This window comes from Miscanthus floridulus, chromosome 2 (assembly GCF_019320115.1).
Source record: "Miscanthus floridulus cultivar M001 chromosome 2, ASM1932011v1, whole genome shotgun sequence".
NCBI classification, from domain to species: domain Eukaryota; kingdom Viridiplantae; phylum Streptophyta; class Magnoliopsida; order Poales; family Poaceae; genus Miscanthus; species Miscanthus floridulus.
This window is the reverse complement of record NC_089581.1, coordinates 175,816,275-175,888,214: the sequence shown is the minus strand read 5'-3', so window position 1 is coordinate 175,888,214 and position 71,940 is coordinate 175,816,275. Positions and strand designations below refer to the sequence as shown.

At 46.9% G+C, this 71,940-nt stretch overlaps 3 protein-coding genes across 3 annotated transcripts; 2 read left to right on the top strand and 1 right to left on the bottom strand.

Annotated features, from left to right (window-relative positions):
- Positions 1–2,787: 2,787 nt before the first annotated feature.
- Positions 2,788–5,028, bottom strand: LOC136537496 (uncharacterized). Its single transcript, XM_066529448.1, has one exon. The coding sequence runs from the start codon at positions 5,026–5,028 to the stop codon at positions 2,788–2,790; it is 2,241 nt and encodes a 746-aa protein (XP_066385545.1).
- A 30,890-nt stretch (positions 5,029–35,918) lies between these two features.
- LOC136540785 (mitochondrial inner membrane protein OXA1-like) lies at positions 35,919–40,252 on the top strand. Its single transcript, XM_066532804.1, has 9 exons — positions 35,919–36,445; positions 36,537–36,627; positions 37,550–37,594; positions 37,702–37,760; positions 38,141–38,216; positions 38,327–38,458; positions 38,537–38,644; positions 39,482–39,536; positions 39,638–40,252. The coding sequence occupies exons 1-9, from the start codon at positions 35,961–35,963 to the stop codon at positions 39,862–39,864; spliced, it is 1,278 nt and encodes a 425-aa protein (XP_066388901.1). The 5' UTR covers positions 35,919–35,960; the 3' UTR covers positions 39,865–40,252.
- Positions 40,253–45,484: 5,232 nt separating this feature from the next.
- Positions 45,485–49,989, top strand: LOC136535810 (uncharacterized). Its single transcript, XM_066528215.1, has 3 exons — positions 45,485–45,906; positions 48,828–49,039; positions 49,126–49,989. Exons 1-3 carry the CDS (start codon positions 45,598–45,600, stop codon positions 49,682–49,684), a joined length of 1,080 nt encoding a protein of 359 aa, XP_066384312.1. The 5' UTR covers positions 45,485–45,597; the 3' UTR covers positions 49,685–49,989.
- The last annotated feature ends 21,951 nt before the right edge of the window (positions 49,990–71,940 follow it).

Sequence of the window (71,940 nt, the reverse complement as noted above, 5' to 3'; positions counted from 1 at the left end):
TCGCCTTTTTATCGTTGTATGGAGTGACCGAAACATATATATGTATATTATACACACACACACACACGTGTGTGTGTATAATCCAAGCAATCCAGGCGAAAAGCAACCGATCCATCATCAACATCATCAGCATCCCGCGCTCTCTGGAGCGAACAGTGCATAGCGATAAAGCTCATTTCTGCTGGATTTATGGTACCCCATACCTGAATCAAGATAACTTTGTTCCCCATATGCTACCCCTCTGATTGGATACGTTGGTCACTAGTCGGATGGTAAAAACACCGACAATTGCTCTCCCCTTCCAAATTGCTAATCATTTTTGTTTTTCTAAACACATAGCTTTAACTATTTATATATACAAAATATTTTGTATGTGTATAGCTGAAAATGATTCAAATATACAGATGAAGCAAATCTTAATCTGACAGATCAAGATACGACAGGCAGAAATTCTAGATACATATGTTGATTGTTGGGTCAAATTCTAAGGATCAGCTCCTAAAGTTTAGACTAACTGCACAGGAAAATCTGGGAAGACAAATTGGGTTCCTGCGGTGGTGGCTAGGGTTCACAATCTGGGAAAATCTGGGAAGACAAATTGGGTTCACAATGCATTACTAATTGCACAGGAAAATCTGGGAAGACAAAAAGCAAAATAAATCACATACGCCTAACTCAATCTATAGCCAAATGGTTACCTTGATCTTGTTGTGCAGGTCTCTTCCTACCTTGACCCCTGGTTGCCACCATTGCGGATGTATACCAGGTGCTCGTCGGCGGTGGTCGTCAACGGGGAAGCGGACCTGGTGTGGGCGGACCTGGTGCTCGTCGGCGGTGGTCGTCAACGGGGAAGCGGACCTGGTGCGGGCGACCCCTAGTCCATGACGACACAGCTCGTGGGCGAGGAAGCACCTCGGCGACGGGCGACGGCGTTTGTGTTCCTGCGGTGGCGGCTAGGGTTGGTGAAATGTGGTGGGGGGGGGGGAGGACGAGTGGCCGGGGGTGAGGAGGGAGTGGGGGTAATGGCTAAATTAGCGGTAATCAGTCTTAGGCGGCATTTTTTTGGTGGCATTTTTTCCCTCCCGGAAGACCCTATGGTACCCAATTTATTTTGAAACTTCTTATTACATTTTTTAGTTATTATCTTAGTTATTTGTTGAATAAATAAAGGATAAAAGCTACAATACCTTAAGTTATGTAGAAAATTCTAAAAACTTGCATGGACACCTTATTTTGGTGTATGATCATGACATAAAAATTTCAAAGGATTTTGACAAAGTGGTACTATACATCACGTACAAGCATGAACATCTCTCACTTAGTTAGAGGGAGATATGTTAGACATGTATGACTTTGTCAGGATGATCCTGACCACTTTGTTAGAATTAGCTGAAACTTTTTTATCATCATTATACACCAAAGTGAGGTGTCCATGCAAGGCTTTAGATCTTTTTAGCTAGCTTAGGGTATTTTAACATTTATCCTTCACTAATCCAACAAAAAATTACAATAATAGGTAAACTTGGTCAAAAAATTGCACAGATGCACACAGCATCATTGTTTGGCTCCATAAACATCCCATTAAAGTTTCAAATGATTTCGACAAAATGGTACTATACATCTTGTACATGCATGAACAACTCTCACTTAGTCACAAGGTAGCTTAAAGCTTTTATCCTTTAGTCATTCAACAAATAAGTACAATAATATCTAAAAAATGTAATAAGATGTTTGAAGATCAATGAGGTAAATCATTAAGCAATAATATATTAATAATTAATTAAAAATCTGGCAAAAAATAACTATAGAGACATAGAAAAATAATAAACACAACAAATGTGGGAAAAACAAAAAAACAAATGTCATCTCGAAGGCCTGTCGTCTTGCCTTCTTGCTTGAACCAATCGTGTCGAAATAGAACCACCGTCCGACGGACTTGAAGATTTGAGTTATATTGCAACTCAATTACCTCTTTAAGGACTCCATAAAAATCTATGTCGTTCCCATCATGTGAACCTTCAGTCATTACACCACTATTTTGTGTCAGAAAGAACTTCTCACGATCCATAGTGCTATACCGCACTCCATTAACTATGCAAGATGCACAAGTCTTAACTCGCAGATCTGGGCCACATGACAGTGCCCACAGTCCTTCGCTAACCGATTCTGGATGCTTCTTATGTTTGTTCTCAATCTGTTGCAACAAAAGTACTCAGTTAACCAATTACATATGGATACTAATGCATTTACTAAACCTAGAAACACAATGTGTACTGACTTACATGGCACCTAAACCACTTTGCAAATCCTTGTTCAACCATTTTATCAACATCAAGCGCACCTTGCTGCACAAGATCGTCCCTGTACAAGCTGCATGGCAAAGCTAAGTCATAAGAATAATTTGAAAATTTAGAAATTAAACAAAAACTAATCCCCAAAACATATAATAGATACTTACTCCAAATATTCCTCAGCTTCTTCACAATTATTTAGCACATACCAAACTAACTTATTGAGGACATCATCATCAATGTACTGGCTCCTATTAGATCCAACAAGAGTAACACCATGCTTAAAAACAGAGACGTCATCAGGCAATGGCATCTCTCCATCATTATCATCATGATGGTTAAATCTATTATCAATATCCTCCATATACCTAGAACAAAAAGTCAATGTGTCACTTGCCATATATGCCTCAGCAATTGATCCTTCCGGCCTCGCCCTGTTCCTTACAAAATTCTTCAAAGTGCCTAGCTGCCTTTCTATTGGGTACATCCATCCGTACTAAACAGGTCCTCTAAGCAGTGCCTCATCAGGAAGATGGACGGCCAAGTGCACCATGACATCAAAGAAGGCAGGTGGAAAGATTTTCTCAAGCTTGCATAGGATCAATGGAATTTCTTCTTTTAGCCGTTTGACAACATCAATCCTTAGATTTCTACTGCATAGTTCCCTGAAGAAGGTCCCGAGCTCTGCAACTGCTTCATATACATCCTTCCTCACCAGTCCTCTTAGGCCAGCAGGTATGATTCTTTGCAGGAGTATGTGGCAAGAATGTGTTTTAAGCTTTCCCTGCACCTTTGAACCATCTTCACTTATGTATCTTGCTAGGTTAGCCGCATATCCATCAGGAAACTTGATACCTTTGAGAAACTTGCATAACTCGGTTTTCTGATCCTTCCCCAAGACATATGGAGCAGGTGGAGCAATGACTGAGTTGCCATGCTGCTGTAAGTGCAATTCAGGTCTTATGCCCATATCATGCAAATCTAGCCTAGCATTGGTTGTGTCCTTGGTCTTGCCCTGTACTAGCCTAGCATTGGTTGTGTCCTTGGTCTTGCCCTGTACATTGAGTAATGTGCCAAGAATGTTTTCACATATGTTTTTCTCTATGTGCATGACATCGAGATTATGTGGAAGCTTTAAATGTTTCCAATATGGCAATCTCCACAACCCAACTTTGCGGCTATAAATCTTTGGACCCTCATTGCGCTTCCTTTTATTTCCAATAATTTCATGATGCTTCCCTGTCCTGACATCTTTCACCTTCTCTAGCTCCTCTAGGACCTCCTCCAAAGTGAACTTGCCTAGTTGCTCTTTGTTTTCACGCTTACCATCGAAAGCCAAGCTTCTCCGCCATGCATGTGTCCGTGGAAGGTAACGACGATGTCCAATGTAACATATCTTATTCCTTATTGCCCGAGACAACGGATCCTTATCACAATGAATACATGCATAATACCCTTTTGTTGTTCGCCCTGATAACGTGCTCAACGCTGGAAAATCATGTATACACCACAACACGGCAGCACGAAGGTTAAACTTCCGACCAGTGCATGCATCGTAGGTACTGACACCCTTCCATAGATCGAGCAGTTCTTCAATTAGGGGCTCAAGGAACAAATCAAAATCCTTTCCTGGAGATTTTGGACCTAGGATGAGTAAAGACATAAAGCAGTTTGCTGGATTCATGCATTCCCATGGTGGGAGATTCAGTGGTGTCAGAAGCACTGGCCACATACTGTACTGCGTACTCATGTTGCCAAATGGATTGAATCCATCGGTAGCTAAGGCAAGCCTCAGGTTCCTCGGATCATCTGCAAAGGATGGTTCCCTCGTGTCGAAGTCCTTCCATGCTTCTCCATCAGCTGGATGGCTCATTACATTGTCGACTGGCGTCCTCTTTTTCTTGTGCCATTGTGTTTCCTCAGAAGTTCGCTTTGAAGCAAAAATTCTTTTCAACCTTGGCAAAAGTGGAAAATGCCTCAATACCTTGTGTGGAACCTTCTTGTTCCCAGTTTCATCTTGCCATCTAGACGTCTTGCATACTGGGCACACATTCCCTTTTTCATACCTCTTCCGAAACAACACACAATTGTTCTTGCACACATGGATGTTTTCGTAACCAAGGCCCAATTCTCCAAGATATTTCTTGGCCTCATCATATGATTTTGGCAACTCACTCTGAGGGAATCCCGATGACAACAGCTTCATCATTATGGAAAATCCTGTATTGCCAATTCGATAACGAGACTTGATATACAACATCCTCACCAGAAAAGAGAATTTCGAATGGCTAGATCCCGGGCTAAGTGACTTCTTTGCATCTTCAAGGACTCTTGCAAACCTTGGTTGTTCTCCATCAGCCTTTGCCGCAGCATACAAATCTCCTATCATCTCTGGTACTCCGTGATCCTCATCATAATCATCATCGGCCACATCCACATGTATCCCAAAGTCATGATCACTTCCTTCGACCTCTGGCTGCTCCAAATTCTCAACTACTACAGTATCTACCGACTCCCCATGATGAATCCACCTGGTGTATGTAGCTGACATCCCATAAATGTGTATATGGTCACTTACATCATCCTGAGATCGCAGAGTTTGATTAAGACATTTGCTGCACGGACAAAGTATGTGGCTGTCTTCGGGGTATCTTTCACTGACAAATTTCATGAACTCTTCAACTCCTTTCACATATGCAGGTGTGAATTGTGTCCCAAAAATCCAGCTTCTATCCATCTGTACATTGTACTCAGTCCTTAAATTCCAGTAATAAATTCAACAAAATTCAAAAACACATCAAAGACATGCATATATGTAAAACAAATCAAACCTTGTACTCGGCAATCCTCTGCTCGCGCTCCACGCGCAGCTCTGCTCGCCGTCGCTGCTGCTCTGTCCCACGCGCGTACTGACAACGACGGTGTCGGCGTGGACGCAGGGAGAAGGAGATGGAGATCTCCAGATTGGTACTGGCCAGCGACGAGCGACGGCTCACGTAGATCGCCAGATCGGTACTGGCCTCCCAGGAGAAGAACTACGGCGGCGCCACAATACCTATGCACGCACGTATGGGACGTCTACGCGACCAGCCGCCACGCACGTATGGCCCATCAACTCGATCGACAAAACAAAAAAAACATGATATCATGTTCTAAGTACAAATATAAAAACAGGCTAGCCATAAACACAAAAGTCCGGGAGTTCCAGCGGTAACGCCTCCTCCCTGTCTAGCGGCAGGTCGCGGGTTTGATTCCCCCTACGGGGGATTATTTTTGCAAAAATTAAAAGGGAGGGGCAGACCGCTGGTGGAGCTGGACCCTAGGCCCACAGCGCCACGTGTTCGCCGCCACGCCCGCTGGTGGGACCGCATCGCCATGTCATCGACGTGGGACCCGATGGTGGGACCGCTCCGCCACGTCCTCGGTGTGGGACCCGCTGGTGGGACCACGGCGCCATGTCATCATCTATGATTCAATTACCATGGAGTTTACAAATAAAAAAAATATGCACATTTTAATCACAAAAGGCCGAGTGCTCCATTGGTAAGGCATCTATGAACCTAGCAGCAGGTTGCGGGTTCGAAGCTCACTCAGTGAGCTATTTTTTTGCAAAAAAATGGAGGGGGAAGGCTGCAGGTCCAGCTGGACCCATGTCCTCGAGGTGGTACACGAGCCAAACAATCAATGACGATTTAGTTTTGTTATTGTATGACGATTATTTCGTTTTCGTCATTATTCTTCGTTCCAAAGCTCCGTCACTTGTGACTAATGACGAACCTGCACATTTCGTCATAGAATGCTCTCATTCTGTGACGAAATTAGTAATCGTCACGAGTGAATCATCATTGATGAACACATTTCTAGTAGTGAGATCAAGGCGTGCACGGTGCTGCTCGGCGTGCACCGCAAGCTATTGTATAGTACCAAATAGGATACTTTACTTGTAACCCTACCCCTCCAGAGTATATAAGGAGAGGCAGGGGTCCCCTAGTGGACAGATCTATCTACTATATCTCAATACAATACACCAAAGACACAGGACGTAGGGTATTACGTCGATCAGACGACCCAAACCTGTCTAAATCATTGTCTCTGCGCCTTGTGTCACTATCCGGTTCCTGATTACGTGCACCCCTACCGACAAATCTACCATCGCGGGATACCCCTCGGTGGACTACCAACGATATTCTGTCGACACAAACAGAGCTCTAGCAGTTGTTGCGGCCTTACAGCATGACACCAGCCCCTCCCCTGCGGGCGAGGAGGGGCAGGCTCACGGACGTCGGAGCAGGGGCCGTGGTCGTGGCCAGGCGGAGCAGGCCGGGGATGCGACACGGACGCGGACGTCGGGACCGGAGCAGGACGGGGATGCGGAGGAGGGGATCGACGGCGAGGTCGCGCTGCGCTGGGAGCAGGGGTCGTGTCATGGTCGGGGTCGCCGGAGGGAGCGCCTATGCGTGCGGTGGAAGCGGCAAGGTGGGAAGGACGAGGCGGCGTAAACGGGCTGGGGCCGCGGGCGACTGACACGATTAGGGCCGGCGTGGGCTCGGGCCGGGAGGGGCAGCGCGCGGCGGGCGCTGGACGCCCAGAGCTCCGCGCGGCGAGCGCGGGACGACCGGGGCTCCGTGCGGTGGCGGGGCACGGCGGTGCGGCAGCGGTGGCGGCGCCCTGGCTCGGGAGCGGTAGAGAGAGAGAAAGAGACAAAGGAATGGAGTTAAGACAGGGTACGGTGCCAATGATCTTGGCGTCAAGCTCGGCGCCAAGATCTACGGTGCCAAGGTGTCTGCCAAGTCACAGCCACATCTGCGTCGATGGCTATGTCAGCCCAAGACCTAGGCGCCAAACCTTTGGCACCGAGACATATAAGCTTGGCGCCACCAACGATGACGTCAAGATAAGGGTTCAGATTTGAAAAGAATACCTCTGGCGCATATTTGTAAAAAACTTTTTAAAAAAGACAAAAAAAAAAAAATCGGCCACAATGCAAGCCACGAGCGGGCACCAGTCGCCGCAGGAGGACCAGGACGAGACGACAGAGAAAGCCATCTCGTCTTCATGCTCTGCACCACTGCTCTCGTCCTCGTCCTCGTCCTCGTCCTCGAGTCCTCGTCGTCCTCGACATGATATGGGCCGCCAGGGCCGGGCACGCCTCACGAGGCTCGCGGGCGGCAAGCGGCATGTACTAGCAGTCCTCACCATGCATGATGCATCACACATCACACGAGCGGGTTTGACGTCGACCGCACGCGCGTACGTGTTGCTGACTGGTCGGACTGCATCGTATGGCTGCATGCCTGCGTGTGTGCGCGTCGCCGTCACCTCGCCCTCTCTCACCTCTTGCATTGTGACCTTCTATTCTCTGTACTGGTTGTAGCTAGAGGGAGATGCTATCTAAAGTTTACACGACGACGACAGATTAGCTAGCTTACTAGCTTACATAGGCTGTCATTGTTACTCCACTCCATGGGTACCTTTTTGACTGGCCATGCTTTCCCTTTGACGACCGTTTTTCTGGAATAATTCTCTCTCTGTTTGAACTTCGAAGACAGACGTGAGAACTTCAATTTCATGATTGCACTGCACCTGCTGCTAGCTCATGTGTAGCCGGCCTAGAGTCGTCGTAGCATGTATTAGAGCAAGTTCAATAATAAAACTAAGTGTTTAACTATTAGCTAAGTTGAAAGAGTCAAACTCTACAACTGTGGTTTTTGTTTATAAGAAACTTTTTTTATTGTTATTTTACCTATGTCCTGCCTTCTATTTCTTAAATTTTTTTATATTCACTTAATATGTATGCCCACCACGGCATACGTTTTTTATGCTCGGCTTGTTACTTGCATGAGAGTTAAGCTCTCTTCTCTCCTCCAACATCAACATTCTTGACTATAAGTCAATTATTGTACTTGCTCTTAGTATAAAACATGCTTAACCTTCAACTATCCGTTCCTGTATTTTGAGCCACTGCCACCCCGATCTCATCGATGAACCGTCAACCGGCTACCGCTACCACTCCACTAAGGGCAAAGTAAATTCTGCGCATCAGGCAATAGTACATTGTCTCTCTCCTGATACGAGTTCTGATACACATCAATTATCCACAACATGGGAGCACATGCCCTTACGGGCCCTCCACTGAGACCGCCAAGAACTGGCCAATTGCATAAGCTAGCTTGCCCTAGCTAGTCAGTATATATAGCGAGGGCAATTTGCGAACACAAGGTTGACAAGTATCCTTGTGTGTTCGTTTTGTGATGAGTGATTATTAATGTGATCCATGAAGTAGGTTGAGTGGTGACTAACCCTACCATGGCGAAAGCTATGTGTGCGACATGTCTTTTGGCTTGTGTTGTGCAGGTGTGGAGCTCGGATGTGGTGGTCGACGGCGAGGTGAAGGTCAAGGAGGACGTGCCGTGCCGACAGACCGGGAGCGGTGAAGGACGGACGTGAGGCTTGGACCGAGGGACCCAGAGGCCGGGTGACTAGCCATGGTGGCTGACACTTGGGACATCGACAAGTGCAAGAAGACATGGAGTGACGGTGTTGACCGGGTCAAGACGGCGGACGCGTGAGTCGAGCGAGGCTCAGGAGGACTTGGCAGGCCGGCCGGTCGAGGACGGCGGTGACACGCGTCGGATGGCGGGGGACGCGTATGGAGTACGCTACTCGCGGACGGTTTGATGGTTTGGGCCTCAAAACCATCGGATGGACGGTTTACGGGTTTGGGCCTCAAAACCCGGGCGGAGGTTCCGAGGAGGGACGGACGGCACGTGGCGGCATCGGGGAGTTCGCGTCGAGGCGAAGCTACCGGTGAGAAGGCGCGGTGGCCGTCGGATCAAGATTACACCGGGTTGGACAACAACGCCCTTGGGCTTAGCGGTTCAACTCATTTGTATCCAGGGGCAAAACTGGGAATGTGTAATAGCCCTGTTAAATAGGATGAGGGAGCCCCCATCTCCCTCATCTCCTCCAGTTTTCATTTTCTCCTTTAGGGTTTCTTCCTCTAGTTTGCTTCCATGTATGAGAGAGGTCCACAACTCAAATTGTGACTTGGTTTTGAAGGAATCGGTGGCCGTAACCACCGTATGTCCTCCGGGATTCATGATTTAGTTGTGTTCTTGATGTGATTTTGGTGTTCTTCACGAGCTCCTTTTGTCCCTTCTTGTTTCCCCTCTCGTTTCTTCGATTTGGGACGGTTTTGGTTCGTTCTTGTTGCCTTGGATCGATCAGTGACATGAGTAGAAGCTTTCCACCGAAGGAAATCCACTAATTCCTCACGAGATCGCAGATCCGGGCAATTTTAGTTCTTGACCTATTTCTTGGGGGTTTTCTTCAATTCCTTCGATTCACGGAGTTAGAGTTTGTCTCGGGCTATGATCTTTTAGAGGTTGCCTTTCTACTCGCTTGTGAACTCTTGTGCAAAATTTCAAGTCATTTGGAGTTGATTTGATCAAGATATGGCTTGATTTAATTTTTTCCGAGAAACTGCTCGTTCATACCGGACGTGTCCGATATCATACCGGACGTGTCCGATATTTCTCACTTTGGAGTTTTGAGCTGAAATTTTGTGGAGACCTTCCCTTGGTGTCTAAAGAGCTATGGTTAAAATTTCATGATTTTTGGACACCGTTTGATGGGGTTTTGGATTTTTCTCTTTTGGTCAGCCTGCTGCTGAAAATCCCGGACGTGTCCGATACCATACCGGACGTGTCCGGAAAAAACCGGACGTGTCCGATATAATACCGGACGTGTCCGATATTTGCAGGAGCAGTGCTGATTTCTTTTGGGAGTTTGCTCGTTTGGGCTTTGATCTGTGTTCCGTTTGCTCTGTGGTGACCCGCTGTGTTCTGAGGGAGCATCCACCCTTCTCTAGGGTCGTGGTCATCAAGTCTTTCGTGTATGCTTTTTGGGGATTGATGTTGGGACAGTGGTCGAAGATTTCGAAAGAAATCTGAGGCTTCCATTCACCCCCCCTCTGGTCACCATTTTCGGTCCTTCAATTGGTATCAGAGCCGGTTAAGGATCATTCCACCTTAATCGGTCCGTGATCCACGAAGGCGACATGGAGCGTGGTTCTGGCAAACCACCGCACTTCGATGGGTCAAACTATCCTTATTGGAAGATCCGCATGTCTGCGCATCTCCAGGGGATTGATTGGCTCGTCTGGGAAATTTGCGAGGATGCTACTTACGTTGTGCTCCCTACCGCGGCCCGTACCACCCAGGATCACAAGGATCGGCACAACGCAAATAGCAAAGCTCGCAGTGTGCTTTTCTTGAGTCTTTCGCTTTCTGAGTTCGAGCGTGTCTCCGATTGTACTACAGCTCGAGAGATCTGGGTGAGGCTTCAGAGCTATCACGAGGGGACCGCACAGGTCAAGACCAGACTCTACGAGACGTACAAGCGCGAGTACGAGAACTTCTCTCAGCTTGATGGCGAGTCCATCGATGCCATGTTTTCCCGCTTTCAGACTATCGTCAACAAAATGAAAGCGAACAAGGCCAACCTACCTTATAGTGATCATGAGAGGGCGCTCAAGCTTCTCTATGCCCTTGATCGAAAGGTATGGGATGTGAAGGTGTCGGCGATCATCGAGTCCGCCAACTACGACACCCTCACTGTTGACGAGCTTTTCAGCAAGCTCAAGTCCACAGAGATCGACTACCAAACCCAAGCCAAGCTCAAGAATCCCTCTGCACCAACCATGGCTTTGGTCTCAGGTAGTGGTTCAAGTTCATTGACTAACCCTTCACAAGCTTCTTTCTCTTTGTCGTGCTTGATGTCAGTCATAGAGGAGCAGCTGGAGTCTCTTGGGGATGATGAGTTGGCACTCGTCATCAGTCGGTTCTCTCGGTTTCACAACAACCATTTGAATCGCCGACGCAGTGGTGGCCCGAAGGAGGGATGCTATGGATGTGGAGATCCGGACCACTTCGTCGCGCACTACCCCAAGAAGAAGCCCTTCATCAACAAGTATGACTCCGGCAAGCGCAAGGATAAGCGCGACTACACCTCTGGCAAGCACAAGGCCAAGGGCGGTTTCGACAAGGAGGCGATCAAGAAGGCGTACCGCAGGAAGGCCAAAGCTCAAGAACGCGCCTTCCTCGCCTCCCTCAGCGACCTCGACGACGACTCCGACGATGATCACTCTTCTTGTCCCTCGACCGACGATGAGTCCGAGAAGAAGCGCGAGGACAAGCTCAACGGTCTCTGCTTTGTCGCCGGTGCAAACCGTGGTGGGTTTTGCACTATGGCGGTTGACGGTGGAGCAAAGCTCAAAAAGGACGTCGACGTCGACGACGACGAAAACGAGAGCGGAGGCCTAGAGAACACGTGGCTTGTTGATTCCGGCTGTTCGCGCCACATGACCGGAAGTTCCAAATGGTTCTCCAGCCTCGACCCCATGCAATACAAGGAGTACATCACATTTGGGGACAATAGCAAAGGTAAGGTGCTGTCTCGTGGGACCATTCGGGTCAATGAGTCTTTTATCTTGAAGGACATTGCTTTGGTTTCAAGCCTGCATTTTAATTTGCTCTCTGTTTCGCAACTCCTTCAAGATGGGTTTGAGGTGCGCTTTAAGACTAGACTTTCTCGTGTGCTCGATTCTCAGGGACATCTAGTTTGTCAGATCGTTCCTTTTGGCCGAGTTTTCAGAGCTGATTTCTCTCAGTCTTTCGGTTCTTCTCGCTGTTTGGTTGCCGGATCTTCTTCTGATTTGTGGAAGTGGCATAGGAGACTTGGTCACTTGAGCTTCGATCTCCTAGTGAGGTTGAGTTCTCTTGACATGATCCGAGGATTGCCCAAACTTAAGTTAGAGAAGGATCTGGTATGCCATCCCTATCGCCACGGAAAGATGGTGGCTGCTTCCCATCCTCCAGTGACTCAGGTCATGACCACGAGACCCGGTGAGCTACTCCATATGGACACTGTTGGTCCGGCTCGGGTTCGGTCAGAGGGAGGGAAGTGGTACGTTCTAGTGATCGTGGATGATTTTTCTCGTTATTCTTGGGTGTTTTTCATGGAGGGCAAGGACGAAGCGTTTTCTCATGCTCGTGACTTGATCTTGAGGTTGCAAACTGAGTTACCAAAGAATGCCATACGAGCTATCCACAGTGACAATGGCACTGAGTTCAAAAACTCTCAGTTTGACACCTTTTGTGCTTCCTTGGGTCTTGAACATCAGTTTTCTTCGCCCTATGTCCCTCAGCAGAATGGTGTTGTTGAGCGCAAAAATCGGACTTTGGTTGAAATGGCCAGGACGATGCTCGATGAGCATAGGACTCCTAGGCGTTACTGGGCTGAAGCCATCAACACCGCCTGCCATGTTTCAAACCGCATTTTTCTTCGTGCTTTCTTAAAGAAGACATCCTACGAATTGCGGTTTGGGCGTCCACCCAAGGTGAGTCATTTTCGAGTCTTCGGTTGTAGGTGCTTCATTCTTAAGCAAGGTAATCTTGACAAGTTTGAATCTAGATCTTTGGACGGTATATTTCTCGGTTACGCTTCTCATTCACATGCGTACCGTGTGCTTAATCTTGAGACTAACCATGTCATGGAGACTTGTGAAGTCACCTTCGACGAAACCATGCCCTCTTCTATTTTGGTCTTTGAACGTGCAGGTGATGAAGAGATGGGTGATAGCATTTTTGTTGAGGATGACGATGACGTCGATTGGGATGATCCCAAGCCATCTCAACCGGCTGCCCCGATCGAGCCAGCTTCGACCACTTCGGCTCACGGCCCCGAGCCCTCTACCTCTACTTCATGGGGTCCATGCGAGCCGCTTCCTCAATCGACTGAGGAGGCCCCAGCTGTGGATGAGGAGGAGGCGACTTCGTCTTTGGGTGCACCTCGACATATCCAGCGACGCCATCCTCCTTAGACCATGATCGGCAACATCGACGAAAGGGTAACGCGTTCCAAGTCTTATCATATTTCCCATTTCGCTCATTCTGCTTTCGTAGCTTCTTTTGAGCCTCGAGATATTGGACACGCACTATCTAATGCCGATTGGGTTAATGCTATGCACGAGGAGTTAGAGAACTTTGAGCAGAACCAAGTGTGGGTTTTAGTTCCACCTCCACCAGAGTGCCACCCCATAGGTACAAAGTGGGTTTACAAGAACAAGCAGAGTGAGGATGGGGTGGTGGTGAGAAACAAGGCGAGATTAGTGGCTCAGGGTTTTTGCCAAAAAGAGGGAATAGACTATGAAGAAACCTTTGCTCCTGTTGCCCGTCTAGAAGCCATTAGGATTCTTTTAGCATTTGTAGCTTCGAAAGGGTTCAAGCTGTATCAGATGGATGTAAAGAGCGCCTTCTTGAATGGGTACATAGAGGAAGAGGTTTATGTGAGGCAACCCCTGGCTTTGAAAATCCAAAGTACCCCAACCATGTTTTTAAACTCCACAAAGCCTTGTATGGTTTGAAACAAGCCCCGAGAGCCTGGTATGAGCGTTTGAAAGCTTTCTTGCTTGATAAGGGTTTTAGGATGGGTTCCGTAGATAAGACTTTGTTCCTCCTCAAGCAAGGCACAGACATCCTTTTGGTTCAGATATACGTGGATGATATAATCTTTGGTGGCTCTTCTCATGCTCTTGTTGCCAAGTTTTCAGATACTATGAGCAGGGAATTTGAGATGAGCATGATGGGCGAATTGACTTTCTTCCTTGGGCTGCAAATCAAGCAAACTCGTGAGGGGACGTTCATGCACCAAGGCAAGTACACCAAGGACGTGCTCAAGAAATTTGATATGGGTGAGGCCAAGCCTCTTTCGACGCCCATGTCAACCACGACGGCCCTGGATGAGGACAAGGAGGGAGAAGCCGTGGACCAGAAGGAATACCGAAGCATGATCGGGTCCCTGCTGTACCTAACGGCGACGAGACCGGACATCCAATTCGCAGTCTGCTTGTGCGCGCGTTTTCAGTCTTCTCCGCGCATGTCTCATCGTCAAGCCATCAAGCGGATCCTCAGGTACCTTCGTTTCACACCCGAGTTTGGTCTTTGGTTTTCAGCTTCCTCCTCCCTTTCTCTTTGTGGGTATTCTGATGCGGATTATGCTGGTTGTCGTGTTGAGAGGAAGTCCACTTCGGGGACTTGTCAGTTTCTTGGATCTTCTCTTGTGTCTTGGTCTTCTCGCAAGCAGTCTAGCGTTGCCCAATCCACCACAGAAGCTGAGTATGTTGCTGCTGCTGCTTGTTGTTCCCAGTTGCTTTGGATGATAGCTACTCTGAGAGACTTTGGGTTAGAGTTTAGGCGAGTGCCTTTGTTTTGTGACAGCACCAGTGCCATAAGTGTAGCCAAAAACCCAGTCCTTCACTCAAAGACAAAGCACATAGAAGTCCACTTTCACTTCTTGCGTGACCACTATGAGAAAGGTGATATTGATCTGCACCACATTAATACCCAAAACCAGCTCGCAGATATCTTCACCAAACCACTTGACCAAGCCCAGTTTGCTCGCTTGCGAGGGGAGCTTGGAGTTTGTTTCCCTTTTTAGAGGAGGGGAACTTTGGTTGTTGTATTCTAGTTTTGCTTTTCTTTGTAGTTTAGTCTTTGTTTTTGTTTTTATATCATACTTGCATATCATATCATCATGTATCATATTGCATCCTGAGCTTCATCCTTATAGTAGCTAGATTGACACTATGCTCTTGTTGGGAATGTTATGGATATACATGATGTGCTTTTGGCTTAGGCTCCTCTTGATCAATTGATGCATGTTATGAGCTAAGCTTATTTTCCAAACTGTGAACTTGATTAAAACTTGTTGAAACATGAAATGTGTTCACCACTACTTGTGGCACTAGCATGTGTAGAATGTGTTGAGATCTTTTTTCTTGCTTCATGTATATGCTTAGTTGCTACAGCTCATACTTTGAGTTACACACTTGCTTGAGAAACTTGAATTTGTGCTAAAACTTGAAAATCAAACTAAGTGAATTGAAAAGATCGGGATGGGTCTGTACTATCCTATGTCAGAGTATCGAGACAGCTCCAAATTGCACTTATTGGTGAACTTGAGCTCTGTAATGGATACCGAGATCATTGTCTTAAGCTTCTAATTGCTTTTGGCATAGGCTTGACATGGTTGCTAAGTCAGGTTTTGGTGGCACAGATAACCTCCCGCACACACTTGTCTGACAAACTTTGGTAATAAGCTGCATAACTCTGATAAATTTCAATTGGTGTCTAAAATTTGATCAAACCACAAGTTTGTCTCATGACATGATGTGTGAACTTTGTTTGGGGTAGTTCACTTTGCATACATGTGTAGCACAAGGTCGATCTCCTGTCTATTTTTGCTATGTGCTCCTTTGGTGGTGAACCCTCTTTTAAAATTGCTCAAACTTGATCAAAATTGCTTAAATGCCATATTTCGTCTCATTTGGTCACTTTGAGCATTTGCTAGCACTTGTATGTGTTGCTATATATACATGACAGCATCAACTAGAGCCTCTTTTCAATCTACTTACTATAATCTTGAAGCTTCTGCATTCGTGCATTTCTGCATTCATAGCATAATTTGAGGGGAATATGCAATCTTTGGGCTCTAGCTTGATAAGTGCATGTGTCAACAAGGGGGAGAAGTTTCCACACTCACAATGTCACCTAAAGTTGAGCGATATGCATTCATTTGAGAGAGATTGCACTTGTTCAGGGGGAGTTGCATTTGAGGTGTTTTGCTAGATGTGTTGAGCTTTTGCCTCTTCTGGAGGGTCTAGCAGTTTTGCATTTGAGGTGTGTTGCTAGATGTGTTGAGCCTTTGCCTCTTCTGGAGGGTCTAGCAGTTTTTCGGTTTTTCGAGCTTTGCTAGTGGTGTTGAGCCCGTTGCCTCTTCTTGAGGGCTAGTTTTGTTTTACTTGGTTGCGTCGAGCCGTTGCCCATGTCTTTGGGGACCAAGTTTTGCTCACCTTCAAATGACCCAGTTTTTGGCTTTTCTTTGGCTTTTGGTCATTTGGGTGAGTTCTTTCTTTTCTCTTCTTCTTCTTTTTCTTTTGCTCAAGTTGTTCGTGTATTGGTGTTGACAATGCACTCATCAAGGGGGAGATTGCGAACACAAGGTTGACAAGTACCCTTGTGTGTTCGTTTTGTGATGAGTGATTGTCAATGTGATCCACGAAGTAGGTTGAGTGGTGACTAACCCTACCATGGCGAAAGCTATGTGTGCGACATGTCTTTTGGCTTGTGTTGTGCAGGTGTGGAGCTCGGATGTGGTGGTCGACGGCGAGGTGAAGGTCAAGGAGGACGTGCCATGCCGACAGACCGGGAGCGGTGAAGGACGGACGTGAGGCTTGGACCGAGGGACCCAGAGGCCAGGTGACTAGCCATGGTGGCTGACACTTGGGACATCGACAAGTGCAAGAAGACATGGAGTGACAGTGTTGACCGGGTCAAGACGGCGGACGCGTGAGTCGAGCGAGGCTCAGGAGGACTTGGCGGGCCGGCCGGTTGAGGACGGCGGTGACACGCGTCGGATGGCGGGGGACGCGTATGGAGTACGCTACTCGCGGACGGTTTGATGGTTTGGGCCTCAAAACCATCGGATGGACGGTTTACGGGTTTGGGCCTCAAAACCCGGGCGGAGGTTCCGAGGAGGGACGGACGGCACGTGGCGGCATCGGGGAGTTCGCGTCGAGGCGAAGCTACCGGTGAGAAGGCGCGGTGGCCGTCGGATCAAGATTACACCGGGTTGGACAACAACGCCCTTGGGCTTAGCGGTTCAACTTATTTGTATCCAGGGGCAAAACTGGGAATGTGTAATAGCCCTGTTAAATAGGATGAGGGAGCCCCCATCTCCCTCACCTCCTCCAGTTTTCATTTTCTCCTTTAGGGTTTCTTCCTCTAGTTTGCTTCCATGTATGAGAGAGGTCCACAACTCAAATTGTGACTTGGTTTTGAAGGAATCGGTGGCCGTAACCACCGTATGTCCTCCGGGATTCATGATTTAGTTGTGTTCTTGATGTGATTTTGGTGTTCTTCACGAGCTCCTTTTGTCCCTTCTTGTTTCCCCTCTTGTTTCTTCGATTTGGGACGGTTTTGGTTCGTTCTTGTTGCCTTGGATCGATCAGTGACATGAGTAGAAGCTTTCCACCGAAGGAAATCCACTAATTCCTCACGAGATCGTAGATCCGGGCAATTTTAGTTCTTGACCTATTTCTTGGGGGTTTTCTTCAATTCCTTCGATTCACGGAGTTAGAGTTTGTCTCGGGCTATGATCTTTTAGAGGTTGCCTTTCTACTCGCTTGTGAACTCTTGTGCAAAATTTCAAGTCATTTGGAGTTGATTTGATCAAGATATGGCTTGATTTAATTTTTCCCGAGAAACTACTCGTTCATACCGGACGTGTCCGATATCATACCGGACGTGTCCGATATTTCTCACTTTGGAGTTTTGAGCTGAAATTTTGTGGAGACCTTCCCTTGGTGTCTAAAGAGCTATGGTTAAAATTTCATGATTTTTGGACACCGTTTGATGGGGTTTTGGATTTTTCTCTTTTGGTCAGCCTGCTGCTGAAAATCCCGGACGTGTCCGATACCATACCGGACGTGTCCGGAAAATACCGGACGTGTCCGATATAATACCGGACGTGTCCGATATTTGCAGGAGCAGTGCTGATTTCTTTTGGGAGTTTGCTCGTTTGGGCTTTGATCTGTGTTCCGTTTGCTCTGTGGTGACCCGCTGTGTTCTGAGGGAGCATCCACCCTTCTCTAGGGTCGTGGTCATCAAGTCTTTCGTGTATGCTTTTTGGGGATTGATGTTGGGACAGTGGTCGAAGATTTCGAAAGAAATTTGAGGCTCCCATTCACCCCCCTCTGGTCGCCGTTTCCGGTCCTTCACAATTGACAATGCAGCATTCGCTGCAGACTCGTCGTGGTATAGCTAGTGAGCTAGTAATTTGCGGAAGAGCTAGTACCGACTACGCGTCGTGGATCGATCGGAATACGCGTAGTAGGTGCAGCATCAAGCATGCTATTTTGATTCTCGATTATGGTTACTTTATTGCATGATGTTAATCCGACTCCACGTGTGCTAGTGTTACGCGTTTTGTCAAGGAGATGAGTCAGCTAATGATCTAAAACTCACATTATATTAGATTAATTAAGGAGCTAACTAGTAACTACTATACATAGGAGTAGGAGTATTACGTTAGTGTTAGCTACCGGATTATATTGTGTGACCAGACCGGCCACCACTACATTTAGGCTAGGAGAGAGAGGCATCCATGTGAGCATTATATAGGAACGTTACCTGACCAGGTGCCTCTCTTCTTCTCCTGAGGCTCGAGGTTGACAACAAGGACTATATATATGCGTGCATGGTTCCTTACTGACGAGATAGATTATTACACACCCCACATGCATGATGCATGCATGCTTGCTTGTGCGAGGCCAGCAGCAAGCATCGAGATGGAGCGTCGTGCGCCGTGCGGGCACATCACATGCTTGTGCCCAAACTTGTCGAAAAAAGCGGTGGTCTCGTCTCGTCTCGCCTCCAATGTAATTCATGCATATGCATGCATGCGCTTGTCGTCTTCGCTACAGATGCGTACCGTCAACTTCTATCTTCTCTCTCTATTGACTCTATATATGGGTGTCTCACGCGCACACTCGCTAAACAAATGGTGCATGTATAAGCTAGCTAGCTACCTAGAGACGCGTCTACCCGTGCTGCCTTGTTGATCCTTGTCAAACAAGCACATACTCGTTCAAAGATACTCGTACTACACGAGTATTTTCTTAATTTGCCTATAGCTATAGTGAATGCCTAGTGTCCACCTAGCTATATTACATAGCAGATCAACTCTAACCTAGTATTAGATGTCACGTGAACTAGATCGAGGCTAAAAACTTCTAAACTAGCGAGAAGAGACGACCTAAGTTCTTTGTGCGTATTAATGCATATAAAGAAACATAACTCATCTCTATTGATTGGAGAGAATATAGGATTAAGTCCATTTTTGGCCCTCAACACATGCCTTTGTCTAATTTAATTTTGACCATCAACTCGTGTAACTTTCACACCTCAGTTACCAAAACCGTTCGATTTTTTCAGGTGTCTCTCGCTCCCATGGGCTCAACACACAGCCGTGGTTTTGATTTGCCCTGCGCTCCGTCGCATGCAAGGTTGGCGTAGGCACACAACGGTATAGGGAGGGGCTGATGAGGCAGGCCAACGATGATAACACAATATAGGGGGGGAGAGGCAGAGCGGGGAAGGGTGAACCGGTAGACATGGGGACAGATCAGAGTGGGGCGATGCTGGTGCAAAGGTGGGGGTGGAGGTATGCGTGGGGCAGAGCGGGGCGAAGGCCGTGTGTGGAGGCGGAGACCAGCCCGTGCATATAAGGTGGAGAGAGAAGAGAAATAAACAGAAGGGAGGGAAAAATGACGCAAGAAAAGAAAGAAAGAAGAAAAAACAAGATAGGTGTTACGGACACGCCGTTTTTAACAATCATGAGAAATTATTATATCAAACGTTTTCTAACCAATGAAGTTGGAGCAAAAAAAAAAACTGCTTTATCACAGAAGTCACAACTAGAGCTGAAGCTCTATCGGGCCGTCGTGTGTACGTGATCTTTGTGCATGAATAAAAAGTGTCAAAAATGCCCCAAATACTATGCGATACTCCTTTCTACCGTGTACCTCACAACAGACACTAGTAGAGAACAAACCTTTAATCCTCGGTCAAAATGGGCTCTAGTCCCGGAATTTTTTGCCCCCGGGACTAGAAATACCTTTAGTCCCGGTTGGTGGCTCCAACCGGGACTAAAGGTCCCTGCCCAACGGCTACTGCGCCAGACAGAGGTGGCAGGGACCTTTAGTCCCGGTTGGAGCCACCAACCGGGACTAAAGGTATACTTTTACTCCCGGTTTGTGGCTCCAACCGGGAGTAAAGGTCTACTCCCGGGTCGTGGCTGCGCCCGGGGTTGGAAAGTTACCTTTAGTCCCGATTGGATCTATCAACCGGGACTAAATGTTCTCCCTTTATAAATCGGTCGTCTCCTCCTTCCTCCCCGAGCCCGAGCTCAGCACATTTTGAAGCTCACTGCAGTAGTGTTCTTGCTTCCTCCCTCCCTCCATTGTTCCTCCATCCATTCTTCGATTCCTCCGTCGATTCTTCAGTTGTAAAGGTTACCAATCTCATACTCTCATTTTTTACCATTTTCTTATGCCATTTTATTCACTATATATATTTATGGTTCTTTATTGTGGTTTTTTTTTCATTTGTAAGCAATTTGAACTCAAAATCACTTTAAGCTTGCATATTTACATGAAAGAAGGTTAAAGTATATATAAATATAAAGTTAGAAAATAGTTAGAAAATTATAGCAAATCCTTACTAGTTGAACTTGCGGACCGTGTTCAGGTCGGCGAGGATGTTCTCTGCCGAGCGGTAACGGACGTCAAGGAGGAGCTTTGATTCTACGAGGGAGAGCGATAACGGTCGTGGAAGACCGTGTTCCCTTCCTCGTAGAATCGGAGCTCTTCCTTGACCAAGTACGGTGCCGTCCGGTGGAGAAATCCTCGCCGAGCTGATCACGTAAGCAAGGTCAACTAGTACGGATGGTTATTTATTCACATGTCCCGATATCGTCGTAGTAGTCTGTCAATCACCGTACCTAAACGTAGTATATATAAATAAAAACTTAGAAAATAGTTAGAAAATTATAGAAAATCCGTACTAGTTGAACTTGCGGACCGTGTTCAGCTCGGCAAGCATGTTCTCTGTCGAGCGGTAACGGACATCAAGGAGGAGCTTTGATTCTACGAGGGAGAGCAACAACGGTCGTGGGAGACCGTGTTCCCTTCCTCATAGAATCGGAGCTCTTCCTTGACCAAGTACGGTGCTGTCCGGTGGAGAAATGCTCGCCGAGATGATCACGTAAGCAAGGTCAACTAGTACGGATGGTTATTTATTCACACGTCCCGATATCGTCGTAGTAGTCTGTTATGTGTGTACATTCCCATTCTTCTGTTAATTTGCGGAAATATCATATGAATTACTTACCTGCCGCAGTAAAAGACGAGAACACAATGACCATTAAAAATATCATTGTTTAGAGATCTAGATAATTTTATAGTTTGTTAATTTTATTTGTTTATAAAAGAAGAAATTTATAGTGTATTAAAAAATGAGTATAGAGAGTAGATGGCAACTGCTTCCGGGTCCTCGGCCTCTCATGGGTTTCCAAAGCGACTTAGGCCGGGCCTTCCTCTCATTCCATGCGGCAAGTGTCGTGATGAGATGAAGATTGTGATGGAGTACCGAGTGAAGAAGGAGGGTCCCAACAAGGATCGTATCTTCTACAAGTGTCCGGATCGCAATGTGAGTTATTTTATCGTATTTAATGATTATGGTTAGTTTATACCTATTTTCATGATGGTTGTGATTAAAGTTCTAGTTTTTTGTTTTAATTTCAGTGGGATGGCAGTGGACGATGTTCAGGCTTCTACTGGGAGGAAGAGTATGTTGAACTCGTGCAAAAATATCTTGCACAACAGGCAGATACGGCGGCTAATGAGGCAGTGATCCAGCCGAAGAAGCCCAAAGATGTTGCACAATCGGGGGATCTGTCTGTTTTAGTTGAGATTGGTCGCGAAATCCTTGTGCTCCTGAAATGTATTTTAGCTTTAGTTCTTTTAGTGGTAGTTGGGATTGTCTACATTGTAGCGATGCTTTCATAAATTTGTATCTTTTGTGGTGGCACGCATGTTGTATAAATAATTAATTATGATCTAGGTTTTAATATGATATTTATGTCATGTAATGCAGATGAGCCGTCATTGGATGTATAATGTTGATCGCCGCTCACAAGAGTTCATTGACGGCGTGCATTCTTTATTACGTGCGGCCGAGACAAACAAACGCGACGGTTTCATGTGCTGCCCATGTGCCATATGTAAGAATACGGTGGAATATCCTTGCTCAAGGACTCTTCATTCACACTTGTTCAAGTCGGGTTTCATGCCAAACTATATTTGTTGGACAAAGCACGGAGAAACCGGTGTTGTAATGGAAGAAGATGAAGAAGAACAATGGGACGACAATGATATTATTCCTGATGGTGCGTGCTTCAATGATACTGCAATGGGAGAAGCTGAAGAAGAGGTAGCCGCAGAAGATGAGCCGGCTGATGATCTTTGTCAGGTCATTCGTGATGCACAAAGAGAATGTGAAAGTGAAAAGGAGAAGATCAAGTTCGAGCGGATGCTAGAAGATCACAAGAAATTGTTGTACCCAACTTGTGATGCAGGGCAGAAAAAGTTGGGAACCACACTAGAATTGCTGCAATGGAAGGCAAAGAATGGTGTATCTGACAAGGGATTTGGAGAGTTACTAAAAATCCAAAAGAAGATGCTTCCGAAGTACAATGAATTGCCCGCCACTACCTACGAAGCAAAACAAGTTGTCTGTCCTATGGGGCTAGAAATAGAGAAGATACATGCATGTCCTAATGACTGCATCCTATACCGTGGCAAAGAGTACGAGAAATTGGATGCATGCCCGGTATGCCATGCGTCGCGGTATAAGATCAAGCGAGATGACCCTGGTGATGTTGAGGGCGAACGTCCACGTAAGAAAATCCCTGCCAAGGTTATGTGGTATGCTCCTATAATACCACGCTTGAAACGTCTGTTCAGAAACAAAGAACATGCAAAATTGTTACGATGGCACAAAGAAGACCGTAAGGTAGACAATATGTTGAGACACCCTGCTGATGGGTCCCAGTGGAGAGCAATCGATAGAGAATTCCTGGAGTTTGCAAATGACGCAAGAAACTTAAGGTTTGCTTTAAGTACAGATGGTATCAATCCTTTTGGAGAGCAGAACAGTAGTCATAGCACTTGGCCTGTTACTCTAAGTATCTACAACATTCCTCCTTGGTTATGCATGAAGCGGAAGTTCATTATGATGCCTGTGCTCATCCAAGGCCCGAAGCAACCTGGCAATGACATTGATGTGTACCTGAGACCACTTATTGATGAACTTCTCATTTTGTGGAATAAAGAAGGTGTACGTGTGTGGGATGAGTACAAACAGGAACACTTTGATCTACGAGCATTGTTGTTCGTAACAATCAATGATTGGCCTGCTCTAAGTAATCTTTCAGGACAGTCAAACAAGGGATATAATGCATGCACACACTGCTTCGGTGATATTAGAGGTGTATTCTTGAAAAAATGTCGAAAGGTCGTGTACCTTGGCCATCGTCGATTTCTTCCTGCAAATCACCCCGTAAGAAAGAAAGGTAAGCATTTTAAAGGGAAAGCAGACCACCTGACCAAGCCTCGCAACCGAACCGGTGAGGATGTACTCGATATGGTCAATGATGTGAAAGTCGTCTTTGGAAAAGGACATGGAAGCCAACCTATTCCGAAAGACGCTAACGGTCACGCACCCATGTGGAAGAAAAAGTCCATATTTTGGGACCTACCCTATTGGCAAGTCCTGGAGGTCCGTAGCTCGATCGACGTGATGCACCTGACGAAGAATCTTTGTGTGAACCTGCTAGGCTTTATGGGTGTGTATGGAAAGCCTAAGGACACATTTGAAGCACGACAGGACCTACGTTGTTTGAGAGAAAGAGACAACCTGCATCCAGAGAAGACAGATGATGGACGCCATTACTTACGTCCTGCTAGCTACACTCTAAGCAAAGAGGAGAAGGAAATCATGTTTGAATGCTTAAACAACATCAAGGTACCATCTGGATTCTCCTCGAATATAAAGGGTATTATAAATGTGACAGAGAAGAAATTCTGTAACTTAAAGTCCCATGACTGTCACGTTCTCATGACGCAATTACTTCCAGTTGCATTAAGAGGAATTCTACCTCCAAATGTACGTCTAGCCACCGTAAAGCTATGTGCATTCCTCAATGCAATTTCTCAGAAGGCAATTGATCCAACTGATCTAGCTAAACTACAGAATGATGTGGTTCAATGTCTCGTCAGCTTTGAGTTAGTGTTCCCTCCTTCCTTCTTTGATATTATGACACACCTCCTAGTTCACCTAGTCAAGGAGATTTTCACTCTCGGTCCTGTGTTCCTACACAACATGTTCCCCTTAGAGAGATTCATGGGAGTCCTAAAGAAATATGTTCACAACCGTGCTCGCCCAGAAGGAAGCATCGCCAAGGGCTATGGAACAGAAGAGGTCATTGAGTTCTGTGTTGACTTTATTCCCGACCTTGACTCGATTGGTGTTCCTGAATCGAGACATGAGGGGAGACTAAGCGGAAAGGGGACACTAGGGAGGAAAACATATATTGGTACGGATGATGATTATTTCAATAAAGCGCACTACACAGTTCTACAGAACTCCTCTTTGGTAGATCCGTATATTGAGACACACAAGGATCTCTTACGATCCGAGTTTCCAGGGAAGACTGAAGCTTGGATTACGCATAAGCACATGGAAACTTTCGGCGGTTGGTTGCGAAAAAAATGTCAAGGTGATGAGAGCATCCATGAGCAACTGTATTTATTGGCTATGCAACCATCATGGCATATCGTCACATACAAAGGGTACGAGATAAATGGGAACATATTCTACACAGTAGCCCAAGATAAAAGGAGTACCAACCAAAACAGTGGTGTCCGCATAGATGCCACAGACCCGAATGGGAATAAGCAGACATATTATGGACGCATAGATGAAATATGGGAACTAGAATATGCACCTACTTTGAAGATCCCATTGTTCAAGTGCCAATGGGTCAAGGTGACCGGAGGCGGAGTAACAGTAGACAACGAGTATGGAATGACAACAGTAGACCTTAGTAATATTGGGTACAAAGACGAACCATTCGTCCTTGCCAAGGATGTGAATCAGGTGTTCTATGTCAATGATATGTCTACCAAACCAAAAAGAGGGAAAAACGATAATGACTCAACCAAAGAGCCAAAGCGCCACATAGTTCTTTCAGGGAAAAGAGTCATCGTGGGAATTGAGGACAAGTCGGACATGTCAGAAGAATATGAAAAGGATGACCGAATTCCGCCCTTCAAAGTGAACAAAGACCCTAGCATCTTGGTAAATGATGAGGACACTCCATGGTTACGAAGCGATCATAACCAAGGGACATACGTAAAGAAGAAGTTCACTGCTGTGCCCACTTGATGATATAGTGATTTAATATAGTGTGTGTTTGAGATATTATGTAATAATTGTGAATTCAGATGTTTATTATGTCATATTTCAAATTAAATCAATGTTTGATTTGGTGGGATTTCTCTCTCAAAAAGGTAAATTAGGATACTGAGTGATGAAAAATTAAAATATTAATGTTAAAATGATGTGAAAACAAATTTCCTGTCCAAAACCAATAATTTTAATAATTTTAATTAAACACTACATTTTTGCATTAACGAAATAATAAATATTAGTTACATTATGTTTTATAATTCTAACAAAAAATAAAAAAAGTTAGGTTATCGATTTTTCCTATGTGCAATAAACAAAAATAAAATTCATATTTTTAACAAAATAATTTTAAGCCTTTTATTTAATTTACTATGTATTTAATAAAAACTATTGCATTTCTATTGTATTTAACAAGACTATTGCTTAAAACAGGCGGGAAACGAAACTGCAGGCCACCTTTACTCCCGGGTGGGAAGCCTACCCGGGAGTAAAGGTGGGCTGCAGTTTCGTGGCCCGCCAAAAAAAAGCCTTTACTCCCGGTGCGTGTTACCAACCGGGAGTAAAAGTATACCTTTACTCCCGGTTGGTAACACGCACCGGGAGTAAAGGCACCTTTACTCCCGGTTGGTAATACGCACCGGGAGTAAAGGGTTTTTACTCCCGGTTGGTGGCTGGCACCGGGAGTAATTCTCCTCTGCTATATAACCTCCAGCGCCTGGCAGATCGATCTGCTCGTCTTCTTCCTCGTCGAACACCGCCGCCCTCTTCTTCGACCTCGCGCCGCGTCCGTTCGCCTTCCGTGACACCGGCGCTGCCGTCTTCTTCCTCGTGCGGCCTCCACCGCGCGCGCCCGTGCCCCTCCTCCACGCTTGCCCATGGCCCTCCACCGCGCCCTCCTCCGCGCCCGAGGCCCTCCACCGCGCGTTGCCCCACCGCGCCGGCCCTCGAGGCCCTCCAGTACGTACACTGCCGAGCTTCGAGGTGATATATTCGTCGATCTCTTTGTACATTCGTCCGAGCCCTCCACTGCCGAGTTATAGATCACGTCGAAAACTACAACTTTGGTGTAAGCCATGTGTCAACGGTCGAGGTCGATTGAAAATTCCAAATTTTGAATCACAAAATCTATAGAAACTAAAAATGAATATTTGGAACTCTAAATGATTTTAAATAAAAACATATCTTAAGGCAAGTTTTGAATATTTGGAACTCTAAATGACAAGTATAATTAAGGATCACCAATGAAATTACTTTAGAAATTAATTAGATCGATGTAAATCCATGGCTTGTATAATAAACACGCTATATATTATTTGGAAACAACGCTACGAACCATCCGCTAATGATCCAGCCCATCAACCGCCATATATTCATCACTATATGATATGCCATTATTTCAAGATGCAGTTTCAATAGAAGAATTTTTTCTATCTTCATAGATCAATGTTTGTTAACGAAATTTTATCCAAATATATTCATGTAGGGTCTTTTTTTTTTGAAGGATTTGTTGTAGGATATATAATGGTCAAATAGGAACTCAATTTTGATACCCAGTTTATAAACTAAGCGTTTTTTAGTTTATCAAAAATATCACATGTTTCTTCATTTGTGAACTTTGAATATACAGATATAATATATTAATGTTGCTAAAGTAATATGAGCATTACATATTTTTTTCCGGGAAGACTATCTTCAAACTTTATATCATAGCATCAGAGATCGCCTGTAGAAGAAGAAAATAAATTCTTATCATTTCGGAAATAGTAATGGTTATATGAGCAATAAGACACATATACTTACATTTCATAATGACTTATACTTATATTATTAACATAGAATTTTCTCATATGATGAATGACTACATGGTTGATCACATGGTACATAGGATCACAACATCACGCACCGACACCGCCCCGGCCCGCCTCACGTCGTCGTCGTCGTCAGCACGCCGGCCCGCCTCACGTCATCGTCGTCAGCACACCGGCCACCGCGCCGACACGTATATATACGTCATTTGTATTCATATGCATTTCGTCCATGCGTTTCTATGTATACGGCGGAGCACCGCCGCCCTCGTTCACCCATGTGTACAGACATATATACGGCGGAGTGGAGCACTGCCACTCTTGTCACACCGCCCTTTCTCATGCCCTAATTCGCCCTAGTACCGACGTAGTTCGTCCTAGTGTGGCGAATTGCGTCCGTGATCGAGGGGCAAGATTTAATAATGCATATTGTTTGTAGATTTTACGCATGTAATAAGCAAAGATTTGACGTACTATATATTGGTTTTGTTTTTTGAAGCTAGATGGCCGACCCGAGAAATATGGATGAGGAGGAGTTGATGGTGAATTTGATCAACACTGGCACTCAAGTTGCCGGCGATGATGGTGCTAAAAATAACGTGCAAGAGGATGTAGATGACGGGAGTCAGTACTTAGCTCTTGAACAAAATGAGCAACAACATATTGGCCAAGTATATATTTTTTATTATTAGCTATATATATATATTATCATATGTCTTATGTGTGCTCATGACATTAAAAATAATGTTTATGTTTTGTAGCCCTCTGGATCGACATCAACAACTACAACGAAGAGTAAAAATGTTCGAGGTCCCAAAAAGCCATTGGAGGGTCGCTTCATCATCTCGGAGTTCAATGTGGATACAGGAGAACCGGGGGGGCCGAATAAAATGAAATTTGTGCACCACTGTGGTTACCTTGTACGGGACCGGCTCCCGATTAGTACCTGTGAATGGAAGAAGAAGACCAATGCTCCTCATATCAGTTTTGTCTCCGATCATGACAAGGCGTTAATTTGGAATGATGTCTTGGTACATTTCACGCTCCAAACAGATGATTATGATGATATAATAGATGGTGATGAATTGAAGGAGCGAGTTAGGGATTGGGCAATGAAGAAGATGGCCACCCAGTTTCAGACTTGGAAGAAACACCTATACACGACGTATGTCAAGAAGAACATAGCACCAGATTTTACTGTCCCAGGCCCGATCTCAAAGCAGAGGCCCTATTGGGATGAGTTTGTACAGTACAAGACTTCAGAAGAGGGTGTGAGTCGGGTGATAAAGAACCAACGTAATGCCCAACAGAAGACATACCACCATACCTTGGGATCAGGTGGCTACCCGACTGCCATTAAGAAGTGGAACAAAATGGAAGCAGACCTTCTTGCCAAGGGTATCAGACCAGAATCACTCGAGTGGGGAGAACGTGCAAAGAATTGGTTTTTCGCTCATGGGGGAACACTAGACCAGGAGACAGGGAAGTGCGTTTATGGCGCAAGACTACAAGAAGCAGCAGAAAGATTGTTTTATGCTCAGAGAGCTACTGCTAGTGGTGCGTTCAGGCCCAACAGAGAGAAGGATGAGCTGACATACGCCATCGGGACTATTGAACATGGTGGCCGAACTAGAGGCAAAGGAAGTGTCTCGTGGGAGCATGGATTCCCTCAGGATAGACCTTCCTACAGAAGTCGCCAGAGAAAGAAGGAAGAAGAGGCACACCGGCTCCAGAGGTTGGAGGAAGCGGTGCGTGAAGCACAGGAGCGGGAAAAAAACCTTGAAGCGAGAATGCAGGAGGAAATCAAAAGGCAAGTGCAAATAGCAGTGAGTGCAAGCAAGCAGGCATCAGAGCCAGGAATCAACATTAGCCAATCTGTTCAGTTGAAAAGCAGCTGCGCTTCCACGGAGATACCAAATCAAGGGGACACAGGACTGCGCTTCCCTGTGGATGACGTCACTGAACCTTGTACAACGTGTGAGCTACACATTCCGAAGGAGAATTCCACAATCAAGGTGGCTATCGGTCTTGTTAATCCTATCGACCGAACCAAGACACCAAGGATTCATGGGAATATAATCCAAGAAGGATATGCCACCATCTCGGTAGATAAAGCTGAAAAAGGTTTTAGTGATTTGCCTCTTGACATTCCTGGAGGTGATGGCGAGAAGACTCTAGGAGAAGCGGAGAAGACATTCATTCTATGGCGCAAGCGCTACATCATCATTCCAGGGATGTCGGCTCCACCTCCTTCTGAACTACCTCACCATAGGTACGTGCGGATGAAAACACTACATCATTAATTTGTATTGGCTTAAATAATTAACAATCTGCTCATAATAATATGTCATTCCTTTTTTTGTAGCAGATCCTCCCCCAACCTAAATCCAATTGTTCAATCGCCAGATCATCATAGTGCTCTGTACGATGACATTGTGTTGGAAGACGAGGCTGCATCCACACCCTCTCCAAGGAGGTCTCCAACGCCACAGCCGCCACCTCCAAGGAGGTCTCCAACGCCGCTGCCAACACCTCCAAGGAGGTCTCCAACGCCGCTGCCAACACCTCCAAGGAGGTCTCCAACGCCTCCCCCGCCCCCGCCTACCAAGAAGCCTAGCAAGAGGCCAGCCCCTCAAACGAAGAATCAGTCCCCGCCTGCAAAGAAAGCCACCGTGAAACCAAGGGCTATTCCCAAAATAATATCTGAAGAGAAGGAAGAAGGAACTGATGCATATAAAAAAGACATGTCTAGATTCTATGACAAACTTAAAATGAATCAAGAAGCAAGGAGAAACCCAGAGAAACCGTACTTCTTCGTAGCTCCGGATATTTTAAGAAAAAAGGTGACTTCTTACCAGCATCAACAATGGGAATCTCGTAAGCCGTCCAAATCAACGTTATCAGACTATGACCGCACTCTCACCAAGTCAATTGAGGCGGCACAGAAAAAGAAGCGGGCAGGGAAAGGAGTTGCCCAACTCGGACAACAAGCGCACCAATCAATCCCCCCGCTAGTTGTTGGTAATGAATATGGTTCGAATTTAAGATTAATGCATCAGGCAAACATACCTCCGGATGTCGATTTGGATCACCTTGGTGAATTTCTTGATGAGACTGGTCTCGACCTTTACCAGATGTTTGGTGATGGAAACATTGAGAGTGCGGCGGAGGTTGATATTTGGAAGAAAAAATTTGTACTAGGCCAGAGTCTATACAACCCTCAAGCCTTATCTGATCTGGGGACGCAAATGTACCTGCTAAACAAGTGGTACATGCAGGCGTCTACCAGTGGAGACTTCTGCGTTGGTGTCAGAATTAGAGACGAACATTGGTTCCGTGGCGATGATGTTATGTATGTTGACTTTGTAGAATTTCATCAACTATGCCACCTTACCTCTCTGGACAAAGTTATCATTAGCTGCTATTGCCTGTAAGTAATAATTCTTTCGATCTATTATTAAACTCATCATATGTGTGTATATGCATATAAATTATCCTAACAAGTACTATATATATGCAGATTTACAATGACAGAGCTCAGAAAGGAAGGCTGCAATGAAATTGGTTTTGTTGATCCCCATATAGTATTCAAAGACCCAATTACTCCAATGACTAATTGGAAGTCTGAGTCAGAGAGTAACCTCATGAACTTCTTAGTGAACCAACGCCACAAGAAGGATATACTCTTTCCCTATAACTTCAAGTGAGTGTTAATCATGTCGATCATAGCCTTAATGGCTCATATGTTGATTCTAGTTAATTAATGAGTGTTATGCGTTATATCCTATAAACACATGCAGCAATCACTGGATATTGATGGACATCGATCTGGTGAAAAGTCACTTGATAATCTATGACTCGATGAGAAAACCACAACAAGACTACCAAGATATGATAGATATTATCCAGAGGTAATTTCGGGATCTCTAGCAACTATATATACACACAAACATGATGATTAACTATATCTGATGACGTGGCAAATTTTTTATTGGGCAGTGTTTGGAAAACCTTTATTGAGAAGCAACACATGGAAAAATGCAAAGCGCCACTGAATGTAATCCCATTGAAAGTAAGTCCCCTGAATCGCATCATCTTTATTAATTAAACATATAGCTTTCACCGGATCACCAGATTGGATGACAAATCTTTTTCTCGTAAAGTGGTGTCTGAGGCAGGAACAGGGGAACAACTACTGTGGTTACTATGTTTGCAAGTTTATCAAGGTGCTCTCCCAAAGAACTCCTACAGAGAGACTCAAAGTACGTTAAAAATACACTATATATTCATTTAATTATTATTATTGATTGTGTTACTATGTCTTTATATATATATGTACATATATTAATTTATTTTCCTTTAATTCAAACCTGTAGACTCGATGGTTGGAGGAAAAGGTCATACGGCAAGACCAAATCAAAGCAATTCAAGAGTCTATAGCCGGATTTTTTAATGAGCAGGTCATCGATTCCAAGGGCGAGTTCTACTTCGACCCAACACTGCCATTGAAGCCAAGCTAGAGGATGAGAAGAAACTTGTTATGTCACAACAACTATAATGCAATCTTTTGTAATATATGCACATGAAATAATATAATGTAAAATACACATATGCATGCATGCATGTAAATATATATATGATGCATGCATATATATATATATATATATATATATATATATATATATATATATATATATATATATATATATATATTTCTATGCTTGAATTGTGTGATTTAATACGTTCATTGTGCTTGAACCGAAACATACTATATGCGCATATAAATGTATAATTAGCAGCGTACAATACGACTTCGAAAACCTATTTTGAAAAGAAAACAAAAAAATGAAAAGAAAAGAAAAAAGAAAAAAACCTTTAGTCCCGGTTCGTATTACCAACCGGGACTAAAGGTGCCGGCCATCGTGGCATGTCAGGAGGCACCTTTAGTCCCGGTTGGTGTTACCCACCGGGACTAAAGGTCCTCCTTTAGTCCCGGTTCCTGACCCGGGACTAAAGGACCCCCCCTTTAGTCCCGGATGCTTGCTCCCGGGTGGGGAACCGGGACTAGAGGGGGTTCCCCACCGGGAGTAAAGCTCGGTTCTCTACCAGTGAGAGACAAAGTAGATAGAGACAGGGTGAGAGAATCAGGGAAGCTTTCTGTCTACTTAAGCCCCCTTTGGCACGACTCATCCAAAACGGTTTCACCGGTGAAGCCAAAGTCGGTGAAGCCAGAAAAACTGGCTTTTCCCGGCTTCTAATTCATTTTAACCCCGGCTTACAAAACGGCTTCACGCTACAGTGCCTCGATTTGTGCAAAATAGATGAAGCCGAAGCCGACATAAGCCGTGCCAAAGAGGCCCTTAGTACACCTGATGATGAGGTAAGCTTTTCCTTTGATTCTGTGTAACCATGTCTTGTGCTCGTCAGTTTGTCAACATGCATGCATGTCAAAAAGAACCCAACCGTGCCGTGCCGTGCATCGGCGCCGTACGTTTTGGCCTTGCTGATGATTCCCGGTCTGTTCAATGTTCCCGTTGTCTTCTTTGTTCTAGCAACTGAAAACAAACTCATCATAAGATAGCTACCTAATCCACCTGTTTGTCAGGTTAATTGGTTCCCCCAACAACTCTTCAGGTTTTGCCAGAACAATTCAGGCCCTGAATAGAAAATTTGTCCGTAAGCATGCATTACCAGTTTGTCATTGTTCAGATCTGAGATGGGATTGGAGAAACATGTAATGATTGTTCTTGAGCTAGAGTTCAACCAATTTGGTGCTTAATTTGCGAAACAATATCAGTGGTTGCTTATTGGTAGTGGTAGCACTTGAACATGGAGTTCAACGGCCACATACATGTTTAATTAGTACGGAGTACCTACTACTTCTACCGCATCAATAAGTTGATGCTGCAAAATCTCCTAGCCTCTGAGTTCTTGCTGGACGCAAATGGATCTCATCACATGCATGTTAGCTAGTTGCCTCTGTACCATCTGCAAAATCTCATCTCATCTCATCTTCGCTTAATATCACTTATCTGCCACCAAATCCCTTGTCATATATATGCTGCATGTTGCAAACTGAATTGACTTGCAACCATCATCGATCCATCATTTGGCTCGCCTAGTACTTGTTTATGTCAGTCTGGCCCTTGACTGATCATTGATTCCTGGTTTCATACAGCAACTTTGCTTGGGAAAAAAAGTATATACGATCCCTCATCAGGTGGTATACCAGTTCTTTTACGAACCATCATCGTTCCTTCTGAACTTGTGCGTCTGTTATTAATCGCCTGATTAGTTTCCCGTCGCTTCTGCACAATGATAATGTAGTAGAAGCCAAATAAAAGTGCATGAATTCTGTAGAGCTAACCTTAGTACAGGATCATCATAAATTTAAACCCTAACCGACAAAACAGCTGTGTGGCGCTACACTACTGTACTGTCCGGTTGCAACCTCTGTACAGCTATTAAAAAAAAGTTGAGTCAGAGACAGTTGTCCGCTAATAATAATGAAAAGGCCATGCGTAGACAAAACAAAACTGCAAGATTCGCGTACCAATTTTCGGCAGCAAAAGGCGCCATTTCGTCAACATATACGTAAACTGGACAGCCTCTGTGGGTACCTAGCTTGTCCTCTCTTGGCAGATGCATCATGCATGATGCCCTAGCTAGCTAGGTAGCCATGCCTGCATGGTGAAAATTAAACAAAAGAAAAGAAACAACTAATAACCCAGGAGTACTGTGGATGTGTAAAAACAATTTGAGGATCGGAAATGGTCAGTCTTGTTCTAAGCGCCTCCTGATTCCCATGGAGCATCTACACATTTCTTAGTTTATCTAGATGCCTAGCTATGATACGTTTGAAGAATACTCCTAGTAGTAATTCATGCAGATCAAGGCAGGAGAATGGAATGCTAACTTATACCTGGCTGTCTGCGGTTTAGGTGTGTGGAATAATGAAGATGTGAGGATCATTGTTTATCCACCCACCTTGACCACATGACATGCAATTAAACTCTTGTCTGTGTCTTGGTGAAACCTAATGTTCCATCAGTCGTCAGTCTCTCCAAAACATCGAGTCACCATCATCAGGAATACGTAAAAAGGAGCCCAAATTAACCCCTGTCTGCCTGAGAGCTTACAAGTCCTTTACCGACCGACTCCGTAAATTGCTTCGTGATTGCAATCTCTTGCAGTTTGAGACATTTTAAGTTTGGCCGATTTGACTATTACTGGTCCGTCGCCCAAAGCCGACATGAGGTGCCTTTTTTTAGTCATCGAAAATTCGAAAGTGTTTCAGTAGTCTGTGCAGGGAACAAGGATATGTATGAAGAAGAGAAGTGAGGTCAACAATGCATGCATGCACTAGCACCACCATATGGCCCATGGCCGGCAAGGGAAGGCAACACAGACACAGACAGTAGTGGCTCTTCTTCTGTTGCAGACTAGTAGTAGCAGAGCGTGAACTTCTGTACGTGAGCATGAGCTCCTTCCTGTACATGAGTCTGACTTGTGAATGGAGGGAGCAAAGCAAAGGGCTTTCAGATGAGACACGACGTGCAGCTAGCTCGAGCGACCGAGACGGCATGCATTGCATTGCAACAGCTTATCGCTCGTTCGTTCATGCCGATCGATCAGAGCCTGCCCATGCACTGTGCAGCAGTATAACTGTATAGGAACGCATGCATTGTTGGCTTTGTATAAAGGATTCAGTCTTAAATCCATAGCGTAAAGTTTTGGAGTATCACATAGGGTGTCACATGATAATATCACATAGTGTTCGGATATTAATAAAAAAATAAATTACAGAATCCTTCAGTATTCGGGGAGACTAATTAATCAGTTATTAGCACATGTATTACTGTAGCACCACATTGTCAAATCATGGACTAATTAGGTTTAAAAGATTCGTCTCGCAAATTAGTCGCAAACTGTGCAATTAGTTATTATTTTAGTTTATATTTAATAGACCATGCATGTGTCCAAACATTCGATGGGATATGGAGTAAACTTTAGGGAAGGAACTAAGCAAGCCTCAACAGTTTCATCACACCACGCACTGTAGATCTCAAGGCACAGGAGTCGAGTCAGTGGGTGCAATGTACATGAGATGGACAGGTCGAGGAGGATCCTTCTTCTTCCTCGGGTTTGTCTCGTTACGACAAGCATCAGAGTTCCTTTTCGATCAGCTATCTGCTCCGAGACAGGAATTCAGAAGGCCAGAACAGGGAGCGAATGGAACGCAGAGAGAGAGAGGCGACAGGAAGAGATGGCGGCGATGGCGGTGTGCCGGCCAGTCGCCTGCTGCTGCAGTGGTCGACCGGCACGCGCGAGATCGAACAGTGCTGCAGGCTTCCCCGGAGCACTGGAGCAGAGCACTGCGTGGCCCTGTCAACTGTGAGCGACGATCACGCTGGCGCTTCGCGTCGAGGGCACCAACGGCGATGCGATTGGTTTAGTAGGCCGGTGCCCCACCGTCTTCTTCAATGGAGAGACGATGGGCCGAGAGGCCTTGGATACTTTGTGGACGCCCAGTGCTGACGCAAGGCCCATCTTGCTCTAGTCGGCCGTAAACGGGTAGGGCCGAGATGCCAGCAGCATATTGGGCCGGACATTCTCTCCGTCTCCGGCTCGTTTAACCCTCTCTTCTCCCCTTCCCCTCCCCTCCACTCCGTGCCTCCCTCTCACCACCGCCTCGCGATCTCCCAGCCGCCGCCATGGCTTTCTCCGCGCGGAGGAGCCTCGCCACCAGCCTGTCCAACCACTTCTCCCGCCGCCTCCACCCCTCCATCTCACTCCTCGTCCCTCCCCACCACGGCCACTCCGACCCCGCTCCCTCCCCCTCCTCCTCCTCCCCCGTGCCACCGCCTCGGCCCCAATCGCAGCAACCCGCACCACCGTTCCCCTCCGCGCATCCATGGGCGTCGAGATCCAGGGCCCTGGCCCCCTCCCCCCTCCCATTCGCTCTCCACCTCGCCACCCACCCCTACTCCTCCGCCTCGGCCCCAGGCACGGACGTCTTGACGGACGCCGCCGCCGCGGACCCCGTGTCGGAGCTGCTCTCGGATGGGGTGGCGTCCGTCCCCTTGCCGCCGGCGCCGTACCCCGGGGAGGTCGCTGCCGCCGCGGCCGAATCATTTCCTCCGGTCGCGGCCCTGCAGCACCTCCTGGACGCCGTGCAATCCTTCACCGGGCTCAACTGGTATGGCATGCCTTCGGGGCTTCGCGATGTTTTTGTTGCGGTTTCGTTTCCTGTGACGTAAGTTCTATATTACTGCTCCGGTGATCAACAGGTGGGCGACTATTGCGCTGACGACGGTGATGATCCGGTTAGTGACTGTCCCGTTGCTCATCAACCAGATGAAGTCGACGATGAAGTTAAATGTAATGCCTGTACTTCACAACCTTCTCTTCTTACTTAATCCTTTGTTTTTATATGTGTTTGTTACCGGCCCAGGCATTACTGCATGAGTGCTCAAACATCTAAAATTTGTCAATTTTTTCGAACCTAAGCTTCTAAAACTTTTCAAGTTCGAAACTTGTAACATTGCTAAAGCATAATGATAGTATGACCAGGATATCCCTGCTGTCCGAACCGGGTGCGAGGTCTGCAGGGGAATCTCCACTCATTGCTTCCCCTACTAATACCCTGAGTTTGGTTAAGCAAAATGTTGCAATGTTTCTGTGCAATTTCTAGTGATATGGATGCTAAAAACTTATGGCTTGTTTTGGTAGACTTCTTAGAGCATCTCCCAAGCTGATTCCAGTGAACTCTGCCAACCTGTACTTTTACAGAGAATCGCTCTCAGATGATTATGTCAATTGATTCTCTGAAATGAACTAAGATGCTGGGATCTGAAAAAAATCTCATGATTCATTTCCCACATAGAATCATGTCCCCCATAGAGTTTATTCTAGAGAATCACTTTCAGCCACAGAATCAGTCCCCCCTCCCCCAGACATACAGCAGTACCAGGAGCTGATAACAGGCCCTTACAACACCTTGCTGGTTGCATGGATGCATGTTATTTTGGTGAAATTCGATTTCGGAAATCAGAAAATTGGGTTTGAATTGAAGTGCTTATATTTCTGTATGGTTCGAAGTTTTAGTATAGTCATGGAGGATATCTCATATCCAACTGCGAACAGGGACAGGCAAATTTAAAGGCTTGTTGTTTTAGCCATGAGTTTTCTAATTTTGAAATTTTCCCTTTAGCCAATAGCCATAGAATGCAAGTGGCTTACTGTTCTCGCATCCAACAATATTCACATCTAAGTGGATTTCTACAACTATTATATGATGTAGGATATGAGACCAGAAATTGAAGCCATCAATGAAGAGATGCGAAATGTAAGTATGTTAATTTGTTCAGTTCACATTGCAGTTTATATGGAATTTGTTTAGCATTTACTTGGTATGCTCGTTATGAAAAACAAGAAACTATTTATGCTTTGCAGTCAACTGATCCAAGATCAATGGAAGTGGGGAAACAGAAATTGGGCGAGCTGTTCCTTAGGTGTGCAGCTTTCTATGTCTAACTTTTTATTCGATCTCAAAACTGCCAGATAGCTTCTTGTTTTCCATTTCTGCGTGGCTCCAAATATTTTTTATTTCATGTTACAGATTCATCATTTTACGAGGCTGGAATGCCTATCACTTAACTCACTCCTTTAATTGAGTAGCTCCACAAGAGCTTTTTAAATGTTATTATGTTCGCGCATGCTATTGCCTATTCATGAAATATGAAAGCAACCTCCCTCGTCCTAAATCATTGAACATCTTAACTGGCTTGACTGCCCCTTCGGTTATCTTTTTCTATTAGTATTTTCTTTCCTCGTCATACAAGCTGTATAAGATATATTACTGAAATAATTGTTTCATTACTTCTTGCTTCAGACATGGTGTGACTCCATTGACACCATTGAAGGGTCTATTCATACAGGGACCTATGTTCATGAGCTTTTTCTTTGCTGTAAGTTTATAGTTTACACCACATTTTTGTTGCATCCAAAATTCTAGTCTAGCAATAGGATTAACCTTATTTCTCATTTCTAATGTTTATGTTTTCTATTCCAATTTTAGATATCAAATATGGTTGAGAAAGTCCCCTCTATGAAAGGAGGTGGTTTGTATTGGTTTACTGATTTGACGACTCCTGATAATTTTTTCATCCTCCCAGTGTTAACATCACTGACCTTTCTGGCCACAGTAGAGGTTTGCATTTTATCCACTGTGTTTATCTGTTTTTTTTTTTTGTCAAGATATTAGTGTTTTCCTAAATATATTTTTCAGCTTAATATGCAAGATGGCATGGAAGGAAATCCTATGGCAAAAACAATGAAAAAGGTCTCTAGATTTTTTGGAGTTATGTTTGTTCCATTTACAATAGGCTTTCCAAAGGTATGTAACTGTGAAACTGCTCAGGTTTTTAAGTAAGCATCAACTCACCGTTCTGTTTTCCTTCATTTACATTCAGCTTTTCCAAAGGTACAAAACTCTGAAATCACCTGTAAGAAATTACATTTAAGGGCTCAATTTTTTTTAATAACGGCAAGTTCTCATTCTGGCTACCCCCTCCTAAACGCTAGATGTGGCCTTCTCAAAATAAATAAATGAACATTCTTTGGGCTTATTTGGTCTTCCATAACCTGTTTCTGGGCAGACAGTTTGGTTTCTGAAACTGACCAGATCAGACCTTGTCTGGGAAAGTCTACTCAGTACTTCTCATTAGGCTTGTCTATACTTATCTACTACCAGACGCCATGACAGAAAGTTATGGCTGCCTATTTTTGTTAATACATTCAAAATTAACATGCACGGCACCTTAATTTAAGGGTGAGGTGTATTGAATCCTTGAATTATCTGGGAGTGGGTTACAGAGGAAGTCTACTTTTTTCCTCGAACAAGTTTTTTGTATTTTACATTTGGCGCAGCCATTTTGGTTTTGCTACTGCTCTAGAAGGTTTTGCCAATTGTTTTACCCGAAAATAGTGTCAAAATATGCTGTGCTGAATGAAATTGCTGCTGGAACCGTAAGGGACAGTTCATACTTCGTAGTGCCGATTGTGCCTACTGTTCTCACTTCCTGATAAATCTATACTTATGCTGAGGGCAATCCAAAATCTATTATTCATCTCATGTCAAATATGCTCAGCTTTGATGACTTGTGGAACTATAACACCGCAACTCATACATTTGCGCTGCGCCGCTGCCATTAATATTTCATTTCTTTGACAGGCAATTTTCTTTTACTGGGTCACATCAAACTTTTTCTCACTTGTTTATGGTGCTGGTATGTCACTTTCCAGACGAGATCTATCTTTGTTCATGGTCTCTGCCTATCTTATGATTTATGTTCCTTAATTGATAAAAAAAATATTTCATCTTTCTCAGTTATCCGGAATCCGGCTGTAAGACTCTCCTTAAATATTCCTCCCTTGGAATCTCATCCTACACCTGCACAAGTGCAGCCCTTAAACCTGTTGGGCAGACCTGAGTCAAGCCCTGGAGTCGATTCTCCTATTTCCGACAAGGAATGTGAGCAATCGAGTTCTGTGCTAAGTGACCGTATCAGAGATCTCGAGATAAGGGCTAAATCAAGGGGTGGATCTCAGGAGTAATTTTGGGATTTGTGCACATGGAAGTAAAGAAGCACACCTCCTTTTGGGTTTTGGTATCTTTTTTGTTGGGAGCAAAGGATACCCAGTACTGAGGTATAATATTGAAGAGGCGGCAATTTTTCAAAATATATGGGTCGATCATGTTTCCGTGAATAAATTGGTGTAGTATTGGCTTGTAAAATCGTTGCACAGTATGATATAACCTTACTAGCTAACAATAGCCATGATGTACCTTGGATTAAGCGTATTGCTGCTACTGAGCAGCACACGCTGGGTTTTTCTAGTATTTGCTTCATGCTGAAAGCTCAAATGAGAGATATTTGTATCTGTACATTTGCAATGTTGTCAATTTTTGAGAGCTGAAGTTGTGATGTGACTTTTGGTTTTACTCTGTTCTGTATATTGTGTTACTGCTGCATGTTATATAAAGATCCTCCCAGAGTGTTATAGTATGCCTCATTATCTTTAAAAAAAGAAATTGATTTTGCTGGACATGAACAAAGAGTTTGCTTAGTTAGCATCTGTATCAAAGTCATCGATCTGAGAATCTCTAGGACCAGAAAATGTTCAGAATATTTTATAATTAGTATATGTATACGTCTATAACCACGCAATGTCAGCACTCCTCAAGTAATTGCTCCTTCAGATTTGCCTGTGGATGCTTCTTTCTTCCTTTTGGTTCATCTAGTAGGATATGAAAAGGGCGTTCACCTTCTCAAGATGGGATAGGAATGCTCTCCTGTCCACGAACAGGAGGACGAGAAAGCTAGGGTTCCATATATATATATATACAGTTAAGTCCACCTCTTCAATGATATCTGCTGATCGCATATATAAACGAGGAAATGGACAAAGTTTTGACTAGAAGAATCCTGAAGGCTATATTATACCAATATATCTCCAACTACTTCGTGAGCCGAGTCTACTAATTCTTTCTCTCCCATTTGAACCCTTGCTTTCTCTCCACAACCAATCTACTACTACCAGATGTTTACTTGACCACCTATTGGCTATTGAGTTCTCATGCAGTACTAAAATACTTGGCTTCGCCTCTTCGGCTTGACCTGCAGGCAGATCTCAACTTGCTGCAAAAATCCAGCCGCTCAGCTGGCCTCACGTACTCTCCAGTCTCCCCACAAAACCGACGAATCACTGTCTGTTTATTCGGTTGGTATGGAGGAGTTGCAGTCCAACTCCAACCACTGGATGATGGATAAGCCATGGAATGAATGCAGGTGTCGGGTTCATAAACCCGGGGCCCTCAATAGGTCCGCTTCTAAGGCAAAAGCTCGGCCTAGTAGACGGCGTAGCGACAACGCACGTCTTCCGGGCCGGCCCAGTTACCTAACGACCGGCCAGGGCAACGGCCCGATCCCTGACCGGAAGGCCTGGCTAAAGGTGAGACACGGTCCGACTCCGACCTTCTTTTTCGACCGGGGATACTTCGGACCTCCGCTCGTGATTTCTTCCCCGGCCGATGCGGTCGGAGCCGACTGGGAATGACCGACCGGGGACGCCCGTTCGATGAAGACCCAAGGATCAGGCGGAGCAGATAAGGTAAGGCGTTAAAGTCAACCGTAATACCGAGGACCGTACCCTGCCATACCATGCACACTTGCAGGACAGTACCTCCAGGCCATGCCAGACGGGTACTATGCAACCTTCCAGGCGTGTCAGAACACAAACAGTGTTGTAGGCGTCGACATTTGTCCTACAGTATGGTAGATGCCGACATTTGCCATACCAGGCGAACACGGTGGAGCCTGCCACATGCATCTGGACATCAACAATATTGTGGACGCCGACAACCATGTATCCGACAGCGTGGGCAACAAGACTAGGTAGCACACGTACACACTCTCTCTCTCTTTCTCTCTAACTTGTAAGGCCATCTCCTTCACCTATAAAAGGGGATGCGCTCTCTCCCAACAGGGACGGTTGTTCAGACTCTCTCTGGCTGGCTCTAGACAATCTGAGCACTCGAACAGCTCCACAGCTCTAGAACTCTAAAGCTACATGTATACGCTCCAATACTTAGCGCATTTTAGAGCTCCCGTCACTCTCGGCCCTTCGGTTCAGAATCCGACCGGACCTTTAATACCCCCTTCTTATTCTCAGTCGTTTATAACCTCACAGCAAACTTCGAGCACATGGGCTCAGGAATAAAGTCACTGACCGACCAAAACTGGACGTAGGGCACGTTGCCTGAACCAGTATAAATCCTGTGTCATTGAGTGCTAGGCCAAATCTGATCACAACGCACGACAAAACTACAAATATTTACTCGTTGGTCACTTTTCGCACCGACAGCCGGCATGGCTCATTCAGCACCTCATATGAAAGCAACAGAGTGCCTACCTGCCCCCGAAAGAAAATATCCACAAGAGTGGAGATGGCAATGGGGACCCGCGACCTGATACCCGACGGGTATTTACTCCATTAGGGTCTAAATATGGACTAAACACACTACCCACGGGTACGTAAATGGACCAAACCCTTCACCCATCGGGTACGCGGGTATGGGTATGTTCCAGCGGTCCCCGTAACCGTTTACCCATGGGTGAAAAATACCCGGTCATCTGAAAGAGATCAATTCTCTATGGTTATACTACAGATTCTGAAAAGTAACGCAGGTAGAGAGAAACAAATATCTTGCCAGTAACCTTGGTCATATTTGGTGTAAAAACCATAGCAACGTTGCGAGCATTCATCTTGTTGTAGCTTTCATTTTTTACCACATCTGCCATGAGATTGATGACCCATTCAAGCAATGCTGCTTCAACAGAAGGTATGGTACTTGCAAGATGGCTACACTCTTCTTCAGTCAACGAGTCCAATACTCTACTTGAAAGTTCCTGAAACCATGTCTATAATCAGTAACTTATACATTAATCATGACTAATGTAGAGGAGAAACTAAATGGAAAGAAATCTTAATTTGCAGAAGATATTATTATATGCTATTATTTGTCTAATTTTATGTGCTCTGGTTAGTGGTTGTTGTTGTTGAATTGTTGATTTTCATATGCGTGAATAAATTATTGGCGGGTACGGGTGACCCGACGGGTATGATTTACCCCGTCGGGTATGGGTCTGGGGAAAAATCCCCACCCATGACGGGTATGGGTATTCTGACGGTACCAAAATTTTATGACGGGGATAGGTCTGGGGTGGCCATACCCGATGGGGATTTACCCATTGCCACCCTTACACAAGAGTAGAAGAAGACTGCCTTTGCCGTTTGGTTTGTGTTTTTCCACAGGGAAATGAACGAGGAAGCAGTCGTCCGTCCATGCTGAATTGATGACCAACAGGGCAACAAACACGCTTTCGTTCATCGTTATGTTTGCCGCGTCAACGAGGCCGGCCGAGTCGCTTCAATTGCAACTTGCAAGCAAGCCCTCAAGAGCTTGCTCGATCGATGGGCAGTTAGGTCCCTAGCGTGAGCAGCGACACCCATCGAATGGGCGTCGCACACGCCATCCCTGATTCATGCTATGCGTCCATTTCCTGAAAGCAGAAGGGATATAAAGTCGAGACAAGGAAGCAGCCGTGCATGCCCATATGGTTGTATGGATGAAACCATTCCATCAGCTTTTTAGCCTTTGTAAAGCATCCACAGATTGAGGGGCTTCTTTGTTTGTTTGATGATCACCCATACACCTTGCTTTTCAAAGGACAAACATAGGAGTAACTTTCGTAGGCGTTGTAGGTACGAGAAATCATGATGCGACGCGCTAGAGAAGCGTCAGGTTCGTTTGAGCTTGTTTAGCTTATAAGTTATACCTTTTCAGCTAACTAACAATATTTTTTTCTTACACAATAGTACTTTCAGCCATGACTTATCAGTCAAACAAGCCCAAACGAACCGGACGAAGGTCTGAGCTTCGATGTAAATCTTTATTGACGCCTTAGGGCACTCGAAGACGTGTTGTATCGAACTTTTTCTCTATCTTAATACAAATGCGTGATCGAGAAAAAAAATAATGCGATACGCTAAAAGCATGGCCAATCAATAATTCCCACACCAAGAAACTGTCAAATCTGCTGAATGAATTTGGTTGCGACGGTGACTAAGACGAGGAGAGATACTGTTAGGAGTGAGGGAGAAAAGTAGCTGTTTTTTTTTTTTGACGGACACACCTTTTCCATTCCATGAGGAGGAAGCACATCCGATCACTGGTGTTTACATGTACGGAGTTTTTTTTTCTGGTAATAATGGGAACTAACATGAGGGGTCACACCCTTATCATAGCATCATGTTTTAGCGACACGAACGTAAAGGAAGATTAGGTAGCTAGTATAATGGTTCAAATTCTGTCAGACACTTGAGTGCAGGAAGAGGAGTAATATAATAATATGGTGGACTGAAGCTGGCTAGGAGCATGCAGCCGGACCTACATTACCAGTGAATTATGCATCTGCACGGTTAGTTTCGTGTAGGAGGAAGCGAGTGCGTGATCTGTTCCTGTTCGGCTAGTCATCCTGATCCACAGCTGGAGTAGTGTAATAGCAGAGCGAGAGAGGCTAACGACGGAATAAATAGGTGGCCGCGACAGGAGCACGAGGATTGCGTGTGAGCGATCGATTGGGGTGCATGGCGCCGTTGCAGATGATGCCAGTAGGATGACTTTGTTTTCTTTTAAAGAAACAAGTGCATAAGGATATGTAAACAGCTAGTCGTGTTGAAATAAATATTAAATAAACTGATTGAATAGGATATATAAATTAAGCCAGTACGATAGCAGTAGGCCAACCATGCATTCGGGTAAAAAAAAACCAACGCGTCGTTCTCCATGGCAACAACTAGCAATACAGGGACTTTTTGTTCGAGGCCACGTTTTGCCACGCCCAGCTGCGGCGAGTTGTCAGCCTGTTCGGGAGACCGTATCGTATCGTGGATTATTTACTGCTGGCTGGTTTGGTGTGAGAGAAAAACATTGTTCCTGGCTGAAAATTTACGATCGTTTACGAGCAAGCAAACAGGCTGTGTAGTGGCATCGTAAGTGTGGTGACAAAATCGAACGCCACACTCTATGTCGAGAAATAAGTGTGCTAGTGCTGTGTCTCTCTAAGACTGCGTATGAACCAAACACTAGCCTAGTAAATGGAGCGCTCCACAGCTACGGCGAGGAGTGTCGCGTGAATCCAAACAGCCTCAATCATTGTACTGGCCGGACGTGATGCATCGTCGGCCTCCACCATGCACCGGACGTGACACGTTTTGTAATAAATTGTAATCCGGGTCCGAGAGCGGCGGCGCCCAGCACCGGCAGCCCGGAGGCAAGAAGCGCCGTCGCGTGCGGCGGAACAGGAACAGCTGCCGGCCGAGTCAAACGGCAGCACAACACGGTGGTCGTCGGTTACCTGTACAGTTTTCGCATCGTCATCTGTATACACGTACAAAAGAAAAGGAAATACGGAGTAAAAGAGTCTTCAGTTACAGACTTTACAGGGAAGTCCGCTGGGTGCCCGGAGCATGGGAACCTGTCGGCCTTCCCTTCCGGTAGGTGAGCGAGTCCCGGGGCGGGCGGACGGTTGGCTGGCCCACCCGACCCCGACCCCGACCCGGCGCGCCACGCCCTGACGCCCTCGCTAGCTATATATCCCGCCCTCGACACGTCGAGCGCGCGGCGACACCCACACGCCACCGCTCGGTCTCTTGCTTCCTCCCGGCACAAGGCACAGCCACCACAGGCCATCCATCCGCCGGATCCACATCCACATCCACACCATGTGGGTGACGTCGATGCCGCAGGTGTGGGACGAGGAGGCCGCGGCCAAGGGCGGCAGCGCGGCGGTGACCCCCATGCTTGGTTCGCTGGCGGGGTGGCTGTCCCGCACCGTGCAGCCGCAGCCGCCCCCGCCACGGGTGTGCGGCACCGAGGGTGGACCCCCCGTGACGGCGCCCAGGCTCAGGCTCCGCGACGGCCGCCACCTCGCCTACTGCGAGAGCGGCGTGCCCCGGGACCAGGCCAGGTTCAAGGTCGTCTTCTCCCACGGGTTCACCGGCTCCCGCGAGGACAGCGTCCGCGCCTCCCAGGTACCTTCGAATCCACCATGCCCATCGCTATTCTCTTCTCGTCGTCGTCGATCACGGCCATGTAGCAGCAGTGGATTTGTCGGTGGTTGATCACGAACGGAAATGGAATTTTACCGCTAAAAGAGGCTAGCTCAAACCGGAAAAGAACTAGTACCTCGCCATGTGAGGTGTTCTTCCATCGTTAGTGGCGTGTGTGTGTGGTGGTTACCTTGTTTGTCTGAGACTGCGGATCCATCCATTGAACTCTGAGGATCTGGAGCAGTAGGCTTGAGGCCAGAGAGGGGACGGAACTGTCGGTGTCTTTGGAAGACGACGACCTGGCGTTGGTGGACGCGCTTGCCTGTTTGGCAAGGTAGGTGAAGCAGCGTTTTCTCTGAGCTGCCAAACTATCTATCCCATCTGCGTCGCTCCGTGCTGTGCTACCAGCTGAGGCGTCCCTCCCAATCCCAAGGTCGTTACTTTGATGGATCGTCGATGGTTGGCAGGTCAGAGCTGCCGCTTTCATTATTAGTTCAGAAGAAAACGAAAACGTATGCATTTCCTTTTTCCATTTTTTTTTAAAAAGAAAGATACTAGTACTGTATTGCGAGGCCATTCTGCAGGACTACTACCAGGTTTTTTTTTTCATTTTGTTTTAATCTACAAAACAAACATTTTAATAGTAGTAGTAGTAGGTGTCCAACAAAAAAAAAACACTTCTCTGACAGCTGTGTGTTATGCAAAGGTTAAAAATATTAGTTCTTGTAGTTGACATGCATTAAAAATTCGAGTACCGGCCTGCCTGCTATAGAATTCGATCTCTTCGTTGGAGTACTATCTTATTATTATTATAGATAGAGTCGTATGTACTGTACTAGGAGTATTCACTTAGTTCGCTTGAACTACTTTTCAACTAATAAATAGTGTTTTTTCTTATAATAAATTAATATAAACATCAACATAAGTCGAATTTTAGCATAAGCGGATATGGTGATTATTTTCTAGAAGTAGTAACAGTTAGGCGGGCAGCGAGCGTGCTTGCTGGCGGCCCAAGTCATAGGATTCTTGTGTGCAAAGGCAAGGGTTGCCGAGATGGAATGGATTAATCCTCCACACTCACACAGACAGACAGGCACAGCTTCTTCTTGCCTTCTTATAGAACAGCAACAGAGCGCCGGATATGCAGATGCGTGCGCAACATGCTGTGCGTGCTCACCACCACCCCGCCTTATTTTCCTCGGATCTATCACGGATTAAACAAATAGATATAATAGATACATAAATAAAGAGAGGAGGATAGGAAGGATAGCACCGGACAGGGCCTTGTGATTCTGGTCTGGATCGATGATGCTCGATGCCTCCAGCCTCCTCGTGTCATGGGGGCAATTTCTCGTGAGCCATTAAAAAAGATCGTAATTTTCTACGAGCCACTGAAAAAGTTTAGCGGTCTACAACGTCGCTGTTCTAACTTTTTTTCCTCCATACCACTGCCGTCAGATTGAGCTTTAACGGTGTCAAACTGCAGGTGTGAAAAGTCAAAAATACCCTTAAGTCTAAATATGTCATTAATTTTTTTAGCATCTTAACGACTTTAAATGAAAAAACTCAAAACTAGAAAGTTGTAAATTTTGTCGAGATCTATAATTTTTATATAAAAATTATCTTCTTTTAATACCGCAAAAAAATATGATTAATTTTTCTAAGATATATTAATCATATCAAATTATCTTCTTTTTTGCGGTATTAAAAGAAGATGATTTTAATGAAGTATGAGTATGAATCCGGGTGTCCGGGCGCTAGGAGCGCCGATCTATGATTAAACCTAATAATGAAGTTTTTCTTCAAATTACGATTTTTCCGCCAAATATGAGTATGAGTATGAGTATCGAATAGAATGTTTTATACTCCTTTGGTTCCAAATCATATGTTGTTCTACCTTTTTTTAACTACATAGATTTTGTTATGCACCTAGGTATATATTGTGTCTAGATATATTATATAAAATCTATGTATTTAGAAATGACAGAACGCCTTACCATCTGTAATGAAAAGTGTATTTAAGTATACAACTTTTGAAAGTCGTAATGACTTGTATTTCTGGGCCGAGGGAGTACAGTGCATTACTGATATTATGATATGCCTACTGACACCATCATTTTATTAGAGTGCCTTGCTTTCTTACGCGCAAAAAAAGAAAGTCCACTGTTTCCCCCGTTTTCTCCGCCTAACAAGAAACCGATTCAGTAGAATGTTCAGAACCTTTGCACCAAAACCAAAACATGCCATTTTAGACTGTGGTCCGACACGTTAGCTCACCCAATCAGGGCTACAAAAACCGCATTCCAAATCCCCTCCCCGCCACATCTTTACCTATGTCTAACCTAAACACGCACCTAAGAATAGACTCCTTGTCGTCGTCGTCGACGTCCTTCTTGGCAATGGCAATGTCAGGGGTGCTGCCTGGCTGGAACACCGCCTCCCTCTACTGTTTGTCCACATGCGATTGCGATGCAAAGCTGGAGTTTGGCGACCTACAGTCTACACTACACAGAGCTGCTGTTGGGCTGGGCGTTTGGCGTAAGCCCTCAAGCGCCGGCCTCTGCAGCAGCGCTAGCTAGGTGCCCTCCAGATGCGGCTTTGGTCGCCGCGGACCCGGCTCCTTTTCGTCACATATGCGTGCGGATGTTGAGTCTCCATTGGAAAAGCATCGAGCTTTTTCTGGATCTGTCGTTGTTCTTTTGGCCCCGTTCTTGTACACATCGCTGGCGCGATTGCGGAAATTAGCTGCACTGTGTGGAAATTTGCTCCGTTTCTCACAGCACAGCTGCTGACGACTCATTTCCAGCACATCCTTTCTAGCACGTCATCAGATTCATCGGATAAAAAGGATTCGTTTTTGTCCACAAATTCTGACGGATTGTATCCTGAAATTGGATTTCTAGGAAGTGGCGGAGGAGCTCGGCGTGTACATGGTGGGCTTCGACCGCGCCGGCTACGGGCAGAGCGACCCCAACCCGAACCGGTCCGTCAAGAGCGCGGCGCTGGACGTAGAGGAGCTCGCGGACGCGCTGGGGCTCGGCTCCAAGTTCTACGTCATCGGCATCTCCCTCGGCTGCCATGCCGTCTGGGGCGCCCTCAACTACATCCCCGACAGGTGAGGAACAACATGCATTGCTTGTGTGGAAGAAAGGAGAAGACCAAGTGTGTGTCCTACTAACAGAGTCCTCTGTCCCCCTGCAGGATCGCCGGCGCGGCGATGATGGCGCCGGTGGTGAACTACTGGTGGCCGGGGTTCCCGGCGGAGCTGGCGGCGGAGGTGTACGCGAAGCAGGAGGTGGGGGACCAGTGGGCGCTGCGGGTGTCGCACCACGCGCCGGGCATCCTCCACTGGTGGATGGAGCAGAGCTGGCTGCCCACGTCGACTGTGGTGGCCGGCACGACGCCGCTGCCCAACGCGCGCGACGCCGAGATCCGGCGCAACATGCAGGCGGACGGCACGTTCCAGCAGAAGCGGGAGCAGGCGACGCAGCAGGGGATCCACGAGTCCTACTACCGCGACATGACCGTCATGTTCGGCAAGTGGGAGTTCGACCCCATGGCGCTGCCGGAGCCGCCGTGCCCCGTGCACCTGTGGCAGGGCGACGAGGACGGCCTCGTCCCCGTCGTCCTGCAGAGGTACCTCGCCGGCAAGCTCGCCTGGGTCAACTACCATGAGCTCCCCGGCACCGGACATTTCCTGTCGGCGGTGCCTGGGCTCGGAGACACCGTCCTCAGGACCCTTTTCGGTCACAAGCAGTGACAAACAGTTCATCACGACGTATGGACGGTGCTAAGCTTAAAGTATAGTAGTGTCTGTCGTGGCGCATTAGTTCATTTATTTGCTCTTTTTGCTTGGGCTGATAAGCCATGGCTGAAAGTATTGTTGGTTGATTTGTTGTAAAAGAAAAATACTGTTCGTTAGCTAAAAAAGTACGGCTTATAAGCCAAACGAACAGGGCGAATCGTTGATTAGCGATGATAATGGTGATGTAGATGCAGGATCTTGAAAGTGAAATACTATCAGACATATAACATATATAGTCATACGGTGATGTGATACTGTTAGGGTAGGACCTTTTCTTAACGCACACAGAGAACAAACTGTCTACTTAAGTACATTTTTTGCCACGGTAAGAAAGGTGTCGCTAAAAACCTAAAGTGATATAATTACACAAAACAACCCCTTCGGCTGGCAGAATTTTGACTGAAACTGACTGAAAAACATGGTTCTGGCTGAATTATTGTGAGAGAAAAACACTGTACCGGCTGAAAAAAGAAACCGAACAAGCCTAATATGGGCTAAGCCGAACGGGGACATTGTCTTAATTCTTTTATAAAGCGATACATAGACAACAAGGAAAATAACGAAAAACTTACCGCGGTGATAGCCCGGTTTGCTTGGCTGATAAGCCATGGCTGAAAGTACCGTTGGCTGATTTGTTGTGAGAGAAAAATATTATTCGTTGGCTGAAAAAATACAACTTATAAGCTAAGCGAACAGGGCGGATATTACAATCTCGTGGCCTTCATGAGTGGAACATCCCTTTGTTAGCCGCCATGGTTGGCCTCCACTCCTTGCTCTTCGATTTGATATGATGTGGTAGAGTGCTAGAGAACTAGTTTGGAGCTAAAGAAGTCAGCACATCCGCTCTGTAAATGTGCAGTTTCAGATGCACTGCTCAACGAGAGGGGTGGCGAGAATTTCCGTCGTCATACGGATATGGCAAGTAGATTGAGATGAAGAAAGATATGCACATATGTGTGGATCTAGAAGGGAGAACCATGGCCAGAGAAGATAAGCGGGAGGGAAAATTGTAACACTCGGCCCAAAACAAAGCCCAGAAACACGGAGACAATTATGGCCCAATAAATAGATCACCTTTATAAAGAGAGTTTTATAGAGTGGCCACGAGCTTTGGACGGGGAGAACAGGAAAAAAGAAGAAGAAGAAAAATAACAGAGCATAGATGGCCAACGGCCCGGCCCGGCACGGCACGACACGGGCCTGTGCCAGCACGGCCCGGTTGCCAACGGGCTGGCATGGCATGCCGTGCCTCCCGGGCCGTGCCTCACAGGGCCATGGGCCTGGCCTTCGGCCCAGGCATGACCCTATGGGCCAATTTTCGTGCCGGCCCGGCCCGAGAAGCACGGCCATTTTCACAGGCCGTGCCAGCCCGAGGCCCACTGAGCGGCCACATGGGGAGGCGAGGAGGAGGTGGCCTCTGGGGCTGGGAGTGGCGGAGCTCCAGATCTCGGGGGCAGGAGCTGCGCCGGTGGCGCCCTCCCTCAAGCGATGGGAGAGGAGGAGATGAAGAGGGGGTGAGCGAGATGAAGAGGAGAGAAAACAAGGAAGGGAGGGAGTCGTCAGATCTACCTGCCGCACGCTCCTAGCCACGCGCCGTCGAGGGAGAGTGAGTGAGGGAGGGAGGCAGGGATGGGGAGGAAGTGTGGCAGAACCACCTAATCTAATGCCTCACAGGAGTGCTCGTCTTTCATTAGACACTAAGCACTCGAGGAAGAACACTAAATTACTCGGTTCTATCGGGCACACCCTAGGGGAGAACCCGAAAATCCACATTTTTGCCATCAGGATCACAAATGAGAGAATAAAGCTTACATCATTCTTAACCATTTCTTACATCACTTGTAGTACAACATCTGAGTATAATATTTATTATTATAATAGCGGAGTGTAATCATATTATCAGAGTTATGAACAATTTAAATTAACAGCGGAATATAAACATGTTATCAAAGTTACAGCGGAAATAATTATCTAATCATGGCAGGATGAAGTATTGATATATAAATTATGATAACAGATTATGAAACTTTTATTTATAAAAGCATTTGGTGAGAGTTATAAATAACAACTACGATTGCAGCGTAAAGGAAATCCTCTCTGAGCCCACCAGGAGAAATCCACACACAAAGGTCAGCTCAAGCCTCCACCTGTTACCTGCAACAGGGATAATAAAACCCTAAGTACTCAATTGTACTCAGCAAGACTTACCCAACAGGAGAAAAGAAAAGACTCCAAGGATATGCAAGGCTATCTAGCTTGTGGGTTTATTGCATTTGCAGGAAGCATTACTAAGCGTACGTCCTTATATTCGATTTTTATTTATAGCCGCATCGGTTCATTAACTAACAATTCTATGTAAGCACCTGTGCTACTTTCAAGCAGGTAGTAAGCAATCAGATTTCCCTTTTTCAACCTTCATCTTTCAGTTCTTACTACGATGCTAAACCGTAGACAAGCCGTACCGGATCGCCCGGTGATTCACGAATCAATGCCCCCAGCTGGGTACCCCAAAAACACATGCCCCGCTTGTACCGCGGGCACAAGCAGGACCAACCCATCACTCTCCTATCCCGAGTGTCCAGGTCCTCGTCCAAACTGGGACTCCAAGCCCTCGCCCCTGAGTCCTAGACTCAGTGCGTTGTAAGGACCTTCTCCACAAAAAACAAACCCTGACAGTCGGTCCGGAAAAGAGCCGGATCCGCGACAAGAGAGCAACAAGTCTTCCAAACGCCCATACACAAGTATATGCTCGGGATAATAAGTCTGTGACCTGCCTAGAGTCTTATGCAACGATCGGTCCTTAACCGACCAGACAGGGAAAAACAGTGTAACCAAGCTATGCCCCGTGTCTACGGCGACACAACATCTTACACTCACCAATACCCAAACCATATCCCTGCCCGGTCACCATTCTTCCTTTCCACCATTTATATTTTTCAAGTGTTAGTAATATATTTCCTATCTCTCGCGAGTGACAGGCAATCACTCGACTTCTACCAGAGTCCTGTAGCATAGTATTCTACACGATCCTGTCATACTAGTAAGACTCATAGGATAAAGATATATATGCAAGTGGGTTTCATTCAACTCCTTAAAACTTAATGCACAAATATAATTTAAACTGTAGAAAGTAGATGTTATGTACCGGGGCTTGCCTGGGTAAGATATATATTAAAAGTTAGTATCTGCATCTTCAGATAATCCACCATCAACTGAATAGAAAGTCCATTGCATCATCTCCAGGAGAGAATACCATTACACCATCATCGGATTCCTAATCATCCTTCGATCGATCCGTTGATCCATCATCGTACCTATATGATATGCATGCGATGCAATGCAAAGATGTAATTAATCAACTGCAATCGTGACTCGTAAAATATGACTTACGCCTCTCAAGTTAACGAGCTAGTTCTAACGACGACCATACTTAGGCTACATATCCATGTTGTCGCATAAGACGTTATTTCTCAATAATTCTTTTAGTTATATAAACCAACAGTGTTTCTTTATTTGCAATAGGACATCATTATTTATCTAGCAACTAATTATTCTAGAGCTACAAAAATTATGGTGGGCAGCTAATATTGCTAGGAACCTACTGTAAAGATTTCAGATCCAAAACTATTATCAATTTATCACAGAAGTTCCTATAAGTTTATATTTTTTATAATATTAAGTACCTTAGATTAATTATATAGCTTTTAAGAATATTATCCAACTATATGAACAAATTATACTAGTAGGTAGGTCATGATTTTAGAAGCCTAACAAAACTAGTTTGGCATTTTTACATTTTTTCTAGGATTCACTACGAATTTTACAAGTTTATTTCCAACTAAACTAACAAAGGCTTTTAGAAACGAACAGAGCCAGCGGCCATCAAAATCTAGCCAGCGAACGCGCGGCCACAGTGTGGGCCGAGGAGGGCGGCGCCATGGGCTTCGGTGGGCGGGCGTGACGCGCTCGGTGGTGCGGAGCCGCGCGCAGACGTCAGCAGGGCGACCAGGTGCAGCGGCCGCGGCCGCGGCCGAGCTCAGCACGGGCGGACCGACGAGGCGCTACGACTGTGGCCCAGTGCGGGCTGAGGCGGGCATGGCGCACGGGAGGGCAGCGGCGCTGTAGCACGGGCGCACGGAAGGCGGTGCTCACGCGCGGTCACACGGGGAGGTGCACGGACCAGGCAGGCGAGTGGCGCAGCGACGGCGGCCTCGGCCAAGGCGGGAGCTCGCGCGAGGCAAAGCAGAGGAAGTGGGGCACGCGAGGAGCTCGGTCCGGTGCGGCCGCAGCAACAACGTTGCGGACACGAAGGGAGGCGGCGTGGTGCTGCAGCTGTCACGGAGTTCCAGGGCGAGATGGTTGCGGGCTACTCGCGAAGGAGCAGCAGCGGCGCCGTGGGGAAAAGCAGGAGCTGGAACGCCTCCTCAGTTGAAGAAAAGAATGGGAGAGAAGAGAGTGTGCACGGCGCAGCACAGAGGACAGACAGAGATAAGACAGGCAAGACAGAGACAAGATAGGGCAGTCACCGAGAGAGTGAGATAGAGAAAATGTGGGACGACGACATTACATGGGTCGGCCATCAGGGCATCCAAGAGGCAAACAGCAGAGAGGGGCAAGGCCAAGACGAGCAGAGGACATGATGGTTGTTGACGCTGCAAGCCACTGCCGCCGCTTGCAAAATTTTACTACCAGGAAAGGAGCCGGGTGGATAGACCAGAGATGGGGTGATAATGACATGAGTACAGTACAGTTACATATTATATATAGAACACGTACTACACTACACTAGTGCAGACACGTCTAGTCTAGCATGACAGTACGTCTCATGAGACCCAATCAAGTCACGTCAAGAAAATTAAATGAATATTGTGCTTTGTCTCATCACAATATGTGTTTATGCGTCGTCCAATTAACGAGTACGGGTTCATTGACCAGCCTGCGTACGGTTTCAACATGGTTCAGTTATTACTCCTACACGATGCCAGTAGTCGTCTCACCATCACAGCAGTATTTGCAAGCTCCAGTGCAAAAACATGACTCAGGTGCTTAACTATTTTTTTAGAATTAAATGCTAAACATTGTAAGGTCACACCAAATTTTTTATTTAAGTTCTAAATACAAGTTATATTTTTATTTTGTTTACAAAAATTGTTTTTTTTGTGCCAAACAATTAAAACTACCCGCCTATTGCCCCGTCGGGATTTTCATTAGCACCTTTATGCGAGTTTTAACTCAAACACCAGAGAAACCTGTGTAGCTAATTACTCTTAGGCCTTAATCTAGTGCTAAGCGAGCTCATAACACTAGAGGTGTTACAGGAGGCGCCACGCCAGCATCAAGGCAAGGGTGGGGAGCCGAATCCACGGTGGAGAAGACCCAGTGTGGCTAGATCCACGGTGGAGATCCAGCGCCGCCGCAGAGGCGAGGGATGGTGAGGAAGATGACGGGCGTCGTAAATCTAGTGGAGGTAGGATCGAGGAAGGAGGCAGCGCGAGGCTAGAGATGGCAGTGGCTGTCACCAGCTGGCGAGCTTGTCTTGGCACTAGATCTGCATCGGGGCAGAGCTCGGGGCAGTCGCGCTCGCTCCTGCTGTGGCGTCGCTCGAGGAGAGGGAGGGGCAGGGGGCGTTGGCGTCCACTCTCGGCCATCGGCGCTACGAGGAGAGGAGAGGTCGCACGAGGGAAAGGAAGGGGGGGCGTCCGCAACGTTGACACTAGGGTTCGGGGTAAGGCGTGAGGGAGAGCCGCCGCTGGCATGCCCGCTTATATATGAGGGGGAAGGCGGGGAGCACATGGGCCACACTGGGCCATGGGGAGGGGAGGAGGAGGGAGAAAGGGGAGGGGGAGGGCGGGCCGCCAGCGGGCCTATGGTATAGGAGCGGGCCGTGCCATGCCGGCCCACGTGCCTGGGGTAAGGCCTAGGCACGGCCTGCTCCTTCGGGCCGTGCCAGCCCAGGCTCGCTCATCGACGGGCTCGGGTTGCATGGCCATATATATAACAGAGGCCAACCGAATGAAATCGCAGTGAACATTTTTTTAATTACATCTACAACATGCATGCACACTCACGTGAATAAACACACATACGCAATCTTACCCCTATGAGCACCTTCAAAGAACTCAGCTGGTAGATTTTGAGATTCACGAAGTCACCACATGTGTCTCGATGTCGACGGGGATGCCGCCTACTATTGAAAGCATAGCGTCGTTAAATCATGTAATAAATTCAGAAAAAATGTGAGCACCCGTCAAATCGAGGACTTGAATCCAGGTGGATAGGTTTCACCACAACAAACCCAACCGACTGATATCGTAATGAAACTTGGTATGTATGGTACGTTGTTACTTTAGGAGCATTAATTCATTCATCATCGTAAAGAAAGAAAAGGAAAAAAGGTTTCTCCTAATTACTATTATAAAAAGGATTAGGACGAGACTCCTTTTGCAACTATCACCACTCTAAAATATTATATTATACTCTTTTCCTTTATGAGTTTTTACCTCAAACAGGTTTCTCATATAAGGTTTTTAATAAGTCAATGTCAATACAAGCTAATATGTCGTATCTCTTATTTGTCACATCTCTTATTTTTCCATCGGGTTTCTTGTATGGGGTATCTAAGACATAACATAATATATTCATATCATCCATTTTTCTCTACACGGGTTTTGAGAAGGTATCAAAGACGAAAAAATGCATTAATTTATGATCCTCGGGTCATATTTGTTTTTCTGTAAACTTAGCTATGGTTTTTTTCTTTCAAGGTTTTCCCATATGAGTTTTACAATGAGACAATAATAGACATATGATGTATCATTTTCTCCTTATTTTTTCCATTGGGTCTTAAAAAGTTTTAAAGGCATATCCATACATATTTCTCCTCATTTGTTTCTCATAGGGCTTTTAGAGGATTAACACCATTCATTGATCTTGGGAGTGTTAGAAATATGTTTCCATCTATATTGGTTAGATAGATATCTATCTAACGATCAATGAAAGCGTTTGATGGTTTATTTTTTCATTCCCATGTCTCTTTTAGGTTACTCACAATTACTGCTCGCAACAATTACCACCAACAGAGGGTGTTACATGCGGCATGCACGGTGATTCGAAGTTGGAGCACATGGGCATGGCCGAGGGGGCGCACGTAGAGGGTTCACTGGTGGGCTGGCTGCATGTAGGGTCAAGATGGTGGACTAGAGAGGGGTGAATAGTCCTTTCTAAAATTAATCATGCTAGCTAACCGAAATAAATGCAGAATTAAAACTATCGATCTAGCCAAGACTACACCCCTCTATCTAAGTTCACAAACACCATATAAAGATCCTAATTAGACAACAAAGATGTTGGGCTAGCTAGAGCTCACTTAATCAATTCTAGAGCAAGGTTACACAAACCTATGCACTAGTACTTTACACAAACGAAGGAGCTTCTACACAACTAGTGAAGCAAAAGCACAACGCCCCTAAGCACACTAGCAATGCTCAATAACAAGGCTACATAAGCCAAATTAGAGAGCGCAAATTACTTAGCTACATAAACTAAGCAATGTGACTAACAAGGTTACTCAAACCGAATTAGTCACGCAAGGGAGGTACTTCTATACTACACAAGCAAGAAAGTAACTAGCAAGCTACACAAGCTAACTAATTACAAGAGCAACTACACAAGCACAATGTAAGAAATGTAAGTACAAACTTGTGTTGCGCGGAATGCAAACCACCGAGAAAATGATGAAGATAATGTTGACACGATGATTTTCTCTTGAGGTTCACTTAGTTGCCACCAAGCTACGTCACCGTTATATCGACCACTCACTTAGTGGTTCGACGGCTAATTGGCATCACCCGCCAAGCTCGCACGTTGGGCACCGTAAGAACCTACCCTAAAAGTGAGGGTAGCTCAATGACACGCCCAACTAGAGTTGCTCTTCGCAATCCCCATGGGGTGAGCACAACCCCCTTACAAATCCTCCTCCGAAGCACCACATAATATTCTCGCGTTCTTCAATGGAGTCACAAGCCACCAAGCCATCTAGGAGGTGGCAACCTCCAAGAATAACAAGCACCACCGGCCTGTAACACGATCACCTAGTGCGACTCGATGTAATCTCACGATGCAATCGCACTAGAATCGCTCTGTCGGTGCAGAAAGTGACCAACAAGTAAATAGTACCTACAAATACTATTGATGCCTAGAGGCATGTGAGGAGTTTTACCATGTTCGCTCGGTACGGTAAATCCTGGTGCCCAAAACACTGTCGATACCCAGGGGCATGTGGGGGGCCTTACCGTATGGGGGTTTAATCGGCGCCCACAATATTGTAGAGGAAAATGTCGGCGCCTACAACACTATTTGTGTCAGGGCGGTTTTAGAGTACTATTCCTATAGGTGTACAGGGTATGGTCCCTGGTATCGTGGTTTGACTTGTGCGCCCTGCCTTACTTTCTCCATTTGTTCCCTGGTCCCTTTCGAGCGGGCATCCCTAGTCGGTCGGTCCCAGTCGGAGAGGAGCAATGAGCAGGGTCTTTGCATCCCCCGGTCAGAGACATGGGGTTGGAGTTGGAAGTGGCACTTTGGCTAGGCCTTCTGATCGGAGAGGCTATCCAGAGGCGGTTGGAGTCGGAACGAGTGCTCCGGTCGGTGAGGTGGGCCAGAGGCGAAAGACGAGCCATGTTCCTTTTTGGACAGACCTTCCGGTCGATGACTAGACCACCCTTCTGGCCTATTTGTTTTAGACACTTGGGCCGGCCCATGAGTTGCGCGCTGTCTGTTTGGGCCAAGCCTTTGTGGGGAAGCCAGTCTGCGAGGGACCCCGGGTTTATGAACTCGATAGGAGCCCCCGAGCCCTCGGGCGATTTGGGCACAATCGTCTAGGGGTTTTTTGCCTCGATGGTGGGTGCGCATGAGCGCACCTACGGGTGTAGCCCTCGAGCCCCTGGGTGGTTCGGGTAGAACCGTCTGGGGGTTTCTGTGTTTCTAGTGGGGGAGGTTTTTGTTTCATCGGTGGGTGCGTGCGAGCGCACCCGTGGGTGTAGCCCCCGAGCCTCTAGGTGGTTCGGATAGAACCGTCTGGGGGGTGTTTTTTTAGCGGGCATGTGTGCGTGTTTTTCAGTCGAGATGGAGTCATCGACCAAGGCGTTGTTGCGCAGCCGAGGTGGTTAGTTTCGAGGGATGAGGTGAGATGGAGCTTGTGGGTCCTCGCGTCGGTGCGCGCCATGGGACCAGGCAAGGCAGTTAGTCTTAGGGATCGAATGAGGTAGAGCTCATGGATCCTGGCGTCGGTGCGTGCCATGGGATCGGTCGAGTCGGTGTTGTGGATCCTGGCTGCGGTGCAGCCCACGTAGCCAAGGTAGTTATTTTTTTGGGATCGGGCATGGTGACAAGACGGTGCTCACGGATCCTAGTGTTGGTGTAGCCCACGCAGCCGAGGCAGTTAGTTAGTTAGTTTAGGGATCGGGCGAGGCAGCAAGGCGGTGCTCGCGGATCCTGGCATCGGTGTGGCCCATGCAACCGAGGCAGTTAGTTAGCTAGTTAGTTTAGGGATCAAGTGAGGTGGCAAGGCAGTGTTCATGGATCCTAGCGTCGGTGCAGCCTGCGCAGTCGAGGCAGTTAGTTAGTTAGTTTAGGGATCGGGCGAGGTGGCAAGGCTGTGCTCACGGATCTTGATGGGGCGAGTTTAGGGTCGTAGACCCAGGCATTTTGTATATTGAGCCCCCGAGTCCTGTTGGGCTTTAGTAGGGGTCGGTTTGAGTTGTGTGTGTTACCCTATCCTCGGTTCCTCACAACCGACGGGGCTGAGTTTTGTTGCTTGTCCCGATCGCTCGGGCTTGAGTGACGCGCTCGGTGAGTTCGCTAACGGGTATGATCGAGTGGAATCCAGGTCCGTTGTTCATGACAGGGTTGGTATAGCCCTCTTATAACATTCCACTGCTTCTTTACCTATAACCCAGCAGATGCCTGGGTCATTCTGGAGACCAACCCGGGTGGCCTAACGGCCTCCCCTCGATGGAGATTCTGTGGGCCTAGTAAGAGGTTCCGGATCAAACAAGAAGGTTGAGATGACCCTATCTACCAGACTGGGCGAGGGCCGCATGGGGCTCATCTACGTTTTTCTCCCCTAGCTCTATTGTTGCTCATGTCGAATGAGGCAACTACTGCTTCATGATGCAACACGGAGCGTTGCGATGCATTTCGCTGCACGTGCGATCCTTAGTTCTCGAGCCCCCAGGCTATTCAGGGCTCGAATTGTTTGGGAGGCACGGGCGTATGGAATGAATGCGCATATGGATGTATGAAATGATTATAAAGAAATAGAGGGGGTTTGGTAGTGTTACCTTAACGACCTGAGTGACGAGGTTTGGAGAGCTCCAGTCGGAAATGTCCGATCGAGACCCATGCTCGTCGTTCATGACGGAGTCAGCATGGCCTACGTGGGGCATCCCTTCACTCCCTACCTGTCTCTTGGTGTGTTACTGTTTTTTTGATAGAAATCACTATTTGTTCCTTGTTTTATCCTAGCATATCTTTTGTTTTTTATCCTTTCTTTTTTGTACCTGTCCGTTAGTTCCATAGGTTGCAGCTTTTTTAAGAGCCTAGGCATGGCCCATGGGGCTTGGCTGCTTGTAACCATAGGTCGTGGCATGGTGCGTTTGGTTAGGAGTAAGAACAAAAGTTATGTAGGGCAATCAAAGGAAAAGGAATGCGCTTCCATTCGGGGATGAAGTTGTTTACCATGTGTCAGTAAAAAAGGGAGTAAAAATGAGAGGTAGTATTCGGTATTGTACCCTTATGGAGCCCCCGAGCGACTCAGGCTAAAAGTGTTCGGGCTGGGGTGCTTTTATAGGGGCAAGTGTTGACTAAAAAGCGGTTAGACCAAATTTAGGGGAAAACAACGTAGCTGTTCAATGTTCCAAGTATGGGTGAAAATGTTGCCATTGTTGTCCTCCAGTCGGTAGGTGCCCGGTCGGATTACTTCGGTCACCGTATAAGGCCCTTTCCATGGTGGAGAGAGCTTGTGTTTTTCCTTCGTTCATTGGGTCCTCCAGAGTACGAGATCACCGACTTCGAGTATCCTCCCTCTGATCTTCTTTTCGTGGTACCTATGGAAGGTTTGTTGGTAGCGAGCAGAGCGGATGATGGTCGTCTCGTGGGCCTTCACTTTGGGGGCACCGTGGTCGAGGTCAGAGGACAGCACTGCCTTAGCTCCGTAGGCTAAGAAGAAAGGTGTGAACCCTGTTGATTGGTTTGGGGTTGTTCTTAGGCTCCAGAGGATCGTTGGGACCTCTACAACCCATCGCCTGATGTACTTGTTGAGTCGGTCGAAGATGCATGACTTAAGTCCTTGGAGGACTATGCCGTTGGCATGTTTGACCTGACCGTTAGTTCATGGATGTCCGACCGAGGCCTAGTCGATCCTAATGCCGTATCCATCACTGAAGTCTAAGAATTTCTTTCCGATAAAGTTAGTCCCATGGTCAGTGATGATACAGTTAGGAACACTGAACCGATAGATGATGTCGAGGAAGAATTAGACTGCCTGCTTCGAGCGGATGTTGGTAATGGGCTTGGCCTCTATCCACTTGGTGAACTTGTCGACTGCTACAAGTAGTTGAGTGAAGCTACCTAGGCCCTTTTTGAGGGGCCCCACCATGTCGAGGCCCCAGACCACGAATGGCCAAGTGATGGGGATGGTTCGGAGCTCCTATACCAAAAAAATGGGTTTGTCGAGCATAGAATTGGCATCCTTCACACCTGCGGACGACCTCCTCTGTATCTCGTAGCGCGGTTGGCTATTAAAAACCTTAGCGAAAGGATGTTTCGACCAGTGACCTTAGGGCCACATGATGTCCACAAATCCTAGCTTGGACCTCAAGGAGGAGCTGCTTCCCCTAGCTGGTGGGGACACACTTCATGAGCACTCCTGATAGACTCCATTTGTAGAGCACATCACCGAGCACGATGAAGGTCTTAGCGTATCGAGCGATTCATCGGGCTTCAGTCCTTTTGGGTGGGAGAACCTCCTCGAGGAGGTAGGCAAGTAGCGGTGCTCGCTAGTCGGTTTGATTGAGTGCCAATACGATGACATTTGCGGGTGACATTGTCATGGAGGTACTAGGATCAGAGCCCCCGAGCGCCGGCTTGGCGTTGGGGTCAAAGCCCTCGGGTGCTGGCTTGGCGTCGGGGTCAGAGCCCCTGAGCACCGGCTGGCCATCGGGGTGTGTCTGGATGGGAAATTCCATGATGCGGGCGAATAGTTCATGGACGTCATTGATGAAGACCCCGCTTGGGGATGGATCCCGCCTGGTGGCCAACTTCGCAAGAAAATCGGTGGCATCATTATCCCTTTGAGGGACGTTATGTAGCTCGATCCCCTAGAATTTGTCCTTGAGCTTACGTACCTCTTGACAGTATGCTGCCATGAGGGGGCTTTTGTAGGAGGACTCCTTCATGACCTGATCAATGACTAGCTTCAAGTCGCCACGAACGTAGAGTCGCATAGCACCAAGCTTGATGGCGATACGTAGTCCATTGATGAAGGCCTCGTACTCCATGGTGTTGTTTGAGGCTGAAAAGTGGAGGCAAATGGTGTAGCGAAGCCTACTCCCATCCAAGGAGATCAGAAACACTCTAGCTCCCAAGCCGGGTGCCATTATGGACCTGTCGAAGTACATTGTCCAGTACTCATGGGTGATGTCCAAGGTCAGTAGCTGTATCTCTGTCCATTCGATGACAAAATTCATGAGAGCCTAAGACTTAATGGTGGTACGGGGGATGTACCTCATGTCATGGCCCATGAGTTCGAGTGTCCACTTAGAGATTCGTCCTACGGCGTCGTGGTTGCAGATGATGTCTCTGAGCGGGTATGAAGTGACAACCGTGACTTCGTGGTCAGTGAAGTAGTGTAGGAGCTTCAGGGTTGCCATCAGCATGGTGTATAGGAGGTTCTGCACCTAGGGGTACCAGACCTTGGGGTCGATGAGTACTTCCCCGACGAAGTATATGGGCCGCTGGACCTTAAGCTGGTGTCCTGGCTCCTCCCTTTCGACAACCAGCACGGCGCTTACCATATGGTTGCTGGCAGCGATGTAGAGGAGAAGGAGCTCTCTCTGTTTGGGAGAGACAAGGATCAAGGCTGATGTTAGGGACATTTTGAGGCTATCCAGGGCCTACTAAGCTTCCTCAGTCTAGATGAAAGTGTTCGTCTTTTTGAGGAGCTTGTAAAGTGGCATCCCTCGTTCGCCGAGCCAGGATATGAATCGACTTAGAGCCGCCAGGCAGCCAGTGAGCCATTGTATGCCCTTGATGTTGCGTATGGGACCCAAGTTGGAGATGGCCATGATTTTTTGGGGGTTGGCCTCAATGCCGCACTCGGACACAATATACCCTAGCAGCTTCCCCTTCAGAACCCCAAAAACACATTTTTTGGGATTCAGCCTCATGTTGAATCTTCTGTGGTTCGCGAACGTCATGGCTAAGTTTGCGATCAGATCACTGGCTTGAGTCATTTTCACTACTATGTCATCGACATATACGGCGATCATTGGTCTTGGTCGCTTGGTTTGATCAGGCTAATCGAGCGGGTCGATTTGGTCGGTGAAGCATTGCTGCATGCACCTTTGATAGGTGGCGCTAGCATTGTCATGAATTTGGCGTAGCATGGCCACTCCAAGATGGCGTGGTAGGACTATGGAAAGTCCACCACTTCAACGGTGAGGACCTCTGAGTGGAAGTTGGCTTGGCTGTCGAATGTGACGGGTAGGTCAATCTGCCCAAGTGGGTATGCCTACGCTCCTAGGATCACCCCATGGAAGGGAGAGCCCGCCAGGTGGAGCTCCAATTAGGGGATGTGCATGGTGTCAAGGGTGTCAACGTAGAGGATGTTGAGGCCATTGCCTCCATCCATCAGCACTTTGGTGAGGCGCTTCTTGCGGACAATGGTATCGATGACAAGCGGGTAGCGTCCTAGTCTCGCAACGTGGGAGGGATGGTCCCTCTGATCGAAGGTGATTGAAGATTCTGACCAGCTGGGGAAGGAGGGGACGGCTGTCTTGGTGGCACATGCCTCCCTATAGCGTACCTTGTGCTGGCAGTTGGACCAAATGATGTTGGATTCGCCGAAGATCATGATGCATTCATCGGCGTCGAGGAAACTATCTCCATCCTTGCCTATCGTGCCTCCTTTCTTGGCTACCGCCTCTTTGCCGTCCCCTTCTTTTGGCCCGCCAGCCTATCGTAGGAAACATTTGAGGACCTCATAGTCCTTGTAGAGGTGTTTGATGGGGTAGGCGTGGTTGGTGCAGGGCTATCCATGAGTTTGTTGAAGTGGTCAGGTAGGCCCTGTTGGGGCTGCTTGCCCATGCGGTCAGTTGCGGCAACCAACGCAATGTTGTCCGGTTAGTGCCGGTCCTTTTTGTTCTTCTTACCCTCTGTGTGGAGGGGCCCTCATCTTGGTCCATGTGCTTGGCCTTGCCTTTGTCCTGGTCTCTGTTGAAGACAACTCCGATCACTTCCTCACCGAAGGCATGGTTAGTGGCGACGTTAAGCAGGCCGCGGGTGGTACGGGGCTTCAGGCATCCAAGCTTGTGTATTAGGGACTCGCGGGTCATCCTAGAGAGGAATGCGCTGATGACGTCCGCGTTGACGACATTAGGGAGGGAGTTGCGTCGTTGGGAGAACCAGTGGATGTAGTCCCATAGGGATTCGCTGGGCTCCTGCTAGCAACTCTTGAGGTCCGCCTAGTCACGGATGCTGTTATGTGGGAGGAATTCAAGCCATGCCTAGTCACGGATGCTGTTATGTGGGAGGAATTCAAGCCATGCCTAAACATATTCCCCCACATAGATGGAGAGATACTAAATGATGAAATAGTCATCATCCACCCCTCCGACTCGGTAGGTGAGACGAAAATCTTCAAGCCAAATACCGGGGTTTGTCTCCCCGGTATACTTGGTGATGTTGGTGGGCGGTCGGAAGCGCTGTGGGAATGGCACTCTCCGGATACGCTGTTCAAAGGCCCATGGCCCCAAACCCTTAGGGCTGAGACTCTGATTGTCTGGTCGGCGATCATGCCTGGGGCATGTTTCACCGCTCCCCTCGATGGTTCGGACATGATCCGTGTCGCCAGCTCTTGCCGCCGCCCGGTGGACATCAACATCATGCTAGGCCCGATGCCGGTTGTTGATGATGCTGCGAGTGTCCTATTGCTGACCGGACCACTCATGTACTGGTGGTTAGTGTGGGGCAGGCGCCAGGTCAGACTATGGAGTGGCTGCCGCCCCCTGAGCCGCACCTGGTGGCTATAGCGGTGAGCAGATGGAGCGATCATCTGACGCGTCCCCATTCCCCTGGTGGGGAGAGAGGGCACGTGTCAAAGTTGTGATGTAGAGTTTTCCACCTGTTGAACAACGATGGCTTCTACTAGACCCTAGAGGTTCTGGTAGACTGCCCGCTCCTAGGGGTCGATGGGCTCGGAAACGCCGTGCAGAAGCATTGCCTCAGCAGCGATGTTCTAGCCAGCCCAAGCAAACTATGGGAGATCGTTCCCCTCATTAATGATGTCATGTTGGACCTAACAGGCGTGACCCTAGGCGCCACCCGCCGGGCCATGTGCATGGGGCGCAACGTGCTGTACCGAATGCGCTGGCGCAGGCGATGGCTGGTTCTACTGCCATTGTCGTAATTCCTCAGCATGCGCTTGCACAGACACAAGGGCCCCTACACATGGGTCTAGAGGGGTGTGAGTCTACGTAGATTCCACAACCATCGGCTGCTGTCCTGGAGCGTTCGCCATAGCGCACTCCTGGGATGAATGGTGGCGAGGTGCGACATCGCCGATGCTGGAGCCATTGCTCCTCCCTCATCATCCGAGAGTTCGTGCAAAGTGGCAGGAGGATAGCTTGCCATTCCCATGAGTTTAGATGTGAGGGGGGATGGCGCCAACATCCTTTGGAGCCCCCGAGCGTATGCATCCATGGGGGACATGAGGCCATAGGGGAACCGAACATACGGTGTTCGTGGCATGGGCAGTACGGTTCCTCCAGATGATCGGCGAGAGATAGTAGATAAAGAGTAAATAACAGTACGCATATTACTTACAGCAGAGTCTGAGCAGAGAGTTTGCTCAGGATGAAGCACATATGCCGCTTCATTGAAGTCATGCATCCCAGAGTCGATGGAGGGTGCCCCTCTAACGGGTGCCGGAACGAGTGCCTCCTCGTGGAGGTGTAGTATGTCGAGCCGATCGGCGATGAAGTCTAGGCTTCCGAAGAGAAAGGCCTAGGATGGCTCAAAGACGGGTGGAACCCACATCCCAATAGGTGAGAGTGCGGGAAACTCCAGTGAGCCGAAGCGAATTGTATCGCCTGAGCCCGCCACAGCGAGGGTGGCGAAAAAGGGTCATCTGATGGCCAAAAAGTGTTGAACGTACAGCGTCTTCCCCACGAACGGCGCCAACTGTCGGTGCAGAAAGTGACCAATAAGTAAATATTTATAGTTTTGCTGCACGTTGTGATCGGAGGTGGTCTAGCACTAAATGACTTAGGGTTTATACTGGTTCAGGCAATGTGCCCTACGTCCAGTTATAGTCGATCGGTGACTTTATTCCTGAGCCTAGGTGCTTGAAGTTTGTAGTGGGGTTACAAACGAGAAGGAGAAAGATGGGGTGCGTGAGTGGTCCGGTCAGCTCCAGTCGGAAGGGTCGAGAGCGACAAGAGCTCCTCTATGAGCTAAGTGTTCAAGCGTGTGCTTGAGGTCCGAACCTGGCGGTTCTGTGGTTGTGAGCTAGTGAACTTGATTGATCTGGATTAGCTTGTATGAACTTAAATCAACTCAGTCTCTTGGGAGAGAGCACATCCCCTTTTATAGATGAAGGGGATGGCCTTACAAGTGAGAGGGAGATAGTACGTATGCTTCTAAGTCTTGTTGCCCATGCCAGTGGGTATAGGATGATGGTAGGCGCCCATAACACTATTGGATGCCAGATGCATGTGGAAGGTTACGTCGTCTTTGTTCGGGTATGGCAGATGTCGGTACCTACAAATATTGTTGATGCCTAGAGGCATGTGAGGAGTTTTACCATGTTGGCTCGGTATGGTAAATCCCAACGCCCACAACATTGTCGATACCCAGGGGCATGTGGGGGCCTTAACATATGGGAGTTTAATCGATGCCCACAATACTGTAGAGGAAAATGTCGATGCCTACAACACAATTTGTGTCAAGGCGGTTGGAGAGTACTATTCCTACAGGTGTACAGGGTATGGTCCCTAGTATCATGGTTTGACTTGTGCACCATGCCTTGATTTCTTTGTTTGTTCCCTAGTCCCTTCTGAGCGAGCGTCCCTGGTCAGTCGGTCCCAGCCGAAGAGGAGCAGTGAGCAAGGTCTTTGCATCCCCTGGTCAGAGACATAGAGTTAAAGTCAGAAGTGGTGCTTTGGCCAGGCCTTCTGATCGGAGAGGATGTTTGGAGGTGGCTAGAGTCGGAACGAGCGCTCCGGTCGGTGAGGTGGGCCAGAGGCGAAAGACGGGTGTTGTTCCTTCTTGGATAGACCTTCCAGTTAGTGACTAGACCTCCCTTCTGGCCTGTTTGTTTTAGACACTTGGGCTGGCCCATGAGTTGCGCGCTGTCTGTTTGGGCCGAGCCTTTGCAGGGAAGCCAGTCTATGAGGGACCCTGGGTTTATGAACCCAACACGCTCACTCATTCGATCGGATGATCACTATCAAGCATAGGTGAGTTAGAGGGCTCCAAAGCATTCCCCAAGCATGGACACTTAGTCCCAAGGGTGCTCAACCAGCTAAATGCCCCGAGCTCCACCTCTATTTATAGCCCCCAAGCCAATTGAGCCATTGGAGCAAAATCCCTTTTCTGCGAGGGCACCAAACACGGTGGTGCAGTCACTGGACATGGGGTGGCGGTGTCCCCCAACGGTAGAATCCAATGGCTAGTTTGACTAGCCGTGGTCACCGAACAGGCAGCGGTGGCACCGAATAGGGTGGCGGTGACCACCTTGGCCAACCCCAAAACACCCCCTCTCTAGATAAAAGGGGCCATGCACCAGACATGGCATGATGGTGCCCCCCTTTTCCTTTTCCTGCTCTCAGGAAAAACACGGCGGTGGCACTGGATAGCACCCGACGGTGCACCGGATAGCGCCCAACACCCACTCCTTGGGCTTGTCTAGCTAGGCACCGCCACAGGGGTGGCAGTGCCCCTAGGGCACCACTCCGAGCCCGGTTTTGCCTCCTTTTCTTTAACAACTTCTTCACCTTTGCAAATGTGCTAACATCACCAAGTGATCACCACCTTATGCACATGTGTTAGCTTTTCACAAATATTTTCCCAAGGATTAGCACTCAATTCACCCCACCACTCGATCCTAACAATTATGCAAAGTTAGATCGCTCAAGTGGCACTAAATGACTATATGCAAACAAGTTTGCCCCTCTTAATAGTATGGCCATCTATCCTAAACCCGGTCATCAACTTCTCTACACGCCTATGACCAGTGAAATGAAATGCCCTATAAATATACCTTTGCCATGCACACTTCATTCCATCTCCTCCAATGTTGATGCAACACATGCACCAACCAATCACAAATGATATGATCCACTTCATATCATCACATGACTGTCTTGGTTCATCGATCTTGACTTCACTTGCTCTTCTCCGTTGCTTTGGTCCATCAGTGCCAAGTCATCACTCAACCTGTTCTTCACACTTGCAACCGGTCCATCAAGCCAAGTCTTGTCTTGATCTTCTCCACCTTAGTCATATGACTTAATGTCATGTCTCATATGCAATGAGCTCCTTCATCACATGTGTGGGCTTTACAACATCTCCGAGCTATTTTCACCTCCATGGCATATGTTGCTCATACACATGTACCTATGGACTAATTACCTGTGTATCTCATATTAAACATAATTAGTCCACCTAGATTGTCACTCAATTATCAAAACCAAACAAGGACATTTCACCATAGGAATCGAGCCCATAAGATTTCCTGTAGCACCCGGTTTTAAAGACAAAATCAGATACACACTATATGTGAGTCCAGGAAGTCAAATCTCACATACAGCCACAAATCAGAGTAATATCAAAAGACAATACTTATTACATAACGTATTAGTAAAAGAAAAGTACCCTCAGAGTAAAGACAGCGGAAAGTTGACTCTGATCTTCTGGCGAAGACTCCAAATTCACAGGGATGACTGACTGGTTGACCACACGCCTAACTCCTCCAAACCAGCAATCTGGTACCCATTCGGGATTTTTATCCAATGTATAGAAAAATAAAGCAAGCGTAAGTACATGTCATACTTAACAATTATATCATGGGGTTCATGAGGCTCAAAAGGCTGACACTAGTTTACTGTGATTAGCTTTAATAGATCATCTTTTTAGCAATTGGCTGGCAACAAGTTTATCCATAAGCCCATAAACTCATGATCAAGTAAACATGAATAATGTATAGCATAAACAATCAATTATTAGCATCATCATTATTATCCATTAGTGATCATCTCTATTCCATAAGGGTCCAAGGCTGCTCGTGTCCGTGAGCATGGCTGTTATAATAGTTTTACACTCTGCAGAGGTTGTACACATTCACTGTGAGTCGTGATTTACCCTTTCGCCCGAGGTGATCAGCCTCTTGACCCACTACCAAGGAAGGTCGGCAGGGTTCACTATGAAGCCTTTCAAAGGTTCGTCTAACAAGTTAGGGCCGCTAAGGTTTACCCATCAATAAGCATGAACCCCCTCCAAGTAGTGACTAGCAAGTGCACCTACTTGGCAGACCGAGATCATACCCGTTGGAGCCCCTCTTGCGCTGTAAAGGTAACCACTAACAAGCTAGAAAAGGGTCCTCATACTGAGCTAAAGCTAGAGCCATATAGCCCTCATAGCTGTACTGTAAGTCCCGGATGATCACTTACAGATGAGTCCTTAGGGAGAGGAATCTGAAGCATTTAAACACTCCAGCCCCCTGTTTCCATGTTACTAAAAAGTCATCTTGTTTATGTTTATAGCATATTCATTAATCAAGTTTCAAGATCATGATCACAGAAAGAAAACCCAAGCTATACTTGCCTTAACTTGCTTTTCCCCCAAAGCAATACGCACAAAGGCCTTTAGTATTCCACTTTCAATCTTCTGCTTCCAATTCTTAGCTTCTAGTCTTCAGAGAACTGCTTCTTAATCACCACGTAAACCTCACCGATTGACTGAACCATATATCACCACACAAACATCCATACATGTACATGCATAGCATATAATTGCATCTATATCAGAACAATACACCAATCATAGAAAATTAAGTAAAAGAGATTGAAACATGATTCTACGCATCGCTACGTACACACAGTCGCGAGAAGCACGCTAATCGGAGCTACGGTTGAAAAGTTACAACTACCGAGAGATTTGCTTAACACGTGGAAAAGAAACTATAGGCTTCATTTATGTTAACTATATGAATTCATTTATAAAAGATATTTATAAATAATATAGATTGATTTAAGTCAATTTTAGATTTAAATTATAAAACAAAAGTAAAACAAATCATATTTTATGTATAAAACATAGTTGCATAATCTTTACTCAAGATATGATTTAAACCACGATTTTTATGAGATAGTAATATAATAAATATCATTACTAATACGTAGATCTCGTCGTTACGAAACAAACGCAACTTGAACAGACTTTTTCGGAGTTAAAACAAATAAATTATGATTTAAACAAGTTTTGCTTTGGTTAATTAATAGATTAAATCTACTCATGAATTTCAAATGTTGAAAACATGCCTAACAGTTGTATAAACATGTAGATAACGTAAACACGATCCTAACGCAATTCGAACGGATCGAATCGGACTTAAAACGCAAAAGTTACGCATAAAATAAGATCCAGTGGCATTCCTATAAATATTTGAACTCAAATTTGAATTAAAACAATTAAAAATCTGAATTTAAATGTACTTTGGACTGGGCACACTAATTCTGGAAAATACAGGGTTTAAATCAGAAGAAAACAGGACCTAAAAGAAATCAGTTTGAACTAATTTGGATCGCGGGTTGATTCACTAAAACCCGAGGGGCTTTTCTGCAAAACTGGCATGGCTGACCGTGGTTGACTAGGGGTTGACTGGGGATGCTAACTACGCGACACATGGCGGCTGGTGGTTGGCTCGGTTCACCACGTGGCTCTGTGGACCGGCTGACGCGGCCACGGTGGACTATGGTCTACGGGTCCATGGACCAGTCACTTAACGAAGAGGTAAGATCTAATCGCGGCCCTTCATCGCGAATCCGACGGCGCAGGTGGCACTAGACGAATTCCGACGGCTACAGGGCATCACCGGCGAGGGCACCATTGCCGGTGGCGAGCCGCGCTTGCGGGTACGGTGTTCTAGGCCATCATTTGAGCAACGGAGAGCACCAGGAGGCAGAGAATCTCACCGCGAGGTTGAAGGTGGTGATCGCGACGTCTGGAAGACCTCCGAAGCAGGTCATCGACGGCGGCCGTGAATTGGAGAGAGAGGGAGGGCACGGGTGAAGGCGAATCTGGGCGAAACAAGGCCAATTCAAGAAATTATGGGTACCTTCGGCTGCGGTGAAACACGATGAGGCCTTAGGTGGCTTCGGTGATGGGGATTGGGGCGCCGGAGCGAAGGATTACGGCGGCGGCGGTGGGTGCTTGAGCGCGGTCGGTGAGCGTGAACACGGACAGAGGAAAGGGGAGATGCAGCTCGAGTTTTGTAGGCCGGACAGCGCGGCGTAGAAGGAAAGGGAGCAGGGGCACGGGCAGGATTTGGTCGTCTGCCTTGCGTGGGCGCCAGTGGCCTTCCAATCGGGCGTGCGCCATCGGCGGGGAGAGAAAGGAAAGAAACACGGGGAAGAAAGGAATGGGAAGAAGACAGGCGCGGCGCTGACATGCGGGACCGGCAGCGCAGTGAGGGAGAAGCGGCGGCCACGTGCGGGCGGCTGACGCACGGGCGTCTGACGGCGTGGGGCCAGGAGCACAGTGAGGGAAGGGAGAGAACGGCGTGCAGCGCCTGACCGAGCAGGCCGGCGCTTGCACGTGGCAGGCCGTAGGCGCCAGCTGGGCCTGTGACTTGCGCGCGCGAGGAAGCCCACGGGGGCTAGGACGGTGAGCGGGCCGCGGCGCCGAGGCACCAGGCCGGGCGCTGAAGAAAAGGGAGA

What these genes read in the sequence shown, in the direction of transcription:
- LOC136540785 (XM_066532804.1), top strand. Translation starts at nt 35,961, where the DNA reads ATGGCTTTCTCCGCGCGGAGGAGCCTCGCCACCAGCCTGTCCAACCAC. An exon ending in AGTCGACGATGAAGTTAAAT is followed by an intron (nt 36,628 to 37,549) that starts GTAATGCCTGTA and finishes TATATGATGTAG; the next exon opens with GATATGAGACCAGAAATTGA. An exon ending in TCATGAGCTTTTTCTTTGCT is followed by an intron (nt 38,217 to 38,326) that starts GTAAGTTTATAG and finishes TTCCAATTTTAG; the next exon opens with ATATCAAATATGGTTGAGAA.
- LOC136535810 (XM_066528215.1), top strand. Translation starts at nt 45,598, where the DNA reads ATGTGGGTGACGTCGATGCCGCAGGTGTGGGACGAGGAGGCCGCGGCC. An exon ending in ACAGCGTCCGCGCCTCCCAG is followed by an intron (nt 45,907 to 48,827) that starts GTACCTTCGAAT and finishes TTGGATTTCTAG; the next exon opens with GAAGTGGCGGAGGAGCTCGG. An exon ending in CTCAACTACATCCCCGACAG is followed by an intron (nt 49,040 to 49,125) that starts GTGAGGAACAAC and finishes GTCCCCCTGCAG; the next exon opens with GATCGCCGGCGCGGCGATGA.
- LOC136537496 (XM_066529448.1), bottom strand. Translation starts at nt 5,028, where the DNA reads ATGGATAGAAGCTGGATTTTTGGGACACAATTCACACCTGCATATGTG.